Here is a 72,089-nt window from a genome sequence, read left to right as displayed (position 1 = left end):
CGCCTCTTACGACACCCATGGGAAGAGAGGGGGCTGGCTATATTCTTTCATGCCGTAGCCACATAGCTAAATAAATTACTGAAAGAATCAAAATTTATGAGGTCATTATGTCTATATATTGCTTGTTACCTTCTTCTGTCTATCCTGTTTGCTTTGACAAGTGGAGTGTGGTAGTAAGTAGAATGGCAATTTATTCAGCTTAGGCGCTGCCATTTCTATAGCAACATCGACAACCCATGATGGCACTGTTTCTAGTAATAAATTTCCTTCAGTTTCGCCTCCCGCGTCACCAACCTGAAAAAATATTGTTACTTTTTTATAGTGTAATTCACAATATGTATCAAGCAATAGACATGTGCTTCAGCCTGTAATATCCCACTGCTGGGCCAGGCCTATGCCTCTTCCGGGGCGAGGTGGTGAATGCTAGCGCGACCCCATCTCGCCTCACCCAGGCGTACGACTGCTCACACGTGGTGGTTTTTTAATCAGTAGGAGTCTGACATAACACTCTGGCGCCCCCAGGCGGGAGGGTATCCATGAAGGATTTTCCTCACGTAAAAAAAAGGCCTATGCCTCTTTCCCCATTTAGGAGAACAATGAGAGTTTAATCCACCACGCTGCTCTAATGTGGGTTGGCGTATATAATTCCTACCACGAGTAACAATCGCTATCAGGTGTAAATGATATCAACTGGGACCGACAGCTTAACATGCTCTTCGAGGCGCGGTGGAGATCCACAAGGATTGCACAAACACTCAGACCATGGCAAACATCTGTATGGCCATCTGTAAGTCCGCAACCGCCAGCGCAACAGTCATAAATCAGTACCGTGACCGTTGCGCCAACGCGTCGTAGACATTAGAAAAATAATTTGACTATCCCATTGTCGCAGTTTGTAGTGACCGTATTTTCTGCTTTATTTTCTGCTGCTGTTGTGGGTTCGATTTCTACCCTGAGCCTGGGTGTAATATAAATATTTATATATGCATTAATCATCTACGATTATAAAAAAAAAATTGCTCCTAATTTGAAAAATAGCCTATTATATAATCAATAATAAATATATTAAATAAATCAAAATGTAATAGAATAAATCAAAAAAAAAAAAACAAATATATATATATAGAATAAATGTTTATTCTTAAGCAATAAAATCTGACTTCACTACATTAAATGAGAATACCATAAACATAGCCTAAGTCAATTAAATATATGTATTATTTGGATGAACTCAAAAAATTGTGGAATTGCAGAAAATTGGCTTTGACTAGTTTTGAAAACTACCTACCTCCTTTATTGATTTATCTACATTATACAAAGAATTTCTGTGATATCTATTATATATCTATTTTAACCAATCAGTAAATATTTTAGTTTTATTAAATGTTATTGAAACAACATTTTGATATCAACACTTGAGATATAGATTTGTATGGAGTGTGTCATTTCACACCTTGGTGTATGTACAAAATGATTTTGAATCAAAATCCAATTTTGAAATCAACAAATTTTTAAAATGTTATGTCAAATCTATACTAAAATTTTTACCAGTATATTTCTTAATGTAATTCTATTAATTAAAATTCCATAAGATTACATTAATTTACTTTACTTGTTATATTTGAGTACATAATGATATCCATATATTTTTCATAGACCATTTTAGGACCGTATTTGTGATATGTATCTCAATTATTTTAAAATAAGCAGTTTTCTATCTTCCAGTTCAACTTTAGAAGACTAGCTATTAACAAAAGAGTTATGTAATGTTAAAATATTGTACAATACACATATATTTAATACAAAAATATAGCATACAAACCTGAAGCCTGTAAAGTGTTCTACCACCGACTTCACTAAATATAAGCGGTGTGTGCAGAGGGACACTGAAAAAGTTGTTTCCTATAACTTTTTGTCCGGCCTCATTAACTCTATTTGGATGATTCCAATGTTCCAACAAAGCTTGTAACAGTAACGCCCCAAAGTTGACTTTTTGATCATTTTCGGTTGTTAGTCCAGCTTCCTTAGCACTAACCCAAGCACTGAAACAGTCTGTCTCATCCTGTCCCAGATGTATCGTCAACATTCCAGTCTTTAAATCTACATTAAACCAGTTTGGTACATAAACCATTTTGAATCGTTTCTTCAGTTCTTCCTCATAATCAACTTCCCCTAATTCCTCAACTTTACTTGCTTTTAAAACATCATATAACACAACATTATTTGTCGTATCTTTTGTTAATATGTGACGTTTGTCGTTTAAAACTGTGTAATGTTTGATTGCTTTGCCACCAACAATGTTATGTAAGGGTTGTGTTTGATAAACATTATTTGTATTATAATTGTTCTGGTTGTACATATCGGAATTTAGTGTGTTAAGAGGTGGAAGCTTCCAACATCGTATATCAGAGTTAGAAGTAGCTACCCATACAGCTTGTTGGTCTGCTGTAAAACATAGTTTAAGAATGGGTGCGGTCTCTTCACAAACAATCATAAAGTTATCTGGATTTCTCAACTCTGTTATAATGACTAGACGATCCCTTCCTCCTGATATGATATGGGTGAAGTTTTCTGTGGCTAGAAGTGCCCAAACTGCTTCGGAATGTACCCGGATTGTTGACACACATCTCTGCTGCGATAGAAGCCACAGCTTTATAGTGCCATCTGAGCTCCCAGACACACACTGGGAGCCATCTCTACTTACTACTAATGCTTTAACGTTGTCCGAATGTCCTTTTAGTTTCATAAGACGTGAACAGTTTCTAGGATCCCAAACTCTCAGGACTTTTTCTGTAGAACCACTAACCAGAATAGTACCCGGTGGGTTCATGGCTAAACTGTATATAGATTCTTTGTTTCCCACCAAACTGGACGTGGTTACGGTATTATTGCTAGCAGTTAAAGCTGTCAAAGTATTCACATCCCATAAGAATATCGCGCGGTCTAAGCCTGCACTGGCGACTTGCTCCTTGTCCTTTGCATAAGCTAATGTTCGTACGTAATCTTTATGAGTACGCAATGTCGACATACAGAAACCTTTGGGCGCATTCCATACTTTTACAGTCGTATCCGACGATGCACTTATGAGGTTTTTTCCACCGCAACATAGGACGATGTCATTCACCCAATCGGTGTGATGTTCCATGCTCTGGATGTACCTATCCTGTGTACCACCCCCGGTGTGCCACACTCGTATAATCCCATCCCTACCGGCTGAATACAATCTTCCTTGTATTGGATCTAGCTGCAATGAACTAACGCCATTTTTATGTCTCCTCTCCTCTTCGTCCCGGATAACAAATGAAACTTGAGTCTTTTTACGCATGGTCGTGCCCATTTTCCGACATTTTAAATTAATAATTGATGTATATTTAAAGAATTCGTAAGCAATTCATAACATAAAAAGGTACTTGAGGTGAGGGTATCTGTCACTGATTTGACGTTTTGGCGTGTTATTTTTTTTAATTTTTATTGAGAGCTGGATTCGAGTCTTTCGCTCTTTTGACTTGTTATGTTTTCACTGTGTTGCTATGATTATGTGTTTAATTGTTCATTTTAATATTTTGTTATTTTGTTAAAATATTAGCATTACTTTCTTTTTTGTTTTCTTGCGCTAGACAACTATGGATATATTCATTGATAATATTCATAAGTGGACTATAACGTTAAACACAGAGGACTAACGACATATTAAGAGTAAAAAAAAGCGTAAAGCGTTCCATAATTTTTAAACATTATTTAATTGTGACGAAGCAATGTAATATTTCTCATTCCATATTTGAGCTTCTGTGACAAATTAGTAATTAAATTAAAATACAAATTTAAATAATTTAAAATTAATAATTGATAAATAATTTTTTTGTTACGATTATTTCGAATATATTGTTTTGTCGACAAAAAATGCAATTTAAATAAGAACACACAAAAATATATTTGGAGGAGGTGTATGAAGAATCACGTCGGCCATCGAAAAGGGAGGAATCCTCCGATACGGGTGTTGTGTCTGGTGGGCTAACGCCCCGACGGTTGTTGTCGGGATCTTGTATATATACTTAATCACTTTGAAATCTCTGATAGCGCGATGTAGCATACGTCAGTTTTCTCTAATTACGTAGTTTGTAGTCGTTCGTATTTCGCGCGATAGATATCGCCACATATATATAGCTTGGCAAAAAAAAAGTATGATGCGGTGACAGCGAGAACTAAAAATTTATACATGTGGCAATACTTGTTAATTCGCCCATGACTATTAAAAACGTCGGATGTGAAAAACAGCAACTTTACAGGAGAGCGATTCAAAGTGTAAATTGCGTGTATCTTTTTACTTATTTTAAGCAGGATCATGTAATTTTAGAATAATGCTGTACAGGCTATTTATATTTTGGATAATATTATTACTAGCCGGTATTTAATGTGTAAATATGAGAAAAGTCACTTGTTACATTTTTAACGGGTTAAGACTAATACTGATTTGTCAGAAGTACCACAACCGACATTGTTGCTTGTACGAAATTGATGATTGCTTGTCAGAAATGCCATTTACGTCATTGTTCATTGTTAGTTTTTATAACAAACGTATGTCGTATGTAAATATTACTAAAAAACAAACACCAAAAATTTAAAAAAATGAATATATTTATTGAGAAATAATAAAGAAAAGTTTGTTGAATAAAGGCAATTGTCAAAATAAATACTAAATGTTTCTTTTGACTTAAATAACTCAACCACCCACCTCCTCTCACCCTAGCCACCCCCTCTCTTCCCGTGGGTGTCGTAAGATGTGACTAAGGGATAACACAGTTTCACTACCACCTTGGAACTTACAAAGCCGACCGATGGCGGGATAACCATCCAACTGCTGGCTTTGAAATACACAGGCCGAAGACGGGCAGCAGCGTCATCGGTGCGACAAAGCCAGCCCTGCGGTACCAACCCCCCTGCCCAGCGTGGTGACTATGGGCAAAACACACGAGTTCACACCAATTTTGGCGTGAACTTATGGAGGCCTATGTCCAGCAGTGGACTGTGATTGGCTGAAATGATGAAATAACTCAACAAATAATTACAGCTTTTGTTTTTATTAAACTAATATTCAGATTAACAAAATAAAATCAATCTTCTTATTGGCAATCAACAAAGAGCACTAATTGGTGGCATAACTAAAATCTACTAAACAAAACACAAAATCTTCTATAATAATTATCTAGATTTAATAAGACACTTGGGTAGTAATCAAAGATTTGGTTAAATCTAAGACTCATATTAATAGGTTTTAGATTAATCAATGAAAATCAGTCTTCTTCATCCAAGATTCCTTCCAATACATTGTAGAATTCTAATAAAAATTGTGATATCTTTTGAGGATTAGTCACATAAATGCGTCCTAAAAATTATATTCATATTAAATTCTGTCAAAACTGTGTCATAACTGTTACATATTTCATATGTGTCCAATGTAATTAATATAATTCAAAGCAAGGATTTAAAATCCAATATTTCTGGAGTTGTCATCACTTTAACTTCATAAGGTTCACCTTCAGCTTTGGCCCAGCGAACGAGGCAGCACCATTCCTCTGGTACATAATATAGCATCTTGCGTTCACTTGCGCGCTCGATGATTGAATGCACACTATCCCCTTCATTTTGAATATGACCCTTCTCCATGAAACAGTGCGTAATCGTGACTCCAAATTCTTTTACTACAAGCAAGTATAGAGAAAAAACCTTCCTTCCGCTGGGCTATAGTCGGACCAAAAGTTCTGCCTTTATGTGCGTTTTCTTATATATATTGATAAAGTCAACTTGAAACTTCATTTATACAACGTTTTGCAATAGCTTCGTGGCACATAAAACATGTAGCTATTTTGTTAGACAAATTATATAACGTAAAGTTTAAGGTAGACAATTTCATTTTGTAGTACAACACGCTTATATCTATGTGGTGTTATCAAAACTTTTTCAAAATCAAAAGTAGCTGCTAATACTTCTTCATTTGAATTAGCTTCATCTTTATCTACTGATTACTTTTCTCTTGTAGATAATTCTTTACTTTCGTATATGTGTGACAAAAATCATAGAGATCTTTTTTAGGCTTATGAAAGCCAATATTAAAATTTGCGTTAAGTATATTCCTGTTTATTTGCTTTGTCACTATATTTTTTTAGACTCAAATCTATCCACACCTTCTAAATATAGTTTCTTTGAATTTTTGCTGACACAATATGATACTATCAATGAAAACGATTTGACATCATCACACACACTTCTCGTCAACTCTTTATCTATAATTCAGTTCTTGTGCTAATATTTGCCACGTTGATCTACTAAAACTGAAATTCGTTCCTCGCATTTTTTCCATTATGTAGTGCGATGATGCGCTTACTTGCAGATATTGTAGTTAAGAACATTTTAACTTTTTGACCTTTATCGTCTAGAAGGAAATAGTAAAATTGTATGACCATACTTAGTAGTTATTGAGGTAGTGCACAGCGGGAAGTTTTCTGCTCAAAATATGGAGCAGCCCGACTGGGGAAGTACTTCGACCTTACAGAAGATCAGAGCTAAATAACACTGCTTTCAAGCAGTTTTGTGTTCCTGTTAGTGAGTAGGTTGCAGACATCTAAAGCTACGGTAATCGCTTACCATCAGGTGAGCCTTACGCTTATTGGCCGACCTAGTTATATATTATAAAAAATTAATCCACTCATCTTGAAAAGTTCTCGGTATTAAAAACTCAATAGGAAATAATTAAAAAAAAAATTAACTATTTTATATGTTTGGGTGTTATATTTGGTACTAAAGACATGTACGATTTTTATTTTTGTGTTACCCTCACATTAGGAATTCTACTATATTCGAATCCCGCTGGAGCGGTCAATTTTTGATATGATATTCAAAAATTTTTAGAATTCCTAATGTGAGGGTAACACAAAAATAAAAATCGTACATATTAAAAATAGCATGGTGTCGTCTCCTGTCAAAGATTTTCATTGTAATATGAAACTTTGAATAGTTACGGGTCTCTGTAAAGAACTCACTATAGACGGCGCCACGGTTCGCTTAAACCGAAAATAAAAATCATCATATCAAGAATTTCGCTCTAGCGGGTACATCGTTCCATAGCTTAATTGGCTAGAGCGCCGACACGGTCAGTTGGAGACGCGGGTTCGAATCCCGCTGGAGCGGTCAATTTTTGATATGATATTCAAAAATGTTTACTAAAGACATTTTAACTCATCTGCATAACCTTATAGAATTTCAAATGTAATACATCCGACATTTAATAAATTAAAAAAAAAAAAACGTTAAAAACGTCGGATATGGTACTACCGACATTGAACCCATTTGATAAACCGATAAACAATGTCAGATGTGGTACTAATGACATTTAACTCATATAGAAACCCGATTAACAACGTCGGATATGGTACTAACGACATTTAACTCCTTTCAAAAACCGGTTAACAAAGTTGGATTAGGTACATCCTACAATTTTAAATTACTTACTGTAAATGGCTCGTGTGATTTCTATTATCTATTATTAAATTTGCAATAGTATTAAACTATGAACTTTATTGTTAGAAATCGTAAAAGTAATATAATAAGTAAAAATTAATACCTGTTCCTCACTAGGTTTTGCTTTGCTCAAAATGTTTTCATCGGCATTTTTACTTCTATTACTGTTTTTCTTTACCACGTCCAGTAGCTAGTTTGATTAAACGTGCTTATCTACTAGACATTGTGAACGGTGTTGTAAAGTAAAGGATTAACAATAAAATGTCCTAAAAAACAAGTGTCAAACCAACATCAGTTAGTCCCGCTAACATAGTCTGAAGTGGGAGATCGTTCGCACTCACCCACTCCTGCGTACCGCTAACAACGTTGGTAGTTATTATCTGACATTGTTAGCGAGCTAGCCAGGTAATATCCGACATTTTTAAATTGAGTAATTCAAAAACTATGCATAAAATAAAAAATTTCTCTTCGGCTGATGATAGACTTGGTCATTTGGGAACGTTTTATGAAATAAATAAAAAAATGCAATTTTGCAGTTCCGACGATGTTAATAGTCACTAGCGAATTGCTAGTACATTCTGTCTCAACAATGATTTCATGGAAGCTTGTACCACGGTCTTATTCACAAGCAGCGTGACCAGATTTAGTAGATTTCTACTTTTTTGGTAGATTTCGAAGTATCGGTAACAGTATCTAGTAGGTAAAAAATATTTGGTATATTTTGGTAGAATTCACGCTTTTCAACTATTCTGGTACATTTTTTCCTTCATAGGCAAACCCATCGATAAAATGGGGGTATTCCCCTTTTTATCGAATGGATTGTAACTATCTCTTTTTAATATTAATTATTCGAGAGGGAAAGCTGTTGGGGGAATACCACATGTATTGAAAAAAAAATAATTAGGTAGGTATAAGTGCCGTGAGTCAGTGATGTAAAAGTTATCGATTTATCAGTGCAACTCGCGATTTTGTTAAATTAAAACCCATAAAATGATTTTAGGTTATATTCTCCCGATTTACTCTATTTTAGCACCTGAAACTTAAACTATACGAGTGTTGAGGTTTGTGACACTGTTTGTACCTAAATTTAACTTTACATAAATGGTACTAAGTATTTCCCAGAGGTATTTTATATGAGCCTCTTATTAAACAAGCCAATTTAAGCTGTATTTCATAGGTACTAAGGATTAAATATTATTGTTCTTGGAATATAGGGGCTTCCCACAGTTATCAATTCCGAGTAAAACATAAAATTTCAATAAAAAATAGAATAGGTTACATATGCCAAGAAATAGGGCTTTCAAATCAAATTAATGGACTCAAAACAGCTTTATAACAATGTTACCCAACATAATGAACCGATCATAATTTGATCACAATTTAAAAATATCTATATTTCTGTAGATTTTAATTTTAAGTAATAAACATTGATTTATCTAATTTACGGTGTTTTCTTTGTTCATCTTATTGTTTTATCGTTATAATCAAGAGGACAATATTATACTTTTTCTTTGTAACATAACAGCGAAAACATGTAATAGAGTTTAAGTATTTTCTCGTTCTCTTTTGGTAGAATTTAGTAGTTTTTAACCTACACAAGCAGTAGATTCTTTAAATGAAATCTGATCACACAGTTCACAAGTCGTGCAACTACAGTAGTGGTGGTACGTCGGCTTAATGGTTGCGCTTTTCTTTTAAATTTACGGCTGCCAGAGGTATGACGATCGATGGGTGTGTTGTGCAACGAAGATAGAACAGCATTTTATCTCTTTTCTATCACACGTAACGCATTTGTGTTCTAAAATATAGCCAATTACAATGAAACGTCACTCCATGTAACCAATTACAATGAAGCGCACCTGCACCACGTGACTGCACACATCGATAGTAGTGACGTACAGCGGCGTTGACGCGGTTTAGTTGCATGATCTGTGTAGTAAAACAACCATTGCTAGATACGGACTGACAGCCGTCAGCAGCGATATCAGAGTTTCACAATAATGAATAATAAATCCTCTACTGTACTGTACTGTGTGGCTACGGGTACTGTGTGGCTACGGTACTAAAGAATATAGCCACCCCCTCTCTTCCCGTGGGTGTTGTAAGAGGCGACTAAGGGATAACATAGTTCCGCTACCACCTTGGAACTTGAAAAGCCGACCGATGGCGGGATAACCATCCAACTGCTGGCTTTGAAATATACAGGCCGAAGACGGGCAGCAGCGTCTTCGGTGCGAAAATGCCAGACCTGCGGTCACCAACCCGCCTGCCCAGCGTGGTGACTATGGGCAAAACACATGAGTTCACGTTATTTTTGGCGTAAACTTGTGGAGGCCTATGTCCAGTAGTGGACTGTAAAGGCTGTAATGATATCCTCTATCTGATTTCAGCAATAAGGCTTTTAATTAACAATAAATAGTAAACATTACTAATCTCAAGTAATTATTAGGTACTACATCCGAATATCTAATGGTAAAAATTACAAGTATCAAATAGTGTCGAGACATAGTATTTCGGGCTGCCAACGATAATATATAGGCGACCTCACTTATTCCACACCTTTTTTTGCCCATTTGTGAATACTATACCTAATATATATTTTTTTTATATTTATATTTTATGTTTTGTCGATTATATCCAATTTTAACGTGAACTTTAGTATTAGGCTTAATGTAGTGGTAAGAAACATCTTAGATATTACATTATAGATTTATCTAATTTGATGAAAATGAAATTGTGATTTTTAAATTACACTGTGTTTGTGTTTCAAATTTATAACAAAAAAATCTTCTTTATTCGCACTGAAATTTATTTTCTATTACTTTACGAAAACAAGATTATCATGCCAATTCTACTTACAATAAAAAGAAAAAATATTGTAACCTTCAAGTTTTGTTTATTTATGATTAAAATCGAATAAGGTGAAAAGAAAAAAAAATTGATATAAAAAAAAATATGGATATGCGTTTGGGTAAAATTAAGTCTGAGGTTTCAACAACCTATTATTTTGAATGTAATTTCATATGGCTATCGCTTCAGCCTGCAATTTCCCACTGCTAGGCATAGGCCTCTTTTCCATGTAGGAGAAGGATCAGAGCTTAATCCACCACGCTGCTATAATGCGAGTTTGGCAGATATATTCCCTACTATGAGTAACGATTGCTGTCAGGTGTACATGATATTGATAACAGTCGGAACCGATGGCTAAGCGTGCTGTCCGAGGCACGGTGGGGAGACCCACAAGGATTGTACAAACACCCAGACCACGGCAAAAATCTATGTAGCCAATTCAAATGTTTGTCATGTGAGAACTCACTATATTATAATTTGTTTGGTTGGTATATGGAATTGCGGGATTGAGAATAAAGTAGAAAAAAACAATAAATTAGTTGTAAAGAAGTTCAAACTTACGGTGAATGATTTCGGCAAATATAAACAAAAATATCAATAACTTTCTTAAATAGAATAATTTCAAATTATTGATTTGTGATTGCCTTCTTTCTCTAAACTTAAAAAAAATGTTAGTAAAGGTCAATATTTGTTACCGATTTCCAAAGTAAGTAATACACACCAAAAAAAAAAAAACGTACGTACCAAGGTTCGTGCATATTTCTTTTTAACTGACTTCAAAAAAGTTAGCAAAAAATGAAATTTATTTAAATTAAAAAAAAACAAGCCATCCATTTAATGCCATCTATCGGAACCCTATTGGGTATAAGGGTTAACATAAGAAAAATAATTTTCCAATTCGGTGCAATCGAGCGGAAGTTATGAGTAGACACAAATTAATTCGTGTCTACTATCAACATTGTTAATTTAAAACTAAATACGCAGACTGTTTCAATATCAGTATTCCAAACACAACTCATATTTTCAGAAAGTTTGAAAGTTTGTTACGGATACCAACGCGTCCCCAGATGGCGATGCTGATAAAACTATTGAACAAATAGGAAACAAATACTCCACAAAGCGGAGGTTATCATATTTTGCGTATTTTAGAAATATGTTTCATCTTGTTCTTATTTATTTTATTTGTATTTATTTGATCACTAAGAACTTTACATTGATACATGTAAAAAAAAAAACATTCTTAGAATCTGTTTCATTGTTTGCCGTCAAAGCTGACGCTAGCCAACGGACAAAGTTCATGATATATTATTTATTTTAACTAACAAATATCAATACATTTATACCATTTTTATATGTATGTACCAACATCTGTATGGCCAATACATATGTTTGTCATGTGCGGGGATCGAACCCGCAACCGCCGGCGCAACAGCCACAAACAAGTGATGTGACAGTTGCGCTGTTATTTAAAAATATCGGTAGATAAAAAAAAACATATGACTAAAGCTCTACTGATATAGAATATCACAGATAAATAATATTGTTCCCTGGTATTCATTAGAAAAGAAGAGGGTAAACCCGCTACGAGAGTTACCGAGGAAAATGAACTCAAAACTTTTTTTAGTTTTGGTTTTGTTTAATATGCACATCTTTAATTTATATCTGTCATCGCTTAAATGTCTTTTATGTTTGATATTATATTGTTTGGTTGAGTCAGCTGATCGTGGTTATCTGTTATTTTTTAAATTTAATTTGTATTATTGTGCCAAAGTACATATAATAGAAATATTATATTGTTTGAATGAGTCAGCCGATTGTGATTCTCTTTTATTCTATATATTTAATTTGTGTTATCACGCCAAGGTAAATGAAATAAAAATATTATATTATAGGTATGAGTCAGCTGATTGTAGTTATCTGTTATTTTTTAAATTTAATTTTTATTATTGCGCCAAAGTACATAAAATATAAATGTTTTATTGTTTGTATGAGTCACTTGATTGTGGTGGTTATCTTATATTCTTTACACTTAATTTTTGTTATTACGGCAGGGTTAATAAAATGAAAATACTATATTGTAGGTATGAGTAGGCTGATCGTGGTACTCTGCTGCTTTGTAAATTTAATTTGTTCTATTATGCCAATGTGCATGAAATAAAAATAACATGTTTTCAGTATATCACTTATTACTTTGTAACCGTATTGTCTTCCTATCGATCTTGTGTCTTAAGTTTAATGTACATCTTATGGAAGGTGAATGAGGGCTTCAAAATGACTGTATATTCGCTACCACTACTAAATAGATTATTTGCGATAATTATTACTTTGATTAGTTATGACTGTGGACGGAAAAAATAATATTATCTCTGTCGAGCTGGAGTCTTTTGAAATTGCTACGGCTATAAGGTGTGGCGTGGATGACGTGAGTAATCTGATGCTCTCGGGCTTAGGCAAACTTTCTATAATATCGCAAAATATTAGAAGTATTTCTCGCAATTTTGACCACTTTTATACCATTCTCCTAAGATCTCAGGTTGATTGGGATATTATTATCCTAACAGAATCTTGGTTGCATGACCCCAAGCCGATTCCTGTGTTGGATGGTTACAACTCAATCCACACCCTCAATAATTTAACACAAAACGAAGGGGTAGTCATATACTACAAAACTTTTATAAATGTACGACATGAGGAACCGTCTCTCAGTGATGCAAACTGTCTTATTCTAAAAATGAATTCAACTACTTGCATTATTGCTATCTACCGCCCACCAAGCTACAAAAATATTTCTAATTTTATTGATTCCTTTGATTTGCTTCTTAGAGATCTTACTCAATTCAGAACATTATTATCATGGGTGATATTAATATTGACATTTCGCCACTCTCATCTGACAACAGACACAATGAATATCTTGACTTCCTTGCTAGCTACGGCATTTTAGCAGCCCATAATATACCTACGCATGGTCGAACTTGCTTGGATCATGCCATGATGAAAACTAAAGAATCATCCTACTGTTTTATTATCGAATCTGATATAACTGATCATGAGAGTGTCGCCGTGAGCGCTAATATTAAGTCCCAGAACTATAACAACCATTTCTACTTGCGCACACGCGTGTGATCGGACGTGTATCCTGTGTTTGCTTACTAATTTATAGATAACAATTTAATATACGGAACAAACTACAAAACATTTTATAAAATATTGAATCCTAAGCCCCAGGCGTATTACAACGGTTTCAGTGATAAGATATCGTTGTTGATGATTGATTTTGAGCATTGATGTTATCTTTCTGTGTTTTTGCCATCTTGTTTAATAATAATAATAATAATAAACATTTATTCATACTCACACACATACATCGATACACAGTAAAGACAAAAAAAAAAATATAGAAATCACAACATAACAATTCTATTACAATATAACTAACTATATAGATATTATGACAAATAGCTAAATTGGAAACAATGAACACAATATACAACCGAAATAAAAGACAATGAAATTAAAAACAATAATAATAGGTAACTACCCACATAAAATCAACAATAACAATTAAAAATACCAAAAAAAAAAAAAATGAAAAATAAGTAAAATATATATAAAAAAGAAAGAAAGCGGCAACTTGTATAGCGATGTACTGATGGGAGCATTGAAACGGATGACGCTCGGCATTTGTTGGAGAATCAAGACTCCAACGCCGATTTTCAGCGTCACCCGTAAAGAGATAGGCGGAAAGCAGTTCTTATATAAAATATATTAATAAACTACAATAAAAATAAATTTTGAACATTGGTACACATATAATAAGATACTAAAATTATATACATATGATAAAGCAAAACAATTAATACGTTTTCACTTTAATGAATGAAAAAAAAGGATAAATAAATATAGAAAAATGGATTGGTGTATTAATTTTGTTATATAATAACACATAAAGTAACTCCTTTAACAATGAAAATTCCAGTTGCGCATATTTCTGTTAACTTGTGTATATATATTGTCAATTTCTTGTCTCCACTATGAATTGCTTATATATTGTATTGCGATGTACCCTACCTATTCATTTTTGTTTAATTTAGTTCTTCTAATTTCTCATGTAAGTGTTCTTGTGAGAAATAAGTGATCTTTAACTTTATATAGAAAAAAAAAACATAAGATTTAATATGAATATTTGTACATATTATAAGACTCGAAACACAAAATTGATTTCAATTCAATTAAAATCAATTGATTTGTAGTGAGCCCTTGCTCGTTGCTCATACACACACACACATAAGTATATAAATATATGCACAAATACATACACACATACACAAACACACATACACATACACATACATACACATATACATACACATACATATACATACATATACATGCATATATATACATACACATACATACATTCATATACATACACATACACACACATACACATACATACACACATACACACACATGCATACATTCATACACACACCTATCTTTACACCATAATTATTAATTAATAATTATGGTGTAAAAAACGTATGGCATGTAAATACTTTTTAAATTAGTTATTATTCCTGTAACCAATACTTTAAAAGCAATAAAAATTAGCAGTGTATTTGCACATCCAACAAGTGTTTTTTAAATTTAATTTTGAAATTGTTAACCGTTTCAAGAGATCGTAATGGCGGAGGTAAATTATTCCAGCACTTTGTCGCCATGTACCTGAAACTACCTCGAAATGCTGCTGTTCTGTGTGCGCATGTGATGAGCATGAACGCCGATCATCTAGTGTTATGATTATGCCTATCACTCGCCCATTGCAATTTATCATAAAGGTAAGGCGGCGTTCTGTAACGAATTATGCCAAATAATTAGCAAAGTGTAGTTCCATTCTTTTGTCCATACGAAGGATCTTAGCCTCGTTGAGGAAGGGCGACACATGCGCACGGAAAGGTACGTCAAAATAAAATCGGGCACATGCGTTCTGTACTTTTTGTATTATTTTTTTTGATCGAGAGAGTAGACACGACCCTATCGCGGCATCAGCGTAGTTAAACTTCGACAAGACCAATGACTCACATAGCTTTACACGTAGGTCAACAGATAATGAATTTCTTATTTTATATAAAACTTTCAGTCGGTAGTAACAATTGCTTGCGGTTCGTATGACGTGTTTCTCAAATTTTAAACCTTCATCCATCAAGATGCCCAAATTGCGCGCCTCAGCAACTCGTTCAATTTGCTCGTTTAATGTCGTAATGTTAAATGACGGGAGGTGAGTACGTCATTCTTTGTACTTGAGATCGGGTGCCTAATAAAATATATTTGGTTTTATTTGGATTCAACGTCAGTGCATTAGCTTGAGACCACTTAGCAATACGGGCAAGATCTTCATTTAATTTTTCGACAGCTGTGCGTATATCAGTAGGCTTACAAGATATATAGAGCTGTATATCGTCTGCATAAATGTGGTACTTACAGTATTCAATGTTCTTGATAATATCAGCACAATACAGTGCAAATATTAAAGGACCAATATTGAAACCCTGCGGGACACCTCTATATGTAGGGCTGGGGTCAGAGCAAACTGTAGTACCATCATGATTTTTTACCTCAACCACCTGAGCACGTTCACTGAGGTAACTGTCGAACCAGGATATTGTGTCTGGACAAAAGCCATAAAACCCGAGCTTTGACAGTAACAGTGTTCTGTTGATCGTATCAATCGTTTGTGGAGAAGAAAGTCTTGAATATTATACCAAACTAATTAAAATACAACATTAAATAAAAATATTGAGTCCCAGGCGTTTTATATCAGTGTTCATAACAGTGCATCATTTTTGAGAAGTGATAATGTGTTAAACATAATCGTATGAGTGTTCGAGTTTGCAAACTTACCCACCATCACACAACTGTTATCCACCTTTGTACCTACAATACGATACATACAATCCTAAGCGACTATACTGTTGGACTTTTTCATCTTCATTCACAGTGGTTGTTTGGTGTAACGGCGAGTGCTTGGAACGCGCATCGCGTTGTATCGACGTTTCTAAGTTCAAACCCGCGCTGTTCGTAGAATTTTGGATTTAAAATTTTCAATATTATTTTTCAATAAACGAGCGGTAGGATGTCTAAATTAAATTGGAACTGCTGTGAAGATAAAAATGACGGGGAATTATATTTGTCCTGTGCAAATTGTAAAATGGCATATCACACTAATTGTCTGCTGGCGACTGGATATTCTCAAGTACCCGACAACATCGACCCCTCAAAAGTGTGGTACTGTCCTACCTGCACACCGAAGCGGTCAAAGGGAAACAATGAGAATATACCTGTAAATACCAATTCGAGCCGGTCAATTCGAACGCGAAACTCAATAAGCGATCAACAAAAAAAAGGATGGCACTTTCCTCACCGCCTACTCTGACTTCGAGCGATGCAATATCGCATCTTGAATACCGCGACATGCTCAGAGAAATTGTTAAGGATGAAATCAATGTAATGTTGAAAGTGTTATAGTTACCATTAAGTCTGCTATTAACGATGAACTAAGACTTATTAGGGACGAGCTAAACGAAATGAAAACATTGATTAACTTCATTAATAACCAATATGATGACTTTATTAGGGAACACAAGGATAATATTAATATTATTAAAGAAGTGAAAGAGGAAAATGTCAAGGCTCAAACGGAAATTAAGGAATCGAAAACTCGCATCAATGATCTCGAACAGCGTGCCAGAGAAAAGAACTTGGATATCCAATGCGTTCCAGAACATAACAATGAAAACCTACTAGCGATTATGAAACAATTGGGCAGTGTCGTTGGCTCGGAGCTACATGATGATAAAATTTTAAATTGTACAAGAGTAGCTAAAGTTAATCGCCAAAGCCATCGACCCCGATCTATTGTTGTCCAGTTCAGCTCCCCTTATGCGCGAGACAGTTTCTTGGCCTCAGTAATCAAATATAACAAGAATCATTCTAACGATAAACTGAATACAACGCATATAGGTATAGGAGGCATAAAAAAATCTATTTACGTGATGGAACATTTATCCCCAGCAAACAAAGCTCTTCATGCCGCTACAAGAATCAAGGCAAAAGAAAAGGGCTACAAATACGTGTGGGTAAGAAACGGCCGCATTTTTGTCCGAAAAGATGACAGCTCTGACCTTAAAACAATTAAGGACATGGAGTTTCTCAGTTCCTTGAAGTAACCGTAACTATCCGAAGTCAGAATTCATGATTATAAGTTGTGTTTGTGTATAAATTCTCGTCTCTAAATATCTTTTACCAAAATGTTCGTGGCCTGAGAACTAAGACCCATGATGTGTACCGTAATGTAAGTTCTAACAATTTCGATATTGTCATTCTTACTGAAACGTGGTTGAATTGTTCAATATTTAGCAGTGAGTTATTTGACAGTAGATATAATGTTTATAGAAGAGATAGAAATACCTGTAGGCTTGGCAATAAAACGGATGGTGGAGGAGTTCTAATTGCTGTAAAAAAAAACTTAATAGCTAATAGAAAATATGAGTGGGAAAGTGAAAATGAAGATATTTGGATAACTATAAATACTACAAACCTGAAAGAGATCCATTCGATTGCTTTCTGTGCAGTGTATCTTCCACCACCCGTTAAAAAGCTGACTCTTGATGGTTTCCTTAGCAATTGTAATCGTGTATCAGAGCTTCATAATATGTATACATGTGTTAGAAGTGGTGTATAGATATATATAAAAATAATTAAAGCACAATTAATTACAAACAAGATATATTTATTACATTAATCATGTTATTTAAATTTACAATAATTATTATTCATTAACTTATTTCACATATTACGACAAAATAATGAAATCTTTTATTTATTTTCAATTAAATATAAATTTTTAACAATATAATAACAAAATACTTATCTGAAGTAAAAAGTGGGTACTCAGAGTCAGGTAGAACCGACAGGGGGCAGAGTGACGTCCTCTCTTCAAGTCTCGCAGGTAAGTGTCTCCGCATTGGTATTTTCGTCCTTTAAACTGAATATTAAACAACCCCACTCTGCCCCACCTCTGACTACCGGATGTGACACTTTATATTAACAACACTTTTTTACAAAAAGAACAATCGAAAACTATATAAAAATATTTCTATAATATGTCTTAATATTTATTATAATTATTAATATATATATATTTAAATTATTTTACACTTATTCTTCATTTTTTATTAATTAGGTATGTTGCATCTCACACGGCCATTCTGAAAATTACTTCGCTCTCGAAGTAATCTATTCGTCGTCTGATGAATCTTCACCTATAGCTGAAAATAAAACTCAATTGAGCCTGTCGTGATCAATTCCTCCATGTGCTGGTCTTGGAGTCTAAACTTATCACCAGGTCAATTACTCTAGCAACTTTAACACATTTCAATAAATCTTAGGTTGGACTGTCGTGATCCGTCCCACCACGTGCTGCCTCGTGGTGTCTAGACTTCACACCAGGCCACCTTTGCAGCACCCATCATTACCTCTCAGGTTGGGCTGTCGTGATCCGTCCCACCACGTGCTGCCTCGTGGTGTCTAGACTTCACACCAGGCCACCTTTGCAGCACCCATGATATCGCACAACATCTTACATTATCACCACATCTCACACGGTCATAGTTATAACAATTTCATCATTGCCTAGCTATACATACATTATATGGTTATTATATAATATGGTTAGTATATGGTTAAGTGTATATAAAATAAAATAAACTGGTATATATATATACCTTGTTCCACAATTCGATTCTCATCTGTCCATTCACCATCCCATTTTCGCAATTTTTCCTTAGCAACTGTAATATTGTGCAATCTTCCCTGTCCACGTAATATATATCTGTCTTTATCAAGTATTTTTATAATTTCATAGGGCCCTTTAAATTTGGGGCTGAGCTTACTATGGCGGCGATGATCTTGACAAACATAAACAATGTCACCTAATGTATAATTCATGTTATTCCGTCTTATATTATCGAAACGTAACTTGTATTTGTGTGCTGCAGACTTCATTTTATTATATGCCAAAATTCTATCAGCCCTAATGTCGGCTATCTGCTCCATACTAGAAGTACCCGGTTCTTCTATATCAGTTAGTCGAGCCTGTATGCTGGGGATATTAACATCACGACCTATCAATAGCCTTAAAGGTGAGAAACCTGTAGTCTTTTGTACCGTGCTATTAAGTGTCTGTTGAACCTTATACAAGGAGTTCGGCCATTCTGCCTCAGTGTTACAAATAGTTGTCAACATATTTATAATTGTAGCAATGTACCGCTCGACTTGGCCATTACCACGTGGAGTACCCGTTGATATCATATGGTGGTCTATATTCCATTCGCGAAATAGCTCTGTTAAATTCGTATTCGAGAAATTAGTGGCCCGATCTGTGATAACTTTAGATGGAATCCCAAACATTGTTAAAGCATCGCGTATTACCATAAGTACCTCTTCGCCAGACATTGTTTTAAGAGGTTTAAGGATACAATATTTTGTAAAAGCATCAACTATAACTAAAATGTGCTTATAACCTTCATTAGATTGGGTGAAAGGACCTGTACAGTCTAAATGGATTGTATGAAAAGGAATTGGAACCTTATCTATTGGATGTAAGAGACCTTGATATGGACCACTGTGAAACTTTCCTTTGATGCAGACTAAACAATGCGATATATATTTTTTGATAAATCTGTTAATACCGGGAAACCAAAAAGATTCCCTTACCTTTTGTAACGTTTTTTCTAGCCCAACATGACAATTTTCATCATGGTACAAACGCAGGATACTGAGCCGGCTGCCTTTTGGGACATATGCTTTAAGTTTCTTATCTAAAGGACACTTGTAATATAATAAATTATTTTTAAATACATATTGATCGTTACCAATGTCACCACTCTGTACTCTCTGTATTAATGATAACGTTTCAGAGTCTTTTTGTTATGCAATTTCTAACCAAGATGACTGGTCAGTTATTATATTTATTATATTATGTGAAGTCCCTAAGTGACTTGGTGTTGAAACATTGAATTCAATTGGATTTCTACTCAAGTAGTCGACATGTCCAACATAAATGCCCTTTTTGTAGATAACCTCAAAATCAAAATCTTGCATAAATGTCCACCACCTTGCGACTCTAAGTGATAAGTCCTTTTTATACATTGTCGATTTAATTGCATTACAATCGGTAATTAATTTAAAGCGTAGACCCAAGAGATAAACACGAAAATTCTTTAATGAGTTATATACCGCGAGTGTCTCTAATTCATAAGATGTATATTTGGACTCCGGCTCAGTAGTATGGCGACTGAAATATGCGACAACCTTATTATTTGTACCATGTTTCTGAATGAGCATTCCACCATAACCAATTGAACTGGCATCGGTGTGCAACTCTGTGGGTAGTAAGGGATCAAAAATGGATAATATGGGTTCTGATATTAACTTGTCTATGATATAGTTACGTGCCGCATTTTGGTCACTCCCCCATTCCCAACTTTGTCCGTTTTTAGTGAGTTTAGTTATACAGGCAGTTTTGGAAGCAAATTCTGGTATAAATTTTCTGAAATAACTAGCAAGACCCATAAATTGTCTGACCTGCTTCACGTTTTTAGGAATAGGAGAATTGATCAAAGCTTTAACTTTTGTTTCACTGGGTCGCACACCGTCAGCCGAAATATTCCAGCCTAAATATTCTATGGATGTTACGAAAAATCGACATTTCTGTAAATTGATAGTGAAACCGGCTTTTACAAGTGCTGCTAAACATAAATCTAGGTATTGAATTCCCTGTTCAATAGTTTCACAGGGTATAAGCAAATCATCAATGTAAACTCTAATGAACTTCAGATCTTTTACTGCTTTTGATATTGCGCGTTGGAATACAGAAGGTCCGTTACATATACCGAAAGGCATTTTAATATATTCATAGTGGCCATCAGGGGTTACAAAAGCTGTATACTTAATGCTATTAGGGGAAACTGGGATCTGATGAAAACCGTTTTTCATATCTATGGATATAAAAAATTTTGCCTTGCCTAGCCGGTCAATCTCATCTTGAATTAAAGGCAACGGGTACCTCTCTTTTTCAGTAATAGAATTTAAAGCTCTGTAATCCACGCACATTCGGTCACCACCGTCACGCTTCTTTACTAATAATACAGGACTGGCGTAGGAAGAATCGCTTTCTCGAATGATGCCGGTTCGCAAAAGGTCATTAACTATATTTTTCACCTTTTCACGTTCTACTACAGCTAAACGATATGGGCGATAATTTATATTTTTATCTGATTTAAGTTTTATTTCTAATTTACCAGTATTGACATTGCCAATAAAGCTTTCAGTAGGTAACACGTTATTGTATCTATCAAAAACATCCATAATTTTTGCTTGTAAGTCATTATCTAAACTTTTAATTTGTTCTAATAATATATCTTTCTGATTTTTGTCTATTTTACATTCAGTGAAGCAATTTAAATTTTTACGTATTAATTTAGTGCCAGATATATCAGTAATAATGGTAATGTCAGCGTATTTGACAACGTCTTGACCTATAATACAATCATAAGCAAATTTATCATCGTCTATTACATGTAAGTCTAATTCAATGCAAACATCATCAAAGCGAACCGGTACCGTAATTTTTCCGAAAGTATTCAAGTGACCCGAACCGATACCATCCAATCTTACAGAGCAAGGTGAAACGTGACAGCCTAACCGAAATGCAATGGATTCCTTTATTATTGAACAGTTAGCATCAGTATCAATCAAAGCATTAACAGGGATATTACTCTATATTATATTATAATCAGAACTTTGGTTAAATGAAGGTCAGATTGAGTCATACAATTAATAGGCTTAGTAATTTGTTTTTCACGATCATTTCTCTGTTTCGACCAACATTTTTCAATGCTGTGACCTTCTTTCTTACAGAATGTACACCTGTTTTTATTATTGACAAGTGAAAGTTCTTTTGGTCTGGGTGTAGCCTCATTACCAAAGGAGTTTCTAGCAGGTGATAGTTTCTTTGGGCATTGAGATTGAATGTGACCCCTTTGTCCACAAAAATAACAATTTTTCTGAGTAAAATAATCTGAAGTGTGGGTAAAACGAGATCTTTTGGCAACACTTGTAGAACGGGAAGAATTTTGATCATCAATAGTTTCATTTTTATCAAAAAAGCGTTTTCGTGGGTTTTTAATATAACTAGAAAAGAGGGTAATTAACTCATTAGTTGAAGACACTGAATTATTAAAAGAGGCCATACGAATATTGACATCGCGAACCCCCCCACACACAAGCTCAATGAGCTGTTCCTCAGTAAAAGGTACTCTAGTTTTCTTGAGAAGCAAAATTTTTTCCCTGGCATATTCGGCGTAAGTTTCTGCAGATTCTGAATTATACATAACGGCTTTTGTTAAATTTTCTGTCAAGTTTTTCTTAATCGGAAATAAATCTATTAAATTTTGTCTAAATGTCTCCTAATCACGAGATTCAGGTTCCCATGTTTCAAACCAAGTAAAAGCAGATCCCCTAAGGGCCTTACCAGCCTTGGCCACCATTTGTAAACTGCTCCAGTTGAATTCTGCACCAAGATCTTCAATGTTCTTACACCAACTCTCAGCTCCATTATGCATCTTTTCAGGATGAAATACAGGCAGCATCACATCATCCTGACGATGATTCGACGCAATTGCCATCTTGATAGTCTCCAATAAATTTTTCATAACCTCCGCGTCCATGGTTCACACTAAAATAAAAAGTGGGTAGGTTAGAAAATTAAGTAAAGCAAGTGGGCGATCCCACTTCTGATGTTAGAAGTGGTGTATAGATATATATAAAAATAATTAAAGCACAATTAATTACAAACAAGATATATTTATTACATTAATCATGTTATTTAAATTTACAATAATTATTATTCATTAACTTATTTCACATATTACGACAAAATAATGAAATCTTTTATTTATTTTCAATTAAATATAAATTTTTAACAATATAATAACAAAATACTTATCTGAAGTAAAAAGTGGGTACTCAGAGTCAGGTAGAACCGACAGGGGGCAGAGTGACGTCCTCTCTTCAAGTCTCGCAGGTAAGTGTCTCCGCATTGGTATTTTCGTCCTTTAAACTGAATATTAAACAACCCCACTCTGCCCCACCTCTGACTACCGGATGTGACACTTTATATTAACAACACTTTTTTACAAAAAGAACAATCGAAAACTATATAAAAATATTTCTATAATATGTCTTAATATTTATTATAATTATTAATATATATATTTAAATTATTTTACACTTATTCTTCATTTTTAATTAATTAGGTATGTTGCATCTCACACATGCATAATAGGTGATTTTAATTTGAGCTGTATTGATTGGAATGTAAATCTGAATAATTGTGTTAAATTGTACCCACTTGCTGCACAACTATTGTTGGATTTTATTTCTGAATGTGGCTTGCAGCAAATAAATTCAGTTTTTAATAACAGAAATAAAATTCTAGATCTGGTTCTCGCTAGTCCGCCGAAGTGTCGCGTCGAGCTATGTAGTGTTTTTGTTTGTAATATTGACCCCCAGCACCCCCCGTTAAATGCATTTATTTCTCGCATTGAATTGGATAGACTTAAAGTTGACTCGATTCAAAAATCATGTTTTTATAAAGCTGATTTTGACTCAATTGCTGAATGTTTAGAGGAATTAGACTGGAACAAAATACTAAGATCTTGTACAGACGTCAACGAAATGGTAAGCACTCTATATAATGCCCTGCGAAATCTTTTTATAAAGCTGATTTTGACTCAATTGCTGAATGTTTAGAGGAATTAGACTGGAACAAAATACTAAGATCTTGTACAGACGTCAAAGAAATGGTAAGCACTCTATATAATGCCCTGCGAAATCTAATAACTAAATATGTTCCTCTTCAAAAGATAAAAAATGATTCCTACCCCCGGTGGATTAATCATGAACTTAAAAAAAGGCTGAAAGAAAAACGCAAATTACCGAAACGTGTAAAAAAATATAAAAACCCTATGGATGAATTGTCTCTCGTATTACTTAGCAAACGATGTAAAAAACTTATCCGTGACGCATACAACACCTATAATACTAATTTGGAAGATGAGATCCAGGGTAATCCTAAAAAGTTTTGGTCTTACTTAAAGAGCAAACGAAACAATAAAGGCACGATCCCTGGGTCTATGAGTGACGGCTCAAAGACAGCTGCGGCTGGGGGGGAAATTTGTGACTTATTTTCAAAATATTTTAGCACTCTTTATGAGGCGTCGATAGGTGTATCAAAATTGAATCCGGAGTATATCTCAAAATATCTACTACCAATAACAGGTTACAGCGACAGCTTTAACTTTGCGGAGATTGATGCTACAACTATTCTTAAGAAACTCGTAACCTTGGACACCTCTAAAAGCGTTGGCCCTGATAATATACCACCAATCTTAATTAGAAACTGCGCTTCTGGCCTGGTGACTCCTTTACACATCATATACAATTTCTCACTTCGAACTGGGAAATTTCCTGATGAATGGAAGCATGCTCGTATAGTACCAATACACAAGGATGGGGAGGAGTCTCTGGTCCAGAACTATAGACCAATATCCATATTGTCCACGTTCGCTAAGATCTTCGAGTCATTAGTGTGTCATCATATTATAACATATTTGAAACGCTTTATATCCGAGCATCAACATGGATTTATTTCAGGTAGATCATGTAGCACTAACCTCGTCTCTTTCACAGAGTGCTTGAGACAGTCTATCGACTCACATCAACAGGTTGATGCCATATATACGGATTTTCGGAAGGCCTTCGACAGAGTACCTCACAGTGTTCTAATCCAGAAATTGGAAATTTACGGATTCATGGGCCCTTCGCTAAGGTGGCTTGCATCATAGCTGAGTGACCGAAGTTTTCATGTTGCCATTAATGGATACGCATCAAAAAGATACCCGATATCAGCCAGTGTTCCCCAGGGTTTTCACCTGGGGTCAATATTATTTAACATGTACATTAATGACATAGTAAAATGTTTTAACCACTCAATACCCTATTTATATGCAGATGACCTTAAGTTTGCTAGAACTATTGGTTCACTCAATGACTCTCTCCTCCAACAGGGTGATCTGGACCGAGTTATCAGCTGGTGTGAGATAAATGGCATGAAACTAAACACAGAAAAGTGCTTACATGTAAAATTCACTCGCAAACATAACGTTTTTCAGACACAATATCACCTTGGTCAGAATAACCTATCAGAAGTTGCTCAAGTTAAAGATCTGGGAATTATTTTGGACCAAAAATTAACATTTGGAATGCACATCGAGAATGTTATGACAAAGGTTACTAGGATGCTTGGTTTTGTTATAAGAAAATGCAGGACGTTTAAACAAGCAAAAACCAAAATCTCCTTATACAATTAATTTGTACGGAGCAATCTGGAATACTGCAGTATGGTCTGGAGGCCGCATTATGCTTACTCACTACCTAAGGCTAGAACGTATACAAAAGCGTTTTGTATGGCACCTATCATACACAGAGGGTATCGCCAAAAGACTGGCAAGTAGACTCGAATATTTTAACATGATGACTCTGGAAAACAGAAGAAATTTACTGGACTTGAAGTTTTTATATAAACTCCTTCATAACAAAATTGACTGTTCCAGCTTACTTTGTAAATTTAACTTTAGAGCTCCATCTAGATACCCACGTAGTGTAATGAAACTTCTGTCTCAACCACGGCGGAAGACACTTTTTGGTAGCCAATCTGCAGTTCCTAGAATGTCGAATCTGCTAAACAAGTTACTGTGACACAATAGACATAAACGCGGTAGCCTACGCGGGGTTTCGGCGGCTAGTTATAGACAAAATTATAAGTGCCTAATTTTGTTTAATTCTCAAAAAACTCGTTTAACTTGATTGATTATAACATGATTTGACAAAATTTAATGTATCTATTTTTATTTTGATTTAATTGGTCTTGATTTTATTTGACTTAGTTTTCTATTGAATTTGTTGTTGTTTGTTATAATAATTAAATTTTAACTTGACATTATTTAATCTATTGTACATTAACTGTAATTGTTATTATTATTATTATTTTTGATAATTATTGTTATTCTGTAATTGTGTAACTTGACATTGTTTAATCTAATGAATCTTAATTGTAACAATTTAATATTGTTTTTATGATTATTATTATTATTATTTTATTTTTTTAGATAATTATTGTGATGTTGTAATTTTATCACTTAATTGTAAATAATATGACTATGAATTGATGAACTTATGATCTGATGATGATAATTACTTATGTATGTGTGTATGTATGTGTGTGTGTGTGTGTGTGTGTGTGTATGTATGTTTTAAATAATAATTATAATAATGTATCTTAACAGGATAACTTTGCATGTCGTGTTTGTTTTAATATGGTTGTACATTTATAAATGTAGTTTATTATAAAATTAATATTGTCAAGTATAATGAATGTAACAGCTGCTAGCAAACCAATTTAAATAAATAAATAAATAAATAACTATGGTCCTTATAGCAGAAGGATCGTCGATCGAGGTGGTGCTAGTGACTACTTAAATAACGTTGACTTTAGTTCCGTATTCACTATGAATGATGCTAATGATATTACAAAATTTATAGTTAATGTATTGCAGAATGCTTTGAATTCTAACACAAGAGAGGTCATTGTGCCAAAGAGAAAAAGAATAGCAAAACCATGGGTCACACCTGATCTGTTACGCTGCCTAAAAAACCGCGATAGACTAAATAAAAAAGTTAAGCTGGCTCCTAATAACGATAGTTTAAAGCGCATATATAAGCGATATAGGAACTACTGTATCGACCTACTTCATAAACTCAAAAGGCAATATGAAAGATCCCTGATTTGTGAAGCTGGTTCAGATAAAAAGAAACTTTGGAAAGCAGTAAGAAACATTACTTATACTTGCAATAAGGTGGACAAATCTATGAACCTACTCTGTGGTGACGATTCTGTTGCTAATGCTAATTCTGTCAATAAATATTTTTGCGAAATCGGACAGTCATTGGCTGAGAAGCTCATTCAGCCGTGTGTCACATCTGCTCAAAGTAAGCAGGATTTCCCCAGGTCTCCCAACTCTCTGTTGCTTTGGCCCACTGATCCTGGAGAGATGAAGGTTATTATCATGTCTTTGAAAGATGGCTGTGCCGCTGGAGTTGATAATATCCCCGCCTGGCTTATTAGGCGCAACTGTAATTTGCTCGTTGCACCCATCACTCATCTTTGTAATGTTGCACTAAGCACGGGTTGCTTCCCCGAGCAATTTAAAATATCTACTGTCAACCCAATCCACAAGGGAGGTGATGAGTCCAGCGTTAGCAACTATAGGCCCATTTCGATTCTGCCAGTTCTCTCCAAAATTTTAGAGAAACTTATGAATTTTTATTCAAAACATTTTTGAATATCATATCAAAAATTGACCGCTCCAGCGGGATTCGAACCCGCGTCTTCGACATACCGTGTCGACGCTCTAGCCAATTAAGCTATGGAACGATATACCACTAGAGCGAAACTTTTGATATGATGATTTTTACTTTCGGTTTAAGCGAACCTAATTTTTATTCAGTTAGTTCAGGTTAGTTTCTTTTCTTGAGTCTAACCATATATTATCTGACTCACAATTTGGATTCCGTGCTGGTAGATCAACGGAGGACGCAGTGATCGAGATGACAAACACATTAATGTCTGGAATTGAGAATAAACGGAAAGTTCTCGTAATTTGTCTAGATCTTGCCAAGGCTTTTGACACGGTTGCTGTCTCTATACTAATTGATAGGTTGAAGGAGGTTGGTGTGAGAGGCTTATCTCTTCTGCTTTTTAAAAACTACCTGCAAAACCGAAGGCAAAGAGTCAGGATCGGTCAAAAAACAAGTGACATTGTACCCATTTCATATGGAGTGCCTCAGGGTAGCGTTCTTGGTCCCACGTTGTTTCTAGTGTACATAAACGAACTTTCGTTCCCGGTAGCTGATAGCATGATAATACTCGTATGTAGCCTATATGTTGACCCCACTTTTTAATAATATTCGTGCCAAATTTGAAGTAAATCCATGCGGTACTTTTTGAGTTTATCCCGGACATACATACAGACAAACAGACAAAAATTCTAAAAACTATATTTTTGGCTTCGATATCGATTGTAAATCACACCTCAAGTATTCTTTTAAAAAAATATTCAATCTACAGTTTTGACTTTCCTACCATTTTATTATATGTATAGATTATATAGACACGGTAATTCGGAGATGCAGGTTCGATCCCCGCTGAAACGGTCGATTTTTGATATGACATTAAAAGTTATATTATATTTTTGATATGATATTAAAAGTTATATATATATATATATATATATATATATATATATATATATATATATATATATAAAGTTATGGAGAGAAATGTATTTGACTCGTTTAGTGTGAAGAAAACCTTAGTTTAGGTAAAGTTAGTGAAAATAAACTAAAAATATAAATCAAAAGATACAGGTATATTATTTGTTTATTTATTTTATTTATTCTTTATTGTACACCACATAGAGTAATTTAATACAGAATTGTAAAGAAAAAAAGAAGTATAATGCACAATGAGGCGGCCTTATCGCTCGATAGCGATTTCTTCCAGGCAACCTTAGGGTTAGGATTAGAGGAAAAAAAAAGAAATAAGTAGATGGTGTATAATAAACGTACATCAAACAAAATAAGATACAAATAATACAAATAAATTATATATAATAAACTATTCAATATTCCTATAGGTATAAATATACACGTACATAACAATAAAATATAAGTACACGGTAAATAATACAATATTATAACCTTACCTATGATAAATAATTGTATAGAAAATAAAAGTTTTTTTTTGAGCATTCCACCGAGATGCGAAAAGATATTTACATTGGAGACTAGTTTTAACGAGGATTGTGTAATTTTACCGTATCAATTATGCGATGGAGTTTTTATAGCCGGAAGCATTTGTAGACCGAATAATGGACAAGTTTATATACAGATATTAAATACACGCGAAACACAAGTAGATATTAATTATTTTAGACCAGATGTACATTTATTATCGGATTATAATATTTGTAACTTTGAACGAAATTGTAATATTGATAGAGACAGGGTGCGCATTTTATTGAACCTTATAAATTTTGACCATTTAAATAGCGAGGAAACGTCATCAATTCAAAACATATGTGCAAAATTTTCAGATGTTTTTCACTTGCCTAAGGATAAATTATCTACCACTAACCTTTACGACCAAAACATACAGCTAAAGCCAGGTGCAGACCCAGTTTATACTAAACAGTACAGGTTACCATTTTCTCAACGTGAGGAAATTGAAACACAAGTTAAGAAAATGCTTTCTGAAAATATAATTGAACCAGCAAAAAGCGAGTGGTCGAGTCCTGTCTTACTGGTTCCGAAAAAATCCGATGATAATTCAAAGAAGTGGAGATTTGTTATAGATTTTCGAAAATTAAATTCTAGAACTTTAGACGATAAATTTCCTCTGCCTAATATTAACGACATTTTAGATTCTTTGTCAGGTTCAATGTATTTTTCACAGTTAGATTTGTCACAAGCTTATTATCAGGTAAAATTAAAACCAGAAAGTAGAAAATACACAGCATTTACTACACCTTCTGGACAATATCAGATGACGCGCTTACCTATGGGTTTCAAAATTAGCCCCAGTGCTAGCACAATTGCTATGTCAGGTCTTACTTACGACAAATTGTTTGTTTATTTAGATATTTTAATTAGACTGCGAAAAGTTAATTTAAAACTTAATCCGAGTAAATGCGATTTCTTAAGAAAAGAAATACAATTATTAGGTCACGTTGTTTCTTCTGAAGGAATAAAACCAGATTTAGAAAAAATAAATATAATAAAAAATTATCCCGTTCCAAAAAATGCTGAAGAAACAAAAAGATTTGTAGCGTTCGTTAATTTTTATAGAAAATTTATACCAAATTTTGCGGAAATATGTTTACCTCTTAATAGGTTGTGTCGAAAGTATGTTCATTTTGAATGGTCAGATGAATGTAAAAAATCTTTTGAATTTTTAAAAAAGTCATTAATGTCTCCACCGATATTACAATATCCGAATTTTGATGACGACAACACGTTTATTTTACAAACAGATGCGTCTGGATATGCAATCGGATCCGTATTATGCAATAATGACAACAGACCCGTAGGTTTTGCTAGCCGTAGTCTCAATAAAGCGGAAATTAGGTATCCCACGATAGAAAAAGAGTTGCTCGCTATCGTGTGGTCCCTAAAGTATTTTAGGCCATATCTGTTCGGAAGAAAATTTATTATAAGAACTGATCACAAACCGTTGATTTATTTATTCAATCAAACAAATCCATCTAGTCGTTTGACAAAATTTCGTTTACTCTTAGAGGAGTATGACTATATAATAGAATATGTTAAAGGTACTGACAATGTAGCTGCAGATGCGTTGTCACGTATCCGGATAACTAGTGAGGAATTGAAGGAAATAAATCAACACGTTGTGTCAGTGTTGACGAGAGCTCAAAGGAAGAAAATGAATGAAAGTTTAGAGAATGTCAGTTACAACCCTGAGGTTTCCGAGCGAACTGCTAACGATTGGACTGATCACCCAAGAGTTATGGAGTTGCTTAAAAAACCAGAGGAGTGTACTGAGCTAAGATTTTTAAATGAAAAATAATGGAAAAGTTTAAAGTTCTTAAAAGAACAAAATAAAAATTTATTTAATTATGATGCATCAAATGGTATTTTAATAGTAAACCCATATATCCAATTACAATACGCACGAGATGCCTTTGTAAGGAAGTTGGCGGATTACTGTAGAAAAATAAAAATTAATAATGTGTATGTAATACAAAATGATGAGAACAGCACATTGATAAAAGACTTAAGTCAGAGTATAGACATTACACCTAACTGGTCCGGACCGCGTTTATATATTTTAAAAGGTGTAAAAGTGATAAGTGATCACGATACGAAACGTGTAATATTAAATGATTACCACTTACTACCGAGTAGTGGTCACGCCGGTATACGTCGTATGATAAGTAACATAAAACGTCGTTACTTTTGGCCGAAATTGGAAAAAGATGTCGCGGATTTCGTAAATCGCTGCAATAAATGTAAACGTCAGAAACATTTTAAATATATTAAAGAGCCAATGGTCCTTACCGATACGGGATATTCGGCTTTCGATAGGATATACTTAGATTTAGTTGGGCCCTTAAGTAAGGATAGTGATAATTATAAATATATTCTCACATTACAGTGTGATCTTAGTAAGTACGTAGAAGCTTATCCGTTAAGAAATAAGGATACAATTTCAGTGGCAACAGCTTTCATTAATAACTTTATTTTACGCTATGGAATTCCGAGAAACATTATATCTGATCGGGGCACGGAGTTCATTTCGAATGTAATGAATGAAGTGTGTAAAATTCTTAAAATCAATCAAATATCTTCGACAGCGTATCATCATCAGTCAATAGGAAGCTTAGAAAATACCCATAAAAATTTAATGTCATTCCTTCGCATGCAAACAGATAATGAACCACAAAATTGGAGTTCATGGTTACCATATTGGTGCTTCGCTTTTAACACGACTGTACACACATCAACTAAATATACTCCATACGAACTCGTTTTCGGAAAAATATGTAATTTACCAAGTAATTTAACATCAGATGTTGCGCCTTTGTATAATTCAGAAGACTATCCGCAACAACTTAGATATAGACTTCAAAAATCATAGTATGATGCAAGAAAAAATTTAATTAGCAGTAAACAAATTAGAAAATGTAAATATGATTCCTATAATAATCCTATAACATATAATACAGGTGACATGATACTACTTAAGAATGAACAAAATGTAAACAAATTGGATCCTTTGTACATTGGACCATATAGTGTAATAGAAGATTGTAATCCTAATGTAAAAATACAATATAAAGGTAAAGAATTAATAGTACATAAAAATAGAACTAGACCATATTATACCAAATGATTTGTTTTATTGTATTTTTTATTTTATTCTTTTGCCATTGAAAATGTACCTATGTAATTTAATATCTAAGTAAATTTGTTAATTTTTTTTTTTCAAACTAACTATGTTTAGAATGATAAAAATGTAATCAATATTATAATACTAATGTAATCCTATTAATATGTTTAATATCTTTTAATTATTATTTTTTTTTTTAATTCATATACTTATATAAATTAATATACCTTTTTACTCAAATAAAAATAAATGTAATCCATTATTTTTATTTTTTTGCCGGTGGGCGTGTAGTGTGTAAGTAAATGTTATATAGAAGTTATATGTAGTAGTAGCGTAAGAGTGCCTTAATAAGTACTTATATAATAATGTGTAACGTTTGAGATGGGAGCAGTAATAAATCAGATTAGAATAGATCCAGTCGTTTTCATATCTCCGATGACATAACCTTACAATTTTTTTAAAATATTTGGGTATAATTATACTTCTATAAACACGCACCATACCGATTTTCATAAAAATTAGACCTGTTTTACTAAGGTTGGGATGATATGGGTTAACCATTTTTTATCACGATTGATATGAATGTTTATCGAAAAATATTTAGTAATCGACAAAACTGTGATACGATAAAAAAATAAAACGTCACAAAAGTATCATATATATGGTAAATTATGCGATAGTTTTTGTCAATTCCAAGTAAGACATGGCGGCGTCGTCGCGCACGCAGGTGTTCCTGCTGTTTGTGTTATCGGTGACAGGAACACAAGGAGCAAGAATATTAGCGTATTTCCCGACTCCGTCCATTAGTCATCAGGTTACCTTCCGACCTTTAACTCAGGAGTTAGCCAGGCGCGGTCATGAAGTCTACGTTGTCACAACAGATCCAGTCTTCCCAAAAGGACAAGCTCCTGCAAATCTAACGGAGATAGATGTACGAGAAGGTTCATATAAAAGATGGCAACAAGTTCTAGCACATCTCAGTGGCAATAAAAATGATATTCTACGTCAAGTGAAAAAAATATTAGAAAGTTTTGCAGCAATCCTCGACTATCAAATGGAGACACCACAAGTCAAATCTATCATAAGAAACAAACCAAGAAATTATTATGATTTACTTATACTAGAAGCTTGCAACAGTCCACTCATGGGAATGGCTCATATATTTGATGCACCGGTGATTATAGTGAGTTCTTTGGGTGCTGTTCCTTTGCAATACAGTATGTTCGGTGCGCCTATACATCCAGTATTATATCCTACACCTGGTAGTCAAAGATTATATAATCTAACATTTTGGGAGAAAGGATTTGAACTTTTTAAGAATATCGCATTAAGTTTCCTTATTTCATCGACTGAGGATTTTGACAATCAAATAATGAGGAAACATTTCGGCAATGATGTTCCAACATACGAAGAGCTAGGTAGTGCAGTTCGAATGATGTTCCTGAACGAACACCCAATTTGGGCAGACAATCATCCCGTACCGCCAAGTATCCAGTACATTGGTGGTATACATCAAGCCGAAGCTAAAGAATTACCTACGGTAATCAGTGAATTGCAAATTTTACACGTTTTAAGTGAAATCGGGGGAAAGTATTTAATCTTCTTATTGTTTCGTTTTACAGGAACTCGAGAACTATTTAGATTCATCAAAAAATGGTGTCATATATGTAAGTTTTGGCACAAATGTCTTACCTTCTATACTACAACCAGAAAAGATCCAGGTTATGGTAAAAGTATTTTCTGAGCTACCGTACAACGTCCTTTGGAAATGGGATAAGGATACACTACCGGGACAGTCACAGAACATTAAAATAGCAAAATGGTTCCCACAAACTGATATACTACGTAAGTGTTTTAAGGTCAATATTAATAAATAACAAAAATAAAGTGTACGAAATAAAAATTTAAGAACTGAAAAATGCGTGAATTTCAAATAATCATTAAACTTGTCGTTTAATGTAAAAGAAATAATAGTGATATAATTTTACATTATGCTACTAAATACTATGCTTATTGATTTATATTATAATTATTAAATAATGAAAATTATAATATACTTTCATTCGTTGCAGGACATCCCAATGTAAAACTATTCGTAACACAAGGAGGTATACAATCAACCGACGAGGCTATTGACGCTACAGTACCATTAATTGGTATTCCAATGTTTGGAGACCAATGGTATAATGTTGAAAAATACGTTTACCACGGAATCGGAAAACAGCTAGACTTATTAAATCTAACGGAAAATGAATTCAAAGAAGCAGTGACAACTGTGATTGAAGACAAAAGGTAAAATAAACCTACGTTAATCTTAGCTTACGGCGTTGTTTTGTAAAGTTCACTGAACTATACAGCGTGTAACAAAATATCTGCTCATTTTGGTCTACAATAATGTATTAATTATTACTTAATATTTAAAATGATTTTCATATAAAGCGGCTAGCTGTGCCCGTGGCTTCGTCCGCGTGGAATTTGACAAAAAAGTTATTTTTCAGTTCATAGAGTTATAAAATAAATATATATCTAAAATAAGACCCTAAGTTACTCCTTATTGCATCAGCTATCTGCCAGTGATAGTCCCATCAAAATCGGTCCAGCTGTTTCAGAGATTAGCCGGAACAAACAGATAGTCAGACAGACAGAAAAAATTGTAAAAAATGTTATTTTGGTTTATGTACTGTATATACATCGATATGCATTTAGTAAAAAGCGGCTATTTTAATACTACAAACAGACATTCCGATTTTATTTTTTTTGTATAGATTAAGAAGAACAAAAATTATTGTTTTGTATGTCGGTTGACTCTGTGTAGCTACGGTAGTAAAGAATCAGCCCATCTCTTCCTGTGGGTGTCGTAAGAGGCGACTAAGGGATAACAGAGCTCCACTACCACCTTGGAACTTATAAACCCAACCGATGGTCTGATAACCATCCAATTGTTCGCTTTGAAATAGACAGGCCGAAGACGGACAGCAGTGTCTTCGGCGCGATAAAGCCAGCCCTGCGGTTACCTACCCGCCTGCCTAGCGTGGGGACTATTTTTTTTTTTTTATATTATGTTATGGGCTTACTCTTGACCTCAGTCTAGCTCTAGAGCACAGACGAGGTCGAAGATGGAGCGAGTTCGCCCAGAAGAAGCCTGTTCACTCGCGCCTTAAACATGTTCGGGTTGTATGAACTCGGAAATACAGACGCCGGCAGGGAATTCCAGATGGGTAACTATGGGTAACTATGGGTAAAACACATGAGTTCACGCTATTTTTGGCGTAGACTTGTGGAGGCCTATGTCCAACAGTGGACTCTGATAGGCTGAAATGATGATGATGATGATGTCAGTTGACTTATTTAAATTTAAAGTATATTTTTAAGATTTTTAAGAATAATTACTATACATAATGGTACGCTTGGACTTTAATTTATTTTAATATTTAGCTTCAAGAATAACATCGTCCGACTAAGGAATATAATGAGGTCGAATCCTATCAAACCTCTTGATAAAGCTGTTTGGTGGGTAGAACACGTCTTGCAGTACGACGGACATCACCTTCAATCCCCTGCTGCTCGCCTGACATGGTTTGAATACTATGAAATTAAATTAGTTTTAGTATCGGTAGCCATTGTAGCATCTATTTTAGCCATCTTAGGTTATATCACTAAGCTAATCATCAAACTTATTTATAATTTATTAAAAACAAGTATAAAAATTAAAGTTCAATAGTTTCGAAATTTTTCAAACATGTAAAAGGTACAAAAGCTCGCTAAATTTAAGCGATTTTTCCATGACCTAGAAAAGAGATATATGTTTTTTGTTATATCCATGTTCAACCATAATATCTTTATCGTTCAATGGATTTTGATATCATGAAACTAAAATGTGATATTATCATCACAGGTGTCACTAAGTAAACCCTTCAAAAAAGATAATGAAGTTATATCTACTTTTTGTGATAGTTTGTTATCTCTGAATAATTGTGTTGTATATGTATGTGATTTACAAATAATTAAATTAAATCTGTCTGTAAATTGTATTCATTAGAAAACAAAATAGAGTTAGGTATTTATAAACTAATGCAAATATTATAAAAATATCACTGAACAATGACTTTAATAAAAACTTTTTTATCAGTGTTTGTGATTTTTTTACTACAAAGTTCTTATCGTTCATCCTGTTGTCTTAAAATAGAAACTTGTCACGAATCAAGGACCGTTTATTTAAAATTTGATTATTGATATGTCTTAAAAATTAAAATTGATCCAAAATATCTCTTTGCGGAAATCTTATCGTCTATCTCGTTATACTCAGATTATTAACTAAATGAATATAATTTTTTTCTTCCGTTTGAAAAATGGGGTTTCGCTTACTTCTTAAACATCGCTTTAATACTGCGCATATGTAGTGTTTCGTTCCTGTGGTGAGTAAGGAAGCCAGAGATTCTGGGTTTGCGCTGTTAGCAGCGGTAACAGGATCGGAAACACACTTGTGATGTTTCTGGACGAGTAGACGTCCATATGATCGTACGACTGTTTGTTATTCTACTAGCATAACAAATATAAGCAATACTGGAAAAATAGTAAATGAATTATATCTAAACAGATTTAATCAAAAATTTAAATTTTAATAGGCAGCACCTATTATCTCTGGATCTTTGGACACTATGTTGTAGAAATCTGAGTTTTTTTAATTTAAAATGAACATTCACGGGCTCTAAAATGCCCATGCCTTTTGTAAAACATCATGGATTATAATTATGCTTATCCTACAGGACGGACGAACTCAGATTTATTACTAAAACTACAGATCGACGTCCTGTGACTGCCTAGTAAAGCTAGGACGTGGTCTGACGCAAATGTTTAGAATTTTTGTCAGTCCATCTGTCTGTATGTTTGTCCGTTCAACACTCAAAAAACTGGCGCATGTTTTATTTTATAAAGACCACGTAGACTTTGAGATTAACTTCCGAAATACAACATAGGTACACATATTTTATATTTTGAAAAATTGGTTCGTTTTATATACGCTTCAGCCTGTAATATCCCACTGCTGGACAAAGGCATCTTTCCCCAAATAGGAGAAGGATCAGAGCTTAAATCCACCAAGCTGCTCCAGCGGGTGGGCGGTTGGCTTTTATAGATAGTAAAAAATTTGAAATAATTTTTCAAATATTTTTTTTACTACCTAACATATACAAAATAAAGATATGATTTCTGATGTATTAAAAATTGGGAATAAAATGGCTTCGAGAAAGTTATAGAGAAAAATGAATTGGACTCTTTTAGTTCTGTGTTTGATCGAAAAAGAAAAAAACCAACTTCGATTATATCGAAAAGTAATATAACAGGAAAAAATAGTCAAGGTAAGATGCGTTATCAAAGATTACCCAAAAAGTAATCATCAGATCTCGATTCGATTTCCAAAATATACGATCGATTAAATTTAATACAACAATCATTAGTTTTAGATTAAAACAACAATAATAAAAATTCGGTACATCCAGTGAAAAGTTATGCAGTATAATACAACGTAGGTCAACGAAAAAATAGGTAAATACGAACTATGAGCTATATAACTCGAAAAGAACTTGTCAGACCTATATTAAATTTAAATTTGTTGGTGGTCCCGTTGTGACATGCACCACCTTTCGATAAAAGGAGATCATCGAAATCGGTCCGTTCAGTCACAAGTTCTGAGGTATATACATACATAAACAAAACAATCGAATTGAGAACCTCCTCCTTTTATGGAAGTCGTTTAAAAAGCGATTAAAACAAATGTATTAAAGATACATTGAAACCAATGAAACTAAGTATTATAAAAATAATAATAATTTATTGCCGACATCAGTCCATAGTTTTAGTTAGTTACATTTTTTTAAAACTATGTTAGATTCAAAACACTATAACTAACTACACAAACAAATTACATTAAATCAAAATCTAATTGAATCAAAATCCAATCAATACTAAATTTCAATTAAAATAACAGTTAAAATTATAGTCAAAATCAAAATTTAATTTATACTCTAGTACTATACAAAACTACGATCAAAATTAAAATTCGATCAATTAAAAGCTTAAAAATAATGAATTATTTAAATTAAATTTAAATTTAAAACTTCAATATTATGTGTTAGTAAATCTTATTTTAGGTGTTAGCATGACAATTGGCTGCATGCAGTCCATAGAACCGCAATATGTAGGGACAGTCTAGTCTGCCCGCTTTCATTTTCAGGATTCTATTGGGGCTGGTACGTATCCTACGCACAAGTGACGCAGCTCGCAGACGCATCGTGGCCCAGAAACTGCTCATGCACCTCCGCGAATATCTCAGTTGCACTGCAGTAACGGGGCAGCCCCATCAGCACCCTGAACGCATTGTTATATACTACACTATATTATATACTACACTAAACTATATACTGCACAGAAATGAAAATTTATCATTCTATGGATTTAATTGAAACGCTATAGTTTAACTTGTATATAATAAAATCATAGGGACTTCATTTTTAACGGATCAACGTGACATTTGAGTAAATAATGAAAAACTACACTTGGCTGACAAAAATATCATAAACATTCTTTAAGCGCATTCTTATTTTCGGATATAATTATTATCAGACCTACAATTTCCCTAATTAATTCTTTACTTTCTACGAAATACTAGTTGGAAATGCCTATTGATGATTAATCGATTCCAGATTAATTACCAAAACGGTCTGTTTCACCTCCTTTTGATAAAATTTTTGATATATAGTCTGATAGCGTTTCATTATCTTATATTCAAGGTAAACATTGTCACCACACACATTATCACCACACCAATCAAAATAATAATAATAATAAAACACTTTACTGTACACCAAAAACAGAAATGATACATATCAAAGAAAGACAAAATATTGACAATATATTCATTAGGTACAAAGGGCGGCCTTATCGCTAAAAAGCGATCTCTTCCAGGCAACCTTAGGGCAAGGGAAATGGTCTAGCGTCAGCATAGGTGTACAAGTTACAACAAATTTATTATAAATATTCAAATGATTAAACATATACATACATACATAAATAGATACATAAATACATACATACTGACATATATACATATATACCCACGTACATGCATACATACATATAAATACATATATACATTTACAATGTATCTAAACAGACGACGGAAGAAGATATTTTAAATTACATTAAAAATAAAACAAGTCTAGATGTTAAGTTAACTAAGTGGAATATGCGGCATGATAAAGCGTATTGTGCTTTTAAAATTTATGTACCGCAATACAAACTTGAAACTTTTTTGTGTGACGACTTTTGGCCAGAAGGAATATCGTTCCGTCGTTTTATTACTTTTCATCGGAACGGAAGTGTCAGGAAACAAGCGAGAAATATGTAAATAAAATATCGTAATGGAAAACAGTACGCCTATAAAATTAATAAGTTTTAATTGTAAGAGCGTAGTGAGATCTACGGAATGTATTAGAAAGCTCTGCCTCAAGGCAGATATCGTTGCACTCCAAGAGACCTGGTTGCTGCCACATGACTTGTCCTACCTGGGTACCATCGACGACAGGTTTGCTTTTACCGGGACCTCTGCTGTAGATACGACTGTTGGAGTCCTGAGAGGCAGGCCGTACGGTGGAGTGGCTCTGCTATGGAGAAAATCAACGTTCCCGTGTGTCACCACGTTAACTACTGCTAATGTTCGAGTGGCGGCTATTAAAATAGTGCACGGTGGTCGATCGAGTTTAGTTGTGTCGATGTACATGCCTACCGCGAAACCAGAAAACTTAATCGAATATACGGAGTGTCTTAGTGAAATAAACGCGTTAATAGAAAGCAACGACGTGGAGTCTGTGTATGTGCTTGGGGATTTTAATGCACACCCGGGTGAGTTATTTTTAAACGAACTATTGAATTTCTGTGTCGAACAGAAGTGGTCGTGTGTGGACATGGAAATACTTCCTCTAGACAGTTATACATTCGTGTGTGATGCGCACGGCTGAGAATAATTTTCAACTTATAACGCCTAAGTTGACATCCCCCAACTCCAGGGTTAATAAAGTTATTTGGGGGGAAAGAAGCTCAGAACAGACCAGTAAATACTCGAAATTGTGTCAGCATGAACTTAGTAAGATAGTGTTTCCTGCGCATTTTTGCGAATGCGCCGATGGTTTCTGTAGTGACATTGAACATAGACACGATTTAAAACTAATGTATGACAACATAGTGCAAATACTTCGAAAGGCGGCTGTGAACTCCTATGTGGGTCCTACTTTTCGAAAACATAGATCTGTACCGGGATGGAATAAGCATGTCAGTGATGCTCACAGGACGGCACGTTTATTCTATCAAAATTGGCTTCTTATGGGTAAGCCAAGGGGGGGGATCAGTTTATGACGAAATGAGGGAAAGCAGACGGATTTTTTTAGTCGAAATTAAAAATTTGTCAGGAAAATGAAAATCAAATAAAGTTAGACATAATAGTACAACATCACGCGAGTAAAAATTTTAGTAAATTTTGGAAGAAATCAAATAAATTGAATCCAAAGTCAAATAGCCGTCCTAAGCGTTGCTGGCTTTCACGATCCCCGTGATATAGCAAACTTTTTTAGACAACATTTCAAGGTTGATCTATCGATCAACTCCGATACTCGGATGCTCAATACTGTGCAACCGAAGTCAATAACCGTTAGATTTTCCGCTAACGATGTAAAGAGGGTCGTAAGTCAGATGGTACGAGGTAAGTCACCCGGTCACGATGGGCTCAGTGTTGAGCATCTGAAGTATGAGGAGCCGGACTTGTCGAGACTTCTTGCTATGTTTTTTAACTTGTGTATAAGTCACAGTTACCTGCCGGAGGATCTCATGTACACTGAAGTAGTACCCATATTGAAAAATAAAACAGGGGATGTATCCGATGTTTCCAACTATAGACCAATTTCACTTGCTACGGTCATAGCTAAGGTACTGGACAGTCTGCTTGATAAGCAGTTAGAGGAGCATATTAAGCTCCAGGACTCTCAATTTGATTTTAGACCGGGTCTTTCTACAGAGAGTGCCATCCTATGCCTGAAGCAGACTGTACAGTACTATACAGATAGAAAAACTCCAGTTTATGCCTGTTTTCTGGATTTATCTAAGGCTTTTGATACAATAAGATATGATGTACTCTGGACAAAATTAAGGGAGGAGACTGATGTACCCTGCGAGGTTGCATCTGTCCTGGAATACTGGTACTACAACCAACGGAATGTTGTGAAGTGGGCGGGCACGCACTCAGAAATGTACGGGTTGGAGTGTGGGGTGAGACAAGGGGACTTGACCTCGCCTCGTTTATTTAACCTGTATATGAACGGATTACTTGGTGAGCTTAGAAACAGCAACATTGGCTGTCATGTGGGGGGCATCTGCCTAAATAACATCAGTTACGCTGATGATATGGTACTGTTAAGCCCATCAATAGGTGCACTGCGCAAATTAATGCGGATTTGTGAAAGGTATGCTGAAGCCCAGGGACTCAGATACAACTCGAAAAAGAGTGAACTCCTAGTGTTTAAAGCCGGCAAGAAAGTTTATGCGAATGTGCCACCTTTGTATCTTGGAGGTGTTGCTTAAAATAGAGTAGAACGTTTTAAGTATCTGGGTCACTGGGTTTCGGACAAGCTCAGCGATGACGAGGATTTGGAGTGAGAGCGCAGGGCGCTGGCCGTGCGCTGCAACATGCTGGCTCGAAGGTTTGCAAGGTGTACTGATAGTGTGAAGGTAACTCTGTTTAAGGCATATTGCCAGTTCTTCTACACCTGCAGCCTTTGGGTCAGGTATACGCAGCGTGCGTACAACGCTCTGAGAGTCCAGTACAACAATGCATTTAGAGTGCTGCTCGAGTTGCCGCGTTACTGCAGTGCCTCCGAAATGTTTACTACGAGGCGCGTTGATAGCTTTTATGCCATTATTCGTAAGAGGTGTGCATCCATGCTCCGGAGGCTACGAACCAGCTCGAACGGCATTCTGAGTACACTGGCGGACCGCTGGGACTCGGCAATATTGCGCCACTGGATACGGCTGCATTCAAACTGACGGGGTTGTGTCCAGATAGCTATTACTTTTGCTTTTTATTGATTTTATTTGTTATTTGATATTTTTATTTGCTTCTATATATATTTATATTGATTTACTAACATTAGATATAAGTTGTTTTTGTAATACTAACATTAAGATATGGACTATGTCTGAAACAAATTAAATAAATAAAAATAAAAATATACATTATAATTATGAATTACTTGTTTATTGTTGAGTTTGAAGAAAATGCTTCCAAACAGTCTTTTTAAAAAGTGCAGGTGTTTGTACACGTCTCATATTCAAGGGCAAGGTATTCCATAAGCGAGAGGCTTGAACTGTAAAAGATTTATCATAAAAGGAAGAGGAGTGAGAAGGAATTTCAAGAAGAAAATTATTGTCAGAACGAAGACAGCGTTCGTGGGAATCACCAAAACGTTCTTTCAGATAGGATGGGGTAAAGGGATTAAATAAAATGGAGTAAAGTAGGGTAAGGATATGAGTATTCCTGCGAAGGCGAATTGGGAGCCACTTGAGTTTTTTTGCGAAATTCCGAAATATGATCATATTTGCGTAGTCCAAATATAAATCTTATACATAAATTCCGAATGCGCTCAAGCTTATTAAGCTGCTCCTCTGTAATGTCAAGATAGCAAGTATCAGCATAATCAAGAATTGGTAATAGGAGACTATGTGCAAGAGCAATTTTAGTAGGAATGGGCAGAAGATTACGCAATCGGCGGAGAGACCCAATCGTAGCGCACAGTCTGCGACTAATTTCACATATTTGCGGATCCGAATGAATGGTGAATCCATTAAATGTAACAGGAGATAGCTCAGATTTATCAATGCGGCTGAGCAGTCTGGAGCTTCCTATAATAATAACTTTTTATGGCTTACTCCATTTACCAATGGCTAAAAGGTCATTGTTTATGCGCGATACACACTGAGATAAGTTATGAACAGCGGAGTGAGAGTATATCTGGAGAACATCTACATAGAGGTGGTAGAAAGAAGATATTACATTACAGATAGAGTTTATAAATATTGAAAACAAAAGAGGGGAAAGCACGCCACCTTGTGGGACACCGATATTGACCATTGACCAATTGGAGTATGAGTCATTCAATTTAACTCGCTGCCGGCGACCCTGCAAGTAACTTAGAAACCAATCAGCAACCTCAGGAGATATGTTAAGAGAACGTAAAATATCACATAGTATATCAAGTTACTAAAATCGAGTAACGTTAATACCGTGACCTGTTGGTTTTCCATATTTGATCGCATATCATCAGTTATTTTTACAAGCGCAGTAGTCGTACTGTGACCTGGGCTAAAACCGGATTGCATAGGATTCAACAGACGGTGTTTCAAAAGGAAACTGCTGAGCTGTTGATGCACAAGCCGTTCGAGTGCTTTGGACAGAAAAGGGAGGATGGAAATAGGACGATATTCGTATAAGGAGGACGGATTGTTTTTTTTTGGGAGAGGTACAATTTCAGCATCTTTCTACATTGATGGGAAGGTGCAGGTAAAGATGGAAGTATTAAAAATGGATGTAATTATCGGTGTTAGTATATCGAGGAGAGGAATGATCATTTTCCGACTAATGCTACCAGAAACAACGAAATTTGAAGTTCTTGCTAATATATTCTTCTTATCATCACATTCAGAAAGCTGATCAAGAAAGAAAATGGGAGTATCAGGAACTGACAAAGCTGAAAGTTGATTTCTTGTATGGCCTTAGTTGCACTATCTACGGCAACAGACGAAGAGAAGTGGAGATTTAACTCGTCAAGATTAAGATTTTGAGAACTATTATCCAGACGCGCTTTGCCAATTCCAAGAGGTTTAAGAAATTCCAGACTTTGCTAGAATCTTCTTCTTCGATGACAGATTTGTGGATATGGCGACGATGTGCATCTCCACACACCCTATTACAGTGATTCCGAGCCTTTACGTATACCTCTCTATTAGCCTCACTGTTATTCAGTCTGTACCGCGACTTAGCACGAACTTTTTTTCCTGCAAATTTTTAATTTCAGGTGTTTAGTTTTTAAATCCATGGGGCAGGTAGATGTTTTATTCTTACTGGTCGAATGGGTGCGTGAATATCGTAAAGTTGTGTTAGCAAAGAGCTGAAAACAGCTACCTGGCTGTCAATTGTACCTGCATCGTAAACCGTCCAAGTCCGTCCAGTCCAATCAATCTCAGCTGCATCCCTCCGCAGTTGTTCCACATTCATTCCACCAAAACTACGCTACAGAAGAATTTTTGATTTAAGCTTAAGAGGTTGGATTTTGTAAGATAGATATAATAAATCGTGGTAAGAAAAAGCATCAGCAACACATTGACCATGTTTTTCAACATGGTCAATGGAAGAAACAATAATTAGATCTAAAAGAGAAGGAATACAATTTGATAAAGTATGAGTAGCAAGCAAAGGTAAGATATGAAGATTTGAACCATTAATTAGAGTTTTTAGCCGGGAAGATCGGTGATCGTTTTTGAGCAAACATGTGTTAAAATCACCCATGATTACCGTATGACTATATAAATGACTAAACCGTTGAAGTAACAATTCAAGCAAAGTGAAATAGTCTACAGTAAGACATGGGCTATAAAAAACACCGAGTAGGAGTTTTGTGTGTGACAGATTCACTTCAACAAAAAGATGCTTAGCTCCACCGCCCTGAGGTTGTGAAGTATCTATGATGGTAAAAGGAATATGAGAGCGAAGATATATGCCAAACCCTCCACCTGTCCGGCCAATGCGGTCATTACAGATCAAGTGAAATCCCGGCATGGAAAAGGAAATAGAAGGCAAACAAGGTTTGAGCCAAGACTAGGAAACTAGGATAGCGTGTATATATTTATTACCAAAAGAACCTAACAACCTAACCAAAACACCCTGAACTAAATTTTTTGCGAATATAATTCTTTGTAGACAAAGAATTATATTCGCAAATTTTTTTATAGATAAGAACACACAACATGTCATGACGTCTGTTCACGTCTATCGCCCGTCTCCTAAACGTGTTTGATGCATGATATAGTGTTCCGTCATCAGAGTAAACGAATACTACAATGTGTTATCTACTAATTAAATTTATTGATTTTTAATGTTACAATTGATATGTCTATTAGCAAATTGATATGCGTTTTCAAATTGTCTTTAACGTGTCTATGCTTCTAATTTAAATAGTGCTAAAAATAATATTTGATACTGAGTGATCTGTTAAATACAGAAATGACAAATTATCATTTTAATATAAGGACCTATCTGAACAGTTTTTGATACATATATCTGGTGTATAACAGTAAACGATATACAAACTCCACTTTATCAGTCAGATCTTTCTATTCGTATGATATGATACTAAAAATTGTAGTTAAGGTGATACTTACATTAAAGAGCTATTTTACAAAATGCTACCATAATCAAATAGTAGCTTCTGTGCGAAATAAAATTCATCGGGTAGTAAAGAAACAGGTCTTAAGAGCCATTTCACAATTTTACGCTCTGCAAGTTTAGGTAAATTTGGTAGCATCGCGCGAATCGTACGAGCCGCGCGATCTTTGTGCTAGTAAGTATAGTGTGACAACCAAAAGACCATCTTGATCATTTTCTAATGTATAATAAAAATTAATAACTATGGTATAAAATGTTTTTTACATAATTAATTTGTTAAAAATTTCAAGTATGTTATATAACAACAGTCAATAAATTTAAAATAAAAATAAAAAATCAATTTTATGAAACAATTTTTTTTTAAATTGATTTAGTTTTTTCAGTTTACGAATGAATCTAATATTTGCGATATGAATAAAATAGCATTTTATGACATCGACACCGACAAACATATTAGTTAACAAATAACAAGACAAACAGATTGAAATGCCTATTTGTATTGATAGTGTGAGAAAAGAAAATTAAATTATACATTTGTTTACAGAAATTATCATTATATTATTTTACAGTCATTTTCGTAATATGTTTATTTTATTTATATTTTATTATGAAAGTATCAAATGCGTTTTATCCGCTATAACAACAGGCGCTTGGCACGTGTGAGCGATAGAGACGGCTGCGCAGAATTTGGCGTGGACCTTACCTCTAAGAGCGCTAGCGCTCGACTGATTTACCGGGCTTGATGCGTGGTAATATATGGGTCAAACACAAAAACGTTAAAAAAAGTGTTCAGGCTACATAAACTATAGATATTAATTATTTTATCGTGCAGGAATTTTTTAAATTCAAGGTAAAACTTTGGGCGATTTGATTTATAAAGTTTTTCAGATCTGATGACTAAAATATTAATTTAAGGATCTCTTTAGAGCGAAAATGTCCCCTTCTGTGGACTGTTCGGATAAGACGTCCTTCAGTTTGACAGTGATTTAAAAATATTTAAGGATCGATTAGTATCTTATTTGAATGAAACAAACATTTGGAAACTAAGCAATAATTTAAATATGTGTTCTTTAAAAAATCATCGTTCCTAAATTACGAATAAAAACATATAAACATGTTGTTCTGATATTCATAGTCTTCTTCTGTAGACACGTAAAATAGACAATGTTTGAAAAATTTGGAACCCATCCGATATTTATTTTTTTATCGTATTGGCATTACTGTCTTCTCCAGTAGTCATTTCTTCGTAATTCTGATAAATGGTTTTGGTGTCGATGAAGAATATTTATTTAAGGAGTTACACAGGATTTTGGTCATGTTTGGTGAGTCTTTCCTGTACTGCGTGTATGTTAGTAAGTAGACTCTTTAAAAATAAATGAGACCTAAGCTTCTATGCATATTAAGTAACTGATTGCAAAATCTAAATTGTTTTTATTCTAACTTCAATATGTAACACGCCATCTTTAATATATTTACAATTGTCTTTCCTGTAGACATATTTCCTGTAGATGCAGGTGTCTACAGGAAATACTATTGTCTACAGGAAGGAAGTAAAATATCTTTTCCCGCGTAAGAAAACTGTTTTTATGTCAATAATTCTATATTACTAAAAAGGTGGATCACCAACACAGATCCAGTGGTATTTAAAAATACTACAAAGCAGTGTCGCACCATTAAAGAAAGAGTGTCAACTACAAAGAAGGCACTGTTTCAAAAATTAAATTGTAATTTACCCACTTTAAGGAAGCATGTGGCAAACAGGATTCATCAAAGGAAAATCATACAACATCTTAAACAAAATTTGTCATCCCAAATTCCCTTACTAATTCTGTGTTATCTGATTCTCATTTGGCCAATTTTTCACCTGTTTCTTCTCAAGGAGGACCTTCTAATCATCACAATAGTCCTGCTGGAGATCACTCTATTCAGTATTCTGGTAGCCCAGAAACTAGTGGAGGTACTACTGAGTCAATAACACCCGGTTACTTTGAAAGATTAACACCTGATAACTTAATTCAAAACTTAAATTCACCAAGCCAAAGACTCTTATATAGAGTACGTCGCTTCGTTTTAGAGATTTCCGATTCTTCCGTAGAAATAAAACCAAAGAAACGACGCCAGCCTATCATATCAGACGATTCTGACGATAAAAATATATTTTTTTTTCTTTAATTTTTACACGAAAAATGTCCTTTGTGTGGACATGTGATGATTATTCATTATTTTCTAATATATACCAATTTTATAATATTATTTGCTTTACTATGGGCAATGACTTTATTTTGAACATTTGTTACATTGTCGCATGATAACATTATTAGTATGTAACGTTTGGCTTAATAATTCTGTAGAAAACTAGATTTTGTCTGTGTAATTTCGATAGGAAAGGTGTCCCCTTCTGTGGTTAACTTTTGAGTATTTTTTAATACCTAAAATACACGTATTATCAAATGTTAACTATTTAGTAATGGTAGCGAATATTGTTTTGAGCACATTTAATTAGATATTTCAAATGAATCGTAATAATGTAAGTGCTTAAATAAGGTTTATGTTATCAACTGTAGACATGTAAGTCTTTTCTGTGGACAGATAAAAATAAAAACTTGATTGTGATTCTTAGCGAAAGTGTGTAAGACTGATCTGTATCGACATTATTAATAATGATCAAAGAGTACAATGTAAATAAGGGCTAATTTTCAAAATGAAATTCGATGTTTTAATTTTAGGAAATTATGGATCACGCAATTTGTGTTTGACCCATATACTATCTTTTTATTATTTAATATAAAATGTATTAAAAATAATTACATCTTTTAATTATTTTTTTGTATTCCTTAATGATGTAAGTTTACTTTGATGAAGATAGTTCGTTAAAATTTCTAAGTTTTCTAAGAGAAATATCGCTTTTAAAATTGTACTTATTTGGAAAATATTCGTAACTTTAAATTTTTTTTATCGTTTAATAGATATACAAATGGAATAAAAATCTATGATAGTGTGCAACAAAATTATATTCCACATATTATGATATTTTTTAAAAATGGTTTTAACGTAGAGGTTATTGAAAAGTAGGACTTCAAAGTATACATTGCGACCGTTTACCTAGGGAGGAGGCTGATGAAAAGGTTAATAATTTTATACACATAATATAAATCAAAATTCTGATCCGACTATGGACTACAACAAAGGTTGCTTTATTATATTTCAAGAATATAAATTATATTATTGCATCCAACACTGAGATTAACGACGTCTTAATATTACAATTTCGCGGATTGTTACCGATTTTTGTGAAATGGCTCTTAAGTTACCATTATTATTATAATGATCTAAATCTCTCTAAATATTTCAAGTAGTATTATTAATCTCTATATAAAATAACTGTGTTTATAATGATGATAACGTTTAGAATTATTACAAATTAATAATTAATTATACAATACATAAGTATTTTTATAGTAACAAATGGAAAGCTTATGTTTCAGTAGAGAACAGGAAAACGCAAATACAAATAGTTTAAATAAACGGTAACTTAAAATAAAGACAATCTAAAATACTGCAAATTAATTTATATGGAATTTGGATGAGCTGATTGCAGACTATTAATTAGAACGAATAAATGAAGAATATAAACTAAATAAGAACCTCGAAGGATACCCTATAGTATATTAACCTAATTGGGTTTATAAATCATCATCATCATCATCATCATCATCATCATCATCATCATCACCACCACCACCACCACCACCACCACCACCACCACCACCACCACCATCTGACGAGAGACGATAGCAGAGACGAGCATACTCCGCCACGCTGTCCTATTGCAGGTTGGTGGAGTTTTTAGGCCTGTAACTAACCTAACTAACGGCAACACTGGATGAGCGACAATACTCTAGTTCTTGTAGAAGATAGACGACAGATGAAGGCAACGGGGAATGATGTGAGGATTTTGGATGAAAAGTCTGCAAAAATACAAACTGCTTGCAGGCGAGATCTAAACGCTCATCTTCAGAACGTCTGCAAAGAAATTGAAGCACACGCTAACAAACACGAGTCAAAGGACCTCTACAAAAAAATTCGTGCACTCACACGCTCATTGTCATCCAAAATATGGGCTATCGAGAAATCTAAAGGCGAAACAGTGACAGAGCTAGAAAAAATATCGGAAACCTGGAGGAAATACAGTCAGTCGCTGTTTGAAGATCCGCAATTACAGTGTTGATTCAACAGAGTCATTGGATGAAGAAAAAGAGCCAATCATCTTAAAGGATTAAATAAGAGCGGCAATTTAACATCTGAAGAATGGAAAAGCCACGGGAAAGGATTCCATTCCCATAGAAACGATCAAAGCCTCGGGAGAGTATGGTGTCCAGATCTTCCATTCACTGTGTACAAGGTGTGGCAAACAGGTACATGGCCATAAGAATGGGCTCACAGTGTCTTCATACCACTACACAAAAAAGGCTCTACAAAAATTTGCAACAACTATCGCCTCATTGCACTCATACCGCATGCGAGCAAAATTCTCCTGCACATTATTATTGAGCCCCTCAAGTCCTACTTATCAAGAGAGATTGCACCTGAGCAAGCAGGTTTCGTCAAGGGCAAGGGTACCAGGGAGCAAACACTTATTGTGCGCCAAATTATTGAGAAATCTCGTGAGTTCCACAAAGCGGTATATATCTGTTTCGTGGACTTCTCGAAGGCGTTTGACTCGGTCAAATGGCCTGTACTTTGGAAGACTCTATTGGACAATGGCACACCAAAACACCTTGTTCATTTGCTCCGCCGTTTATACGAAGGTGGTACTGCATCTGTAAGGACAGACTGGACAATGGTGGTGTTAGGCAAGGGTGCATTATTTCCCGATTCTCTTTAACATCTACATTGAAATGATAATGAGACGAAATCTTGAGAACTGGACAGATGGAGCAGCAATCGGAGGCTTGAAAATCTCCAACTTACGTTATGCGGATGATGCCACCCTATTCGCAACTAGTATCTGCCATATGGAAGAACTTCTCCAAAGGATGGAATCCATAAGTCTAGAATTCGGCTTCAAGATCAATCGCAGCAAGACTAAAGTCATGATTGTCGACCGAATCAACAACAACTCGCCAAAAGTGACACAAATAGCGAACTGTGAGGTGGTGAAATCTTATGTCTATTTAGGAGCGTTGACCTCGAACAACGGAGGCTGTATAGACGAAATCAAACGACGCATGGCGATATCCAGATCAGCTATGGATAAGCTGCACAAAATATGGAGGAATCGTAAGATCACCAAGACCACTAAGACTCGGCTAGTTAGAGCGTTAGTATTCTCCATATTCCTCTACGCTTCGGAGACGTGGACCCTGCGAGAAAGTGAGAAGAAGAAAATAGATGTTCTCAAGATGTGTTGCTGGAGAAAAATGTTGATAGTGTCCTGGAATCAATTCGGGATCAACAAGTCCATTCTGGAGGAACTCGGCATCAAGCAACGTCTTTATTCCATCGTACAGGCTCGAATTCTTACTTTCTTTGGTCACGTGATTAGACGTGACAACGTCTCCATCGAACGTCTAAGTCGTCCAAGGAAAAGTAGAAGGAACCAGACCTTGTGGCAAATCGCCTATGAGATGGACGGACCAAGTAAGGCTGCAGTGGATGTTCCATTGCATGTGTGCTCCCGAAAAGCAGCTGTCAGGGAGGTATAGAGACGGATCGTCAAGCGTGTGACTGGGAAGTGATGACCACGACCGCTCTGACAAGAGCGTAACGAAAGTACTACGTGTAGTATTTAATCACGTACAGAACAGGTAAAAGCCATTAAAATATACAGAAATAGTTCATACAAAACATTATGTCCAGGTTGAAACCCTTAATGTGCACGACATACAGTAAGATAATACACTAAGCAGAAACAGAAGTAAATGGAATGGAATATGCATATGTAAAAAACTTAAAAACTAAAATTGCTTAACCAGTTAAATTTATTAAAAGTTTGGTTTTAAAAGAAGCGAGAGAACAGTGATAGATGTCTATATCGATACACATACTGACAAGCTTTAAATCTCGGACTAAGAAATAGATTTTAAATTGATCACTATGGGCGCCATTTGTGTAATAACCTCAACATATTATATCCAATCCAGTGACTATTGATTTCTTTAAATGCATAGTTGAAGAGTCAAATCGGTTAAAAAAATACAAATACTTGTTTATATGTAAGACGTTATATTTTAAAATACCAGATTACACAATCGTTTATTTTCAATTTTCTACTATTCCAATATACTGTGTGCGTTGTAGAATTTATTTTAGCGAGAACTGTGTGGAAAAAGGCGTTTTCACGAGATTTTCTTTCAGTGTTTAAGTTAAAACTTAAAGGGAACTTGCAACAGGTCTAAGTAACGAGTTTACTCGGATGCGATTCAACTAATTGTAATTTATTGTAATTGCTGTTCACTCTGAGTATATCTCCACTGTTTTTATGGACTCCGAGTAACTTTGTTAACACAAGGACTAAGAAGCACTCGTTACTTCTAAAATTTATATGCAATGTATTCTTATGCGTTTTTGCTATATTAAAATTTAACAATAATTATTCTTTTTATATCGAAACTTTATACATTGTTCGACGACGTGCTAGAGCAACGGTATTGTAGCTGTTGCGGGTTCAAGCCCCACAAATGGTATGCGTTTATACTGGTCATACAGATGTTTGCCGTGAGCGTTTGTGCTCGTGTATTGTGCATATTTCCATACTCCCGACACAGGAGAAAATCATAGTTAGCCGTACAGTGTGAGGCTTTTATTTATTTATTATTTTTGTTATTAACAATAGATAAGGAATTCTCTTTAAAAAAATAGCAGGATAAATTTTTACGGATGAAACGTACGACGAAGTGTAACGTTTTGATGTTTCAAACGTTCAGAGCTACCTAGCGTGTACTATAGAAACTACAAAGGTCGTTACATTAATATCGATAGTATTACATTACAAACTAACTAGATGGCGCTGGAACGGAAATATAAACGAGACTTAAAAATTAGTTTGAATGTATCTAAATCATTTCTAGAATTAATTTAAAAAGCTAAGAATTAAAATTAAAGTTTTACTAAAGAGTCCTCGCTTACGTTAAGGGGATCCCAGAAAAATTCGGCCGTTTTCATGTGCTATAAAGTATACGTCAAAGTTACGTAAAAAACATCAAATAAATATATGTTGTAACTCGGATTCAGTTTATCAATGTGACCGTAAGATAATTTTATGAAACTCTCTAAATAAAGAGAAATAATTGTTTACCTGGACCTCCTTTCGCGTACAAAAATCGTATAGGATTTCTAATTTTCCTACTTACAATAGTGATTTTTTTTTTATTAATTAAGAATCCTGTACTTAATAATTCTACAGAAGGGTTTTTTATTAAGTGCAGTATTTTATTAGAAAATCGTAAAAATATAATTTCTGGTTATTTGCCGGGCGACGGGCGGCCCGCGGCAGACGGCCAGAGGCCTTCCTTGTACGGTGAACTTGTGTCGCTCGCCATCGCACGCTGCTCTTGCTTACGCGCATATCTATTTACTTTTTTTAATCCAAGATAGGCATGAAAATGTAACAGACAGACAGACTTACTGTTGAATTTTGCAATTGTATAGTTTTAAGTATATTTTATATAGTAGATTTTATTATAGTATTATATTATTAATTATCATATTTTATTTTATTTTATTATATATAATATTTTTATATATTTGAATTTCTCTACACATTTACTTGTACTTTAAAAGCACGTAAAATAATATAAATGGCCTCTATAGATGTAGATTATTCTGATGAGGAGTTTTGTTCTGTTTCTACCTTAAGCAGCGACGACAGTTATCATAGTGCAGTATCGCCTTCTTTAAATAATGTCATCTCAGAACATCTTTCTGATGATATAAAAAAATTTAACGTCATTCATATAAATGCGCAAAGTATTCCGGCACACTATCCAGACATTCTCGCGTCGTTTACTTCAAAAAGCATACATGCTATACTTGTTTCTGAAACCTGGTTGAAACCTTGTTTACCTTCAACTAGCTATTCCTTGCCCGGATTTCAGCTAATTCGAAATGATCGCACCAACAGGGGTGGAGGGGGGGTGGCAATTTATTTGAAGTCCAACTTTCCTTTTTCTATAATAAGCTTGTCACCACAGCCCGCGCCAATTGATGCTGCTGAGCACATCTTGATAGAGGTTGAGTTGGCTCACACAAAAATGTTATTAGGTGTATTCTATAGCCCATCACTTAATGTAGACTACTTTACTTCTTTTGAACAGATTATAGTGACTTATACTCCCTCATATTGTCATAATATAAATATGGGCGATTTTAACACATGTATGGTAAAGCGTGATAGAAGATCTGAAAGACTCAGTTCCATCCTTGATTCGTGCAATATGCAGCTGTTGCCACTTAAACCCACACACTATTTTCCCGGTTGTGTACCTTCACTTTTAGATCTCATCATGGTTTCTGCTCCAGAATTCGTTTTCAAATTTGGACAGTGTCCCGCGGAGGGTTTCTCGTACCATGATTTGATATATCTATCTTATAATTTACGTCCTCCTAAACAAAAGGCAAGAGTATTGATGCAGCGGAATTTTGGTAGAATGAATTCAGATAGTTTACTGTTAGACGCACGTGAACTGAACTGGTCCATAATTTATAGCGAAACGGATATCGACAAAAAAATAGAAATATTTAATTGCCTACTAGCTAATTTATATGACAAACATGCCCCAGTAAGACCTGTTAAAATTAAGCATCTTCCTGCACCTTGGATGACCAACGAGTTAAAGTTGTTGATAGCCAAAAAGCATAGGGCTAGGGCAAAGTATAGGAAGTCCAATTCTGATGAGCATCGTGAGAGATACGTAAAAATACGCAATCGCTGTAATACGATGTGTAGGGATGCGCAAAGACGTCATATTCATAAATCGGTTGAGAACGGCAACCCAGGAAAAGTGTGGAAGTTTCTTAAATCACTTGGAGTTGGTAAGAAAACAAGTAATTATTACTCAGATATTTCTACAGACGAACTAAACCGACATTTTGCTTCACCTGATTCAGACTTTGACGCCAATACAAAGGCTTGCACACTACATCATCTTTCCCAGCTACCAGCTCCTAATCATCCTCCGTTCTTTTTTAGTCAAATTACTGAATGTGATGTTAAGAAAAACATATTATCCATATCGTCTGATGCCGTTGGTTGCGATAACGTTAGTCGTAAGATGCTGGTACCTGTCCTTGATGTAATTCTCCCTGTTCTCACGCATATCTTTAATAGTTCTATTGATTCTGGCATTTTTCCCATTACTTGGAAGGATGCTTACGTTATTCCTTTACCTAAAAAATCTAATCCTTCTACTGTTACTGACTTTCGACCAATCTCTATCCTTCCTTTTCTTTCCAAAGTCTTCGAACGCATAGTCCACTTTCAACTTACTTTGTATATGACGAAAAATAATCTCCTAAATCCACTTCAATCAGGGTTTAGAACAGGACACAGCACGACTACTGCTCTTGTCAAAGTCACCGAGGACATCAGATATGGCATGGATAACAAGAAGCTTACTGTTCTGACTTTATTAGACTTCGGTAATGCTTTTAATACGGTAGATCATGACGTACTTCTTAGTACCATGTGTTCACTTAACATATCTCCATCAGTGATTGACTGGTTTCGTAGTTATCTAAAGAGGCGCCGGCAGAGAGTAAAGATGGCAATAGATCTTTCCTCTTGGTCTAATTTGCCTGTCGGTGTGCCTCAAGGTGGCGTCTTATCACCTCTTCTATTTGCCATTTTCATTAACAACATCACGAATAGCATTTCTTCTCTCTACCATTTGTATGCAGATGATTTGCAGATCTATGCTCAGTCTGACCTCGAAAACTTGCCTGGGGCTATTACTATAATTAATAAAGATCTTGCTGCTGTAGCTGAATGGTGTCGCTGTTATGGTCTTAAATTAAATCCAGTGAAATCGCAAGTTATAGTATTGGGTAGTCGGGCTTTTATTTCGAGGATTGACTGGGCTTCTTTACCTCCGGTGCTCATCAATAACACTTCCATACCATATAGTAAGTGCGTTAAAAATCTTGGCGTTTACATGGACGAGAATATGAACTGGACAACGCAGATTAAAGAAGTGAGTAGAAAAATGTTTTCAACTTGGCATTCGTTAAGACGCTTACAATACATGCTACCGACTTCTACTAAAATTGCACTCGCGGAATCTCTTTTCCTGTCTCATCTCGACTATGCCGATGCGTGCTACCCTGACCTTACTGAGCAACAACTGACAAAACTTGAGAGGCTCCAAAATTTAGCTATTAGATTCGTATTTTCTTTGCGAAAATACGATCACATATCCGACTTTCGTAAAAAGCTCAAGTGGTTGCCAATCCGCTTTCGCCGGAATACTAGAATGCTGTCGCTGCTTTACTATGTGCTTAAAAGTCCCCGGGCCCCAGAGTATCTAAGAGAAAAGTTTGTAGTGCGTGAATCTGACAAGGCACTGCGCTCGAATGATACAACTACGCTGTATATACCTATCCATCATACTGCTTTCTACAATTGCTCTTTTACAGTGCAGTCAATCATTCTGTGGAATGCTTTGCCTAAAAGTATTAGGGAGGCTAAAACTCTTACATCATTTAAGAAGCTACTTAAAGATTTTTACCTAAATTGTTAGTGAAAAGCTGGTCTGTGTTAGTAAGTTTACTCGTAGTTATTCGTAAATGTGCTGTCGATAATTACTCAATTTTATATTTATGATTAACTATTATCTACTTGATAATTAATGTAATAGGTATGTATTTATTTGTTTATTTAACTGTTTATATATTTATAATATATACTATTTATTTATATATTATATATAATGTAATGGGTATGTATTTATTTGTGTATTTAATTCTTTATATGTTTATAATATATACTATCTATTTATAATGTATGTATATATGTGTGTATATGTATATATGTATATATATATATGTATATATTATTGTATTATTAGATTGTAGGATCTACTTTGTTTTTTTTTTTTAATTTTCTGTTTTGCCTTTTGATAACCCTACTCTTTTTATTTTAAAATCTCCTCTACCCCAAGGTTGTCTGGAAGAAATCGCTTACCTAGCGATAAGACCGCCTTTGTGCATAATATTGTTTTGCAAATTTTATTTTTTAAAGATGTATGTTATGTCGGCTTGTAATATGCACAATACAGTATATTTCTTCTTCTTCTTCTTCTTGTATTTACTTCAAATAAAAAAATAATTTAAATTATTAATTTTGAGCTGTGTAAATGTAAAGCTGCTTAGTTTGTGGTCTAAGATCCGAACCTAAAGTCAATCTTCACCGAGCCGATAATAGTATAAAATATAAATTTAGTATATCTATACAAATAAAATTGGAGCGTCTGTTTTTAATATTAAAATAACCGCTTTTTACTAAATTCATATGGATGTATACACGATACATACACAAAAATAGCATTTTGACAATTTTTGTCTGTCTGTATGTCTGTTTGTTCCGCCTAATCTCTGAAACGGCTAGACGGATTCTGACGGGACTTCCACTGGCAGATAGCTGATATAGTAAGGAGTAACTTAGGCTACATTTATCCGTTTCCTAGACCAAGAGCTTGCGTACAAGTTGTGATCATCCATAATTATTATTTAATTTTCTTCTTGTCTTGTCGATCATTTAGGCTATAAAATTATATTAATTACTAGTTGTTACTTGTTGTTCAGTTCGCAGTTATAAAATAAATAAATTTCTAAAATAACGGTAACATATAGGTAACGGTAACACATAAAGGTAGGCCATAAGCTTGTTGCTGACCAAGTGATATAAAAAAATCTAGCACCGTTTAATCTTCATTGTATCAGCTGCATTCGACACGACATTGGTGAAATGATCCATGCTATCTTGGCTACAGTGAAAGCTATAAATTCTAATGAATGAACTGCGAGGTCACAGTTCTTACAGTTAAATAGATAACATAATATTTCTATACGGATATTTAAGCAAGCGTAGCATTTTCATTATTATTTGGACGAAGTTCAATATAGTAATGTTGTTATGATTGAATATCTTGAGTTTATTTGGTTATAAATTGTATTTTGAAATCAGTTGTAGATATCATATACGTACTAGTTGATATTTTTAGTGTTGATCTGATAAAGTTTCTTGCCGGTTTTTCTAGCTCGAATCTTTTTCCGAATCGGTGGTAGTTTAATATTAGATAAGTGATTCAGCCTGTAAAGGGGCTGATAGACGTGCGAACTTAGTACGCGGTTTTTAAGACTACAGTAGTGGTGCTACGTCGGCTTAACCTTTTGACCGCCGTAGTCACCTATACTTGACAAGGGCTCGCGAGTCCTGTGCGCCAGTGACGTCTATAGGTGACAAAAAACCCGGACCGCAAAAATATTAAATAAAATTATTAAAAAAATATTTCTACGATTTTAATTCAACATTTATGAAAATAGAATATCCCCGCAACATTTGAGTATAAAAAACAAGTCTTTTAGAGCTACACGTACTGAGAAACATTGAAATAAAAACATGCATTTTTATTCCACGTAAATGATATGTCCAGAACGCCGAAGTCGTCTATAGTTGACCGCTAGGGATGTGACGCTAGAGGTATAAATAAATAATAAATAAATAAATATTTACAACATACACACACGGTCATCTGTTCCTAAAGTAAGCAACTTAATGCTTGTGTTATAGGTAACAGCTGACTGGTATAGCTATTTTTTTTTTGATAAGCATACATATAAATAATACACATATAAATAAATATATATTATACCCAGACTCGGGGTGGGAATCAAACCCATAACCTCCGGAGCAGAAAGCACCGCTGACCTGTAGTCACTACAAACTGCGCCAACGGGCTAGTCAAAATGGTATAGATGATTTATATATTCTTTATTGCACTTTAAAAAAATCATAATTACAAGTCATTTTTGCAATTAGCTATTCAAAATTCAACTCAAACGTGTTATATTTTCTATAAATAATTTAATATTTGAATAAAACAAAAGGTAAAAAACATAAAACTATCATCAGCTAACACATAAATAGCAAATGAATAAAAAATCAAATCAACTAAAATCAATCAAATCGCCATAATAAATCTGATATCTCAAATCTGGCGCATCTCTAGCCCGTATTCATTAATCCGTTCTCTGCACGCCGTTGTCAAGTATAGACGACACGCTGATGACGTCATAAGCGAATAGCGAGAAAACTAGTGAAGTGCAAGACGAGCGATACCTTAGAACATCGTCGCATTTTGGAAGGCATCGATGATTTTAATAATATACAATAAAATAAAAATATATATTTTTCTTTTTTTTTAACTAAGGTTAAGAGCGAAATTACGATTTTCTTTCTCATTCTCAAAATCGTCTGGCAGCATCAATATCATCTCTAACCCCCACTCTCATAAAAGCTTTTTTTCTAAGACCCATGTCGTGTCGTGTGTCGTGAAATATTTGATTTGAAATATTGCTACTTACTCAGTACTGTTTTAGTACTATTTGGTACTTAAGCAAAAAAATATTTAACGCATGTAAATATTTCTTTTAAACTAAGGCTGGCATCGACCGCACCGATTATATTAATTTGCTTCATCGGATCAACTACTGAGTTGGGGAACAATGGAACACGGGGCACTATGGAACAGTGTCGATAAAAATTTGAATTCTAAACTAATTCGTGTGGTAACGCTTCGACCAATTACAGCGCGTAGCGACTCTTGAAAATCCGTAATAACATTTTACTGGGTGTACCGATTTTGATAATTTTTAATTTTATCGAAAGCTGATGTTTATCTTGTGGTCACATATAAATTTCATTGAGATCTGATATCTACTTTTTGAGTAATCTTTGATAACGCGTAGTTACTTAACTATTTTTTCGTCGATCTACGTTGTATTCGAGCAAACACAATTATTCTTGTTCAAAAGTTGAGATTTCTTTTCAAAGTACTTTCTTTTTAGTAAAAAAGTTTAAAGGATAGGTAAATGATATTTTTTTTTTCATTAATTTTAATCATTTGAGACAATTGTGTGGAAAGTTCAAAAAATAACCTAAGTTTTTATAAAACTCGTTTAAAACGTTGGCCTTATGACTATGGAACGGGGCACAGTGGAATACTGTTCTAATGAACCTTAAATAATAAACTATTATCTAATAAGATAATAATTGTGTTTGCAGGCAAACGAAAAAAACTGACTTCAATTATATCGACAAGTAATACAACGTAGGTAGACGAAAAAATAGTCAAGTAAATACGCATTATCAAAGATCAATCAAAAAGTTGTAATCGGGTTTGGATGAAATTTAAATGTGACTACATGATAAACATCGGCTTTCGATTAAATTAAAAATCATCAAAATCGGTGCACCCAGTAAAAGTTATGCAGATTTTCGAGATCTCATTATAAAATCCTGGTTTCCTTAGCATGGTACTATACCGGGGTTATCTCCTTTCCAACAAAAAAAGAATTATCAAAATCGTTTCATAAACGACAAAGTTATCCCCGAACATAAATTAAAAAAATATAAAATATATATCGAATCGGTCGAATTGAGTAACCTCCTCCTTTTTTGAAATCGGTAAAAAAATTACAAATTTGAATTTGGTTATTTTTTTTCTAAATTACTTTTCATGTATATATCGATTCGATTCGAAATCGATATATAGCCTGCGGCTTCCTTGCGTGCGACACAGGACGTCTCTAAAGAGAGTTTCATAACCGTAGGTCAGCTGCGCCGTAGTCGTCCAGTCGTGACAATGACGTCATGGCGATAGAAAAGAGTGTTGTGCTTTACTACGATTATTTTTGTAATGTTTGTTTTTTATTTATGTTGTTGTAAGTATATATAACGAGTGCAAGATAACACAAGAAAAATATTAAAAAATAAACCTTCCTAGATTATATAAGTAGTCATTTATTGCATAAAAACCAACAAGAACAAGTCACTGTGTGGTACTCGATAACGACTCTTGTCAGCACTATTTTTTTCGTAGGTATTTTTGTTTATTTTATGCCTTGGCGTACAGGGCACGGGAATGGTTTTGAGGCGTGGCGGTCAAAAGGTAATGGTTGCGCTTTTCTTTTAAATTTATGGCTGCCAGAGGTATGACGATCGATGGGTGTGCTGTGCAACGAAGACAGAACAGCATTTTATCTCTTTTCTATCACACGTAACGCATTTGTGTTCTAAATTATAGCCAATTACAATGAAACGGCACTTAATATAACCAATTACAATGAAGCGTCACCCAACCAGCGTGCGCAGTGCACACTGCGTACTGCACCACGTGACTGCACACATCCATAGTAGTGACGTACAGCGGCGTTGACGCGGCTTACTTGCATGATCTGTGTAGTAAAACAACCATTGCTAGATACGGACTGACAGCCGTCAAACTTTATTTTTAATTCACCTTATTACATAGGTACTATATATATTACAACAATCTGTTTACAAGACCGGGGTTTGAACTTATGTATTGAAATACAAAAATTCAGTAAAATTTTACATAAAACGTGTTGTTGGATTTTCCGTCTTATTATGTAAATTGTAATACATACATACCTCACACCTGTTTCGCAGAGCGGTAAGCAGCGATATCAGATTTTCACAATAATGAATAATATATCCTCTATCTGATTTCAGCAATAAGGCTTTTAATTAACAATAAATAGTAAACATTACTAATCTCAAGTAATTATTAGGTACTACATCCGAATATTTAATGGTAAAAATTACAAGTATCAAATAGTGTCGACACGTAGTATTTCGGGCTGCCTCACTTATTCCACACCTTTTTTTTGCCAAGCTGTGAATACTGTACCTAATATATATATTTTTATATTTATATTTTATGTTTTGTCGATTATATACATTTTAACGTGAACTTTAGTATTGGGCTTAATGTAATGATAAGAAACATAGTTAGATATTACGTTATAGATTTATTTAATTTGATGAAAATGAAATTGTGATTTTTAAATTACACTGTGTTTGTTTGTGTTTCAAATTTATAACAAAAAAATCTTTATTCGCACTGAAATTTATTTTCTCTTACGTTACGAAAACAAGATTATCATGCCAATTGTACTTACAATAATAAAGAAAAAATATTGTAACCTTCGAGTTTTGTTTATTTGTGATTAAAATCGAATAAGGTGAAAAGAAAAAAAATGATATATAAAAATTTGGATATGTGTTTGGGTAAAATTAAGTCTAAGGTTTCAACAACCTATTATTTTGAATGTAATTTCATATCGCTATGGCTTCAGCCTGCAATTTCCCACTGCTAGGCATAGGCCTCTTTTTCCATGTAGGAGAAGGATCAGAGCTTAATCCAACACGCTGCTAGAATGCGAGTTTGGCAGATATATTCCCTACTATGAGTAACGATTGCTATCAGGTGTACATGATATTGATAACAGTCGGAACCGACGGCTAAATGTGTTGTCCGAGGCACGGTGGCGAGACCCACAAGGACTGTACAAACACCCAGACTACGGCAAAAATCTATATAGCCAAAACAAATGTTTGTCATGTGAGAATTCACTATATTATAATTTGTTTGGTTGGTATATGGAATTGCGGGATTGAGAATAAAGTAGAAAAAACAATAAATTAGTTGTAAAGAAGTTCAAACTTGCGGTAAATGATTTCGGCAAATATAAACAAAAATATCATTAACTGTCTTAAATAGAATCATTTTCAAATTATTGATTTGTGATTGCCTTCTTTCTCTTAAACTTAAAAAAAAATGTTAGTAAAGGTCAATATTTGTTACCGATTTCCAAAGTAAGTAATACACACCAAAAAAAAAACGTACGTACCAAGGTTCGTGCATATTTCTTTTTAACTGACTTTAAAAAAGTTAGCAAAAACTGAAATTTATTTAAATTAAAAAAATAAAAAATATAAACAAAATACATATTTTTAAGAAATTTAGCAACCTGATTCTATTGATTTTTATAGGAAAGGCTCCCAGAATGGAAATACTTATTGAGCAATTATTACACATTTTTTTTTAAGTTAACAAACGATGACGACGTTTTAATGCCATCTATCGGAACCCTATTGGGTATAAGGGTTAACATCAGAAAAATAATTTTCCAATTTAGTGTAATCGAGCGGAAGTTATGAGTAGATACAAATTAATTTGTACTACTATCAACATTGTTAATTTAAAACTAAATACGCAGACTGTTTCATAATCAGGATTCCAAACACAACTCATATTTTCAGAAAGTTTGAAAGTTTGTTACGGATACCAACGCGTCCCCAGATGGCGATGCTGATAAAACTATTGAACAAATAGGAAATAAATACTCCACAAAGCGGAGGTTATCATATTTTGCGTATTTTAGAAATATGTTTCATCTTGTTCTTATTTATTTTATTTGTATTTATTTGATCACTAAGAACTTTACATTGATACATGTAAAAAAAACAATTATTAGAATCTGTATCATTGATTGCCGTCAAAGCTATTCGACAGATGACGCTAGCCGATGGACAAAGTACATGATATATTATTTATTTTTACTAACAAATAGCAGTACATTTATACCATTTTTATATGTATGTACCAACATCTGTATGGCCAATACAAATGATTGTCAACCGGTGCGCTGTTATTTAAAAATATCGGTAGATTAAAAAAAAAAACTATGGCTAAAGCTCTACTGATATAGAATCGCTTCAGCCGTTAATATCCCACTACTGGGCATAGGCCTCTTTCCCCATGTAGGAGAAGGGACAGAGCTTCCACCACGCTGCTTCAATGCGGGTTGGCAGATATATTCCCTACAACAAACGGGACCGATGGCTTAACGTGCTCTCCGAGGCATATAGAATATCACAGATAAATAATATTGTTCCCTGGTATTGTTGTGTTTCCTTAGTGAGTAAGGTACTCGTAGCCAGTTTCTGGGAATGCGTTGTGTTGTCAGCGGGGACAGGGTCGAAAACGCGCTTTTCATGCTTTCTCTTTCGTAGGTTATGCTAATTGCTTACCATCAGACGGATTTTACGCTTGTTTGCCACCGTGTAACAACCACCACCTAGTGTAAAAAATACAAAGTGAACAAAAAATCACAGATGGTTTATATTTTACAAAATTTTTGTAGAGATTTAAATTCTTTCGTGTAACGCAATAGTTTAAGTGATAATTAATATATCTAGTTTTTAATCGTAATTTGCTTATCTATTTGCTCTTTGGACAACACGTAGAAATCTGTGTTGCGAAATCTCTGGTTTGTTGATATTGTATAAATGTATATTTATTAAAAAACTGTGTCGTGTGGCCGAGTAGAATAGCACCATCCCCTTTCTTCCCGTGGGGGTCGTAAAAGGCGACCGAGGGATAAACCTGGCTCAAAATCATCAGGGTCTTGGAGTAGGAAAACTTCATTTAAAACCCGGAATGGGGTCTCTGTTAAGCATTCGTGGCATAGGTCTAAAATGCGAAAGACTCCTGCAGCCGAACTGGCTCCACACGTATCGACTCGTCGTTCCTGTGGGCCTAGCCAGTGAGGTCGAGAGGGTGGCGCAATGCTTAGGCAACTCTGTTTTTTCCTGAAGAGTGTCCTAGGCGACACAGACACTGACGCTGCCTAAATCGTCTGCAATTGACGGACTAAGGCCAATGATGAATGATTAAAAAACTAGCGACCCGCCCCGGCTTTACATGGTTGCAAATCTATTAGTGTTCCTCTAATATATTATACATGTATTAGACATATAAACCTTCCTCTAGAATCACTCTATTTACTAAAGAAAACCGTATCGAAATCAGTTGCGTAGTTTTAATAAGCGACTTTGTTTTATACTATGTAATTTCCAGCAGAAAATAAAAGATACGCACACATTTCACGAAATTGTAACTTTTACTTGTCATTTATATTTTTCAATTTTCTTAATTTTTCTAATTTTTTTACGTACACCTCAAGAAACTTCCATTACATTTCTTGAAATTATTGTTTAAATAATTTCGTTTTTTATCTTATATTATATAGACACGGTAAGTCGGAGATGGAGGTTCGATCCCCGCTGGAACGGTCGATTTTTGATATGATATTAAAAAATGTTTATATATGTATATAAAAAATTATGGAGAGAAATGTATTTTACTCGTTTAGTAAAAGTGATTGAAGTAAAGTAAACTAAGAATACTTATAAATCAAATGAACAGGTATATTGTTTCGCTTCTCTTCCTTTCAACCTATAGTCCTAACCTAATGTCCACTGGTGGATCTAATACTCCTCGAATTTATGTAAAATATCTCAGTTCTACTCAATTCTGACCTACTTTCTGACAGCGATCTTAGGTAAATCGTAATTCCAGTGATTATTCCTCGTGTTTATAGTGTGTAGACACAGAATCAATAGCAGAAAACATGTGTTTAGTAGTTAATTATTAGAAGTTAATAAATAAAATTTAATTAATAATAATAATTAATTAATAACAAAAATAAATAAAAATAATTAATATTTAAAGTAAAAACATAAATAAATAATACATTGGAAAAAATAAACGGAAATAAATATCATAATAATTATGTTAAGTAACATATTATTTATAATATCAATTGGCTTTTTTTTAGTTAAACAATTTTTTCACGAATATACATTCGTGTTTTTTAAAAGGACTGGACCAAATCGGCTGATCAGGATGAAATGAGATTTCCTGATCTTCAGTTTTCGTTCAGAAAATCTCATCTCATCCTGATCAGGTCTAGACAAATCATCTGCGTTACATGCCTTATCTAATCCTGATCAGGCATGCCTGGTCAGGTCCTTCTAAAGAAGACGAAGAAATTTCTACTCGGGAGTAAGATGCACTGCTCGAGGAATTTTTCATTGTTTGATTGACTATCTGAGATTCTTACAGAAAAACAATATTTATTCGATTAGATGATAAGGTATTTTTTTTTATCAATATATACAAAAAATATTATCTTAGGAATAACGCGAAATGTGTTGTTGATTACAAGCACGGAATTATGTAAAAAACTTTTGTAGAGTTACTTTAGTTTTTATGGTAAGCTATTTTATAAACTATCTGTAAAGTTTAAAAACCTGTAAGAAGTATTTTAATGGGATCTATCTATTTCATGCATTAATACAAAAAATTACTCAACTCATATCTATTCTGCATAAGCATTATCTGCAAATAGGTTTCCAAAAAGAAACACACAATGTTGCATTTTTTTAAATTACATTCATCTTTTTTTGAATGGCTTCAAATACAATAAATAGTTTTTGTTAAATGTCTATAATTCGGGGGTTGTCCTGTAATTCCGGGATCGTGTATCGTGTTTAACTTTACTTTATAAGCCAGAAATTTAATGAAAACGCAAGAATAGTTCTATGTAATTACATATATTAATTATGCGTAAATATCGTACTTACATTTAATAAACATTTGTTCTATCGAAAATCTCGCTCACGGATTTTGTTTTATTAGATTAATTACCTATTTTAACAATTTTTTATCACGATTGAAATGAATGTTTATCAAAAAATATTTAGTAATCGATAAAACTGTGATACGATAAAAAAATAAAACGCCACAAAAGTATCATATATATGGTAAATAATGCGATAGTTTTTGTCAATTCCAAGTAAGACATGGCGGTGTCGTGGCGCACGCAGGTGTTCCTGCTGTTTGTGTTATCGGTGACAGGAATACAAGGAGCAAGAATATTAGCGTATTTCCCGACTCCGTCCATTAGTCATCAAGTTACCTTCCGTCCTTTAACTCAGGAGTTAGCTAGGCGCGGTCATGAAGTCTACGTTGTCACAGCTGATCCAGTCTTCCCGAAAGGACAAGCTCCTGCAAATCTAACGGAGATAGATGTACGAGAAGGTTCATATAAAAGATGGCAACAAGTTTTAGCACATCACAGTGGCAATAAAGATGATATACTGCTTCAAGTGAAAAAGATATTCGAAAGTTTTGCAGCAGTCCTCGACTATCAAATGGAGACACCACAAGTGAAATCTATCATAAGGAACAAACCAAGAAATTATTATGATTTACTTATACTAGAAGCTTGCAACCGTCCACTCATGGGAATGGCTCATATATTTGATGCACCGGTGATTATAGTGAGTTCTTTTGGTGCTGTTTCTTTGCAATACAGTATGTTCGGTGCGCCTACACATCCATTATTATATCCTACACCTGGTAGTCAAAGATTATATAATCTAACATTTTGGGAGAAAGGATTTGAACTTTTTAAGAATGTCGCATTAAGTTTCCTTATTTCATCGACTGAGGATTTTGACAATCAAATAATGAGGAAACATTTCGGCAATGATGTTCCAACATACGAAGAACTAAGTAGTGCAATTCGAATGATGTTCCTGAACGAACACCCAATTTGGGCGGACAATCATCCCGTACCGCCAAGTATCCAGTACATTGGTGGTATACATCAAGCCGAAGCTAAAGAATTACCTACGGTAATCAGTAATTAAAAATTTTACACGGTTTAAGTGAAATCGAGGGAAACTATTTAATCTTTTTATTATTTCGTTTGACAGGAACTCAAGAACTATTTAGATTCATCAAAAAATGGTGTCATATATGTAAGTTTTGGCACAAATGTCTTACCTTCTATACTACAACCAGAAAAGATCCAGGTTATGGTAAAAGTATTTTCTGACCTACCGTACAACGTCCTTTGGAAATGGGATAAGGATACATTACCGGGACAGTCAAAGAACATTAAAATAGCAAAATGGTTCCCACAAACTGATGTACTACGTAAGTATTTTAAGGTCAATAATAAATGGATAACAAAAATAAAGTGTAAGAAATAAAAATTTAAGAATTGACAAATGCGTGAATTTCAAATAATCATTAAACTTGTCGTTTAATGTAAAAGAAATAATAGTGATATAATTTTACTTTATGCTACTAAATACTATGCTTATTGATTTGAAAAAACGGAATGAAAATTATAATATACTTTCATTCGTTGCAGGACATCCCAATGTAAAACTATTCGTAACACAAGGAGGTATACAATCAACCGACGAGGCTATTGACGCTACAGTACCATTAATTGGTATTCCAATGTTGGGAGACCAATGGTATAATGTTGAAAAATACGTTTACCACGGAATCGGAAAACAGCTAGACTTATTAACTCTAACGGAAAATGAATTCAAAGAAGCAGTGACAACCGTGATTGAAGACAAAAGGTAAAATAAACCTACGTTAATCTAAGCTTACGGTGTTGTTTTGTAAAGTTCACTGAACTATCCAGTGTGTAACAAAATATCTGCTCATTTTGGTCTACAATAACGTATTAATTATTACTTAATATTTAAAATGATTTTCATATAAAGCGACGAGCTGTGCCCGTGGCTTCGTCCGCGTGGAATTTGACAAAAAGTTATTTTTCAGTTCATAGAGTTATAAAATAAATATATATCTAAAATAAGACCCTAAGTTACTCCTTATTGCATCAGTTATCTGCCAGTGATAGTCCCATCAAAATCGGTCCAGCTGTTTCAGAGATTAGCCGGAACAAACAGATAGTCAGACAGACAGAAAAAAATGGTAAAAAATGTTATTTTGGTTTATGTACTGTGTATACATCACAGCGGCAGCACATACAAAGTGGCTATTTTAATACTACAAACAGACATTCCGATTTTATTTTTTTTGTATAGATTAAGAAGAACAAAAATTATTGTTTGTATCTCGATTACACTCTGTGTGGCTACGGCAGTAAAGAGCCACACCCTCTTCCTGTGGGTGTCGTAAGAGGCGACTAAGGGATAACACAGTTCCACTACCACCTTGGAACTTATAAACCCGACCGATGGTGGGATAACCATCCAATTGTTGGCTTTGAAATAGACAGGCCGAAGACGGACAGCAGTGTCTTCGGTGCGATAAAGCCAGCCCTGCGGTTACCAACCCGCCTGCCCAGCGTAGTGACTATGGGTAAAACACATGAGTTGACGCCATTATTGGCGTAGACTTGTGGAGGCCTATGTCTAACAGTGGACTCTGATAGGCTGAAATGATGATGATGATGATGTCGGTTGACTTATTTAAATTTAAAGTATATTTTTAAGATTTTTAAGAATAATTACTATGACATAATGGTATGCATGGACTTTAATTTATTTTAATATTTAGCTTCAAGAATAACATCGTCCGACTAAGAAATATAATGAGGTCGAATCCTATCAAACCTCTTGATAAAGCTGTTTGGTGGGTAGAACACGTCTTGCAGTACGACGGACATCACCTTCAATCCCCTGCTGCTCGCCTGACATGGTTTGAATACTATGAAATTAAATTAGTTTTAGTATCGGTAGCCATTGTAGCATCAATTTTAGCCATCTTAGGTTATATCACTAAATTAATCATCAAACTTATTTATAATTTATTAAAATCAAGTATAAAAATTAAAGTTCAATAGTTTCGAAATTTTTCAAACATGTAAAAGTTACAAAAGCTCGCTAAATTTAAGCGATTTTTCCATGACCTAGAAAAGAGATATATGTTTTTTGTTATATCCATGTTCAACCATAATATCTTAATCGTTCAATGGATTTAGATATCATGAAACTAAAATGTAATATTATCACAAGTGTCACTCAGTACACCTTTCAAAAAACATAATGAAGTAGTATCTACTTTTTGTGATAGTTTGTTATCTCTGAATAATTGTGTTGTATATGTATTATATGTGATTTACGTAATATCACATTTTTAAGTTTTATGTAAATTGTATTCATTAGAAAACAAAATAGAGTTAGGTTATAAACTAATGCAAATATTATAAAAATATCACTGAACAATGACTTCAATAAAAACTTTTGTATCAGTGTTTGTGATTTTTTTACTACAAAGCTCTTATCGTTCATCCTGTTGTCTTAAAATAGAAACTTGTCACGAATCAAGTACCGTTTATTTAAAATTTGATTATTGATATGTCTTAAAAATTAAAATGGACCCAAAATATCTCTTTACGGAAATCTCAAATGAATATAATTTTTTCTATGAAAAAGCTTTGTCTTTTAAATCTACATACTTTAATATGATATATTTTATTATATTGATCCTTTTATTTTATCTAATATAGAAAATTATGGAGTCTAACGCTAGTCTCTACTTTTCGTTCTTTTAAATATTGCATTCGCGTGTCAAGCAGATAGATCTCGTGTCTTGCGATGAAGTAAAATTAACTTAGTAGTATTTTTACTTTTATTTAGTATTAACCGAATCTAATTTGTGTCTTCCGTTTGAAAAATGGGGTTTCGCTTACTTCTTAAACATCGCTATAATACTGCGCATATGTCGTGTTTCGTTCCTGTGATGAGTAAGGAAAGTTCTGGGTTTGCGCTGTGTTGGCAGCGGTGACAGGATCGGAAACACACTTGTGATGTTTCTGGATGACTAGACGTCCATAGGATCGTACGACTTTTTGTTATTCTACTAGCATAACAAATATAAGCAATACTGGAAAAATAGTAAATGATTTATATCTAAATAGATTTAATCAAAAATTTAAATTTTAATAGGCAGCTCTGGATCTTTGGACACTATGTTGTAGAAATCTGAGTTTTTTTAATTAAAAATGAACATTCACGGGCTCTAAAATGCCCATGCCTTTTGTAAAACATCATGGATTATAATTATGCTTATCCTACAGGACGGATGAACTCAGATTTATTACTAAAACTACAGATCGACAGTCCTGTGACTGCCTAGTAAAGCTAGGACGTGGTCTGACGCAAATGTTTAGAATTTTTGTCAGTTCATCTGTCTGTATGTTTGTCTGTTCAATACTCAAAAAACTGGCGCTTTTTTTTATTTTATAAAGACCACGTAGACTTTGACATTAACTTCTGAAATACAACATAGGTACATATATTTTATATTTTGAAAAATTGGTTCGTTTTATATACGCTTCAGCCTGTAATATCCCACTGCTGGACAAAGGCATCTTTCCCCAAGTAGGAAAAGGGTCAGAGCTTAAATCCACCACGCTGCTCCAGCGGGTTGGCGGTTGGCTTTTATAGATAGTAAAAAATTTGAAATAATTTTTCAAATATTTTTTTTACTACCTAACATATACAAAATAAAGATATACGGAACCTTTTGTTCTTTGTAACGCTTTATATGGATAACAATGAAATTTCTGATATATTGAAATTTGGGAATAAAACGGCTTCGAGAAAGTTATAGAGAAAAATGAATTTGACTCTTTTCGTTTTGTGTTTGCTTGCAAAAGAAAAAAAAAAATTGACTTCAATTATATCGAAAAGTAATATAACAGGAAAAAATAGTCAAGGTAAGATGCGTTATCAAAGATTACCCAAAAAGTAATCATCAGATCTCGATTCGATTTCCAAAATATATAATCGATTTAACATGACAAGCATTAGTTTTCGATTAAAACGAATAATTAAAATTCGGTACATCCAGTGAAAAGTTATGCAGTATAATACAACGTAGGTCAACGAAAAAATAGGTAAATACGAATGGTCCCGTTGTGACATGCACCACCTTTCGATAAAAAGAGATCATCGAAATCGGTCCGGTCAGTCATAAGTTCTGAGGTATATACATACATAAACAAAACAATCGAATTGAGAACCTCCTCTTTTTATGGAAGTCGTTTAAAAAGCGATTAAAACAAATGTAATAAAGATACATTGAAACCAATGAAACTAAGTATTATAAAAATAATAATAATTTATTGCCGACATCAGTCCATACTTTTAGTTAGTTACTTTTTTTTAACTATGTTAGATTCAATACACTATAACTAACTACACAAACAAATTACATTAAATCAAAATCAAATTAAATCAAAATCCAATCAATATTAAATTTCAATTAAAATAACAGTTAAAATTATAGTCAAAATCAAAATTCAATCTATACTCTAGAACTATACAAAACTATAATTCAATCAAAATTAAAATTCGATCAATTAAAAGCTTAAAAATAATGA

At 34.2% G+C, this 72,089-nt stretch overlaps 4 protein-coding genes across 4 annotated transcripts in view; 3 read left to right on the top strand and 1 right to left on the bottom strand.

Annotated features, from left to right (window-relative positions):
- The window catches only part of LOC123664572 (WD repeat-containing protein 48 homolog), a 6,150-nt gene extending 2,813 nt beyond the window's left edge, over positions 1-3,337 (bottom strand). The window contains exons 1-2 of the mRNA XM_045599098.1: positions 1,823-3,337; positions 130-294 (exon numbers count right to left, since the gene is read on the bottom strand). Coding sequence (XP_045455054.1) covers positions 130-294; positions 1,823-3,337 — 1,680 coding nt within the window. The remainder of the gene's footprint in view (positions 1-129; positions 295-1,822) is intronic.
- A 13,239-nt stretch (positions 3,338-16,576) lies between these two features.
- On the top strand, positions 16,577-17,594 carry LOC123664606. The gene is made up of 2 exons (XM_045599123.1): positions 16,577-16,653; positions 16,886-17,594. Exons 1-2 carry the CDS (start codon positions 16,577-16,579, stop codon positions 17,592-17,594), a joined length of 786 nt encoding a protein of 261 aa, XP_045455079.1.
- Positions 17,595-33,218: 15,624 nt separating this feature from the next.
- On the top strand, positions 33,219-36,236 carry LOC123664604 (UDP-glucosyltransferase 2-like). Its single transcript, XM_045599122.1, has 4 exons — positions 33,219-34,055; positions 34,138-34,360; positions 34,588-34,807; positions 35,951-36,236. Exons 1-4 carry the CDS (start codon positions 33,219-33,221, stop codon positions 36,234-36,236), a joined length of 1,566 nt encoding a protein of 521 aa, XP_045455078.1.
- Positions 36,237-66,729: 30,493 nt separating this feature from the next.
- Positions 66,730-69,545, top strand: LOC123664603 (UDP-glucosyltransferase 2-like). Its single transcript, XM_045599121.1, has 4 exons — positions 66,730-67,566; positions 67,648-67,870; positions 68,091-68,310; positions 69,260-69,545. The coding sequence occupies exons 1-4, from the start codon at positions 66,730-66,732 to the stop codon at positions 69,543-69,545; spliced, it is 1,566 nt and encodes a 521-aa protein (XP_045455077.1).
- The last annotated feature ends 2,544 nt before the right edge of the window (positions 69,546-72,089 follow it).

The sequence above is a fragment of the Melitaea cinxia genome, chromosome 22 (assembly GCF_905220565.1).
Source record: "Melitaea cinxia chromosome 22, ilMelCinx1.1, whole genome shotgun sequence".
NCBI lineage: Eukaryota > Metazoa > Arthropoda > Insecta > Lepidoptera > Nymphalidae > Melitaea > Melitaea cinxia.
The sequence above is the reverse complement of the archived record's forward strand: the minus strand, read 5'-3'. Positions and strand labels throughout refer to the sequence as shown.

Bases quoted from the DNA above. Each gene is read 5' to 3' on its own strand.
- LOC123664606 (XM_045599123.1), top strand. From the start codon at position 16,577: ATGGCATATCACACTAATTGTCTGCTGGCGACTGGATATTCTCAAGTA. The intron at 16,654-16,885 runs GTACTGTCCTAC...TAATGTTGAAAG, and splicing joins ATCGACCCCTCAAAAGTGTG to TGTTATAGTTACCATTAAGT.
- LOC123664604 (XM_045599122.1), top strand. From the start codon at position 33,219: ATGGCGGCGTCGTCGCGCACGCAGGTGTTCCTGCTGTTTGTGTTATCG. The intron at 34,361-34,587 runs GTAAGTGTTTTA...CATTCGTTGCAG, and splicing joins CCCACAAACTGATATACTAC to GACATCCCAATGTAAAACTA. The intron at 34,808-35,950 runs GTAAAATAAACC...TTTAATATTTAG, and splicing joins ACTGTGATTGAAGACAAAAG to CTTCAAGAATAACATCGTCC.
- LOC123664603 (XM_045599121.1), top strand. From the start codon at position 66,730: ATGGCGGTGTCGTGGCGCACGCAGGTGTTCCTGCTGTTTGTGTTATCG. The intron at 67,567-67,647 runs GTAATCAGTAAT...TTCGTTTGACAG, and splicing joins AAGCTAAAGAATTACCTACG to GAACTCAAGAACTATTTAGA. The intron at 68,311-69,259 runs GTAAAATAAACC...TTTAATATTTAG, and splicing joins ACCGTGATTGAAGACAAAAG to CTTCAAGAATAACATCGTCC.